This window comes from Myotis nattereri (genome assembly GCF_964212035.1).
Source record: "Myotis nattereri genome assembly, chromosome: 2".
NCBI classification, from domain to species: Eukaryota; Metazoa; Chordata; class Mammalia; order Chiroptera; family Vespertilionidae; genus Myotis; species Myotis nattereri.
The window spans coordinates 81,417,898-81,489,986 of record NC_138076.1 but is presented as its reverse complement, the minus strand read 5'-3'; the positions used below and the strand labels follow the sequence as shown (position 1 = coordinate 81,489,986).

Genomic DNA, 72,089 nt, shown 5'->3' with positions numbered 1-72,089 from the left:
AAAGAGAGCTCTGTTAATAAGTTTGGGAGATGCTATTTACTGTATCACAGTTCGGGAGTTTCATAATGCATATTGAGAACTCTGAGGACTCTAATTAACTTTCCTTAGTCTGGAATGTTTCAAATGTATTTGATCACAGGGCACTTTAACAAACACCTATTAACTAACATTGCATGGAACACATTAGGGGAAACACTGTTATAGACAAAACAAGGAGTCATTATAAGTTCTGGACTCAGTTTTAGAGAACTGGGGATGTGATCATTAGAAAGAACACTTACAAAGAGCAGGAAATGAACTAGGATTTTTTGGCTTAGAGAAGGGGAGCCTTATGCAATGCATTTTTAGTTATGTGAATTGGTATAATGAGGGATATGATTGATTGTTCTTCATATTCACTGAGCATCAAGCCAGAAGAAATGGGCTTAATAGTTAGGCCTAGAGATTTAGGAGGGAGAAAACGGAAATCTTTCTGATAAGGGATATAAACTACAATAGTTTATCTAGGGAATAATGTAATTTCCAGAGTCTCATCTATTTCATGTAATAAAATCAGGAGTATAGCTAGATAACAACTCAAGTACCCAGTATTTTCTTTTCTGACTTTTCTATTCAGGGATCTGTGCACTTACACTGGAGCCACAGAGCACCCCAGCAGTCTAATCAAAGATCCAGCAGCTTAAGGACTGTAGATTGGGAAAGAACCCAACTTCCCACCAAAGTAGGAGTATTTTCTGCACCACCCCTACCCAGTAGCCGCAGGGTGTGCCTGGGACAACTCCAGTACCTAGGAAATCATTACTTTTCTAGGCAGCTCATTTACTTTATGGATGGCTTAAATTGTTAGGAAGCTCTGCATTACCATGAACCAAAATGTGTTTGATTGCTTCTTACACATTTCAGACCTTGTTATTTGTGTTAGAGTTCCACAGATATATTTGTGACATTTTTTCCTCTGGGATGACTATAAACAAATACCTTACCTGTCCTAATCCTTCTCTAAGACAAATCATTTAAGTCCTTTATCCATCTCTCCTGATGTACAGTCTCTAGAACCTTCCCCACTCATCCAGGGAATATGGGTTGACCATCACGAAGCAGAGCTGGGTTGCCACCTTTTTGGGCCTGGGCAGAGTCTTACTGCAGAGAGGCCGTGTGTGCCGGGCAAGTTCCTGAGATGAGCATTCAGACCAGACCAGCATATCTGAAGGTCATTCTATTCCAACAAAGAATTGCATTTGGTCAATTTACATGTGGGACCAAGAGGTCATAAACAAACCCCACTCTAATGTAAAAAACACATCGATGAGCACCAGTTTGGCAGGATATTGGGCTCTTAAGAAAGGACACCATCGGAAGGTGCTAGGAGTTAGCACGGGTTTGACCTGTAGTTTCTCTAAGTTACTGAGTGCAACGACCAAAACTGCTTTGTCAACCATTATCAATGGCGTGAAATGTAGAGGTGCAAGAGATGGCACAGCAGCTTCCCATATCGCATCTTTATTGTGGCAGTTACACCATCATTACTGGAAGCAGGAGAGGTTTCAAGGGGCAGTCTATCTGGGAAGGTATGTGAGGCATTCCTGAGGGAGTGGGCAGGGGTGACTCAGTGACTCAAAAAAGTCTGCTGCTCATGACTACTACTGAGGTCATCTATTCCTCAGACCTCCCCAGCCTAGAAATATGAGCCAGATTTTGCTCATCTGTTAAATTCTTTCTATTCCAACAAAGAATTGCATTAGTTAGATTTTGTTGTTCAGCAATAATGTCATGAGTTAACAAAAATACTTTTTTTCCACATAAACTACTACCAAGATCTCCCTCATATTGCAGTCAACTCTTTGAGTTAAATGCAGGATTTTACATTTGTCCCTGCTACATTTTATTTTATTGATATGACTTTATTGATATTTTAAAAATAGTTTCTAATAAAGTACTAGGTATTCCTCCTACCCTGAAGTCATCTTCACTTTTGATAAACATGCCTTCCCATTCTTCTTCATAGCCTTGAAATGTGCCCATCAGAAAAGGATCAGGGAGAGAGAGATTTTATGGTATGCTATTAGAGACTTTTCTTGAATAATACACCAGCCCTTTAATCCATTCTTTTAATTAAAGTGTCCAGCCAGCTATTTATTCACAGAGTAGTTCTATTTTCAAGCATTTGTTGTGTTTCTCCATCTTGTTCACAGGGAAATCAGGGACTATTGAAATGATTTACCAAAATCAAGATACATTATGTGATACTTTGATTTTTTTCTTTCTGTTTGATATTCATAGGAATTTGGACTTGATGGGAAACCAAATGTATATTTTACCAGACAAAGCCATTGCTGTCTCTTGGTGATATAGGTCTTGCCCTCCCAGGCCCAGGCAGGCCAAACAGATCATTGTGTAGCAGACAATAGCTGCCTTTCAGAGCATCCAGTTCAAACTCTATAGACAATTTACAAGTCCTTATTTAGCTTACTTACCTTTTCAGCCTTGTCTTTGAGTTCCTCTGGTGTTCAAATTCTCGTAACAGGCCATGCTTTCTACACTTCTGGCTATGGACACCTTGCTTCTGCTTCCTGGACACTCTTCTCTTCATTTTGTTTGATTAGCTCTTCCTCATACTTTAGCTTAGCTGTAACTTCCTCAAGGAAGCCAACCATGACCTCCCTCCCCCCCCCCCCCCCAAGGTTGGATTAGGTGTCCTTCCCACATTCTCCTTCCATCCTGGGCTTACCTCTGCAGTAGCACCTGCCGCTCAGGTGTCCTTGCTTATTGGGCTCCTTCTCCCGGTTGCCTTTTAACTCCTTGAGAGTAGGGACTGTGTCTGGTGCAGAGCAGTATCTCAATAATTCAGTTAAAAACTACAGGCCACAGCCTCATGGGGCACCAAGACACATTACAGTATTCTAAAAGATCTCAAGGTCCTTTGTCAATATTTGGAGTATGGCTTTGAGTGAGTCATTACCTTTTTAGGCTTCAGTTTATCTGTGAAATGAAGGTGATTTCTAAGGCTCTAGGCCAGGGGTGGGCAACCTTGTTGTGAGTGCGTGCCAAAAGCAGCAAAATCTCTGACTCAAAATTCTTCTGTGTGCCAACCCTAATTTTTTGAGAACATGTTACGCCTACTTGATATCTCTTAAGGTGTACGTATGTGAAGAACCTTGAAGAAATAATAAAATTCATTCGAGCAACAAAAACACAGTATATGATGATGAAAAATACATTTATTTTTTAATGCGTACATGTACACTGATAGTCCGACAGAAAACTTTATGAATCCGTTTGATATTATCAGTGGGACTTTTGCTGCTGCATCACTGATGACAGAGATTTTACATCAGGTTTATATTTTGTGACCTTCAGAGATATGCACGGGCTACTACTTTCACCCGTCAGGCTACTCCTATCACAAGACTTAACAAAATTCATCACTGAGGACAAAGATTGATTGTAAATGGATGATTATGAAAGGGTTTCGCGTGCCAGCAAAAGTTACTGGCGTGCCATGTTTGGCACGCATGCCAGGGGTTGCCCACCCCGGCTCTAGGCTAATGCAAAGAGCATTCTATTGGAAACAGTAGCCCTCACCTGGCTCTGCAGAGAATCTTGGGAAAGGCATTTGACCCAGTCACTCCTCTTAGTCTCGGTTTCTTTATGAGACAGAGGCTAAACTCTGAGCAGGGGTAAGTATGAAGCCGGAGGCGGGCAGGGAGCTGTTGAGCAAGCCACTTTCTGCCTCAGTTTCCTCCTTTACAAATTCCTCATTACTTGGCTGCCTCCTGGTGAAGATCAAATGAACTAACCCCAGTCACTAGGGGAGAGGATAAAAATGCACTGGGTACCAATTCTATGTTAAGTGCATTCATAATGTCATAGCACTTTATCCTCCCAACAACGTAAATGGTTGGTTTTAGAAATCTCCAGTTTTTAGAAGGAGGAAATGGTTCAAGGTCATACTGTTTGCAAATGGCAGAACTGGCTTCCCAATGTGACCCCAGCGCCCGTGCCTGTCTCTGTTGGCTCCTCCTTTGTTCCGCACCCAGCACTGGACCTGGCACGAAGGCTTGCTTCACCTTTCCAGGTCTACGTTTGGCTGGAGGACCTGCTCCAGCCCCGGGAAGGTCTGCAGATGGAACGAGGTCTGGCGGGAGCCTGTGGGAGCGGCTGGGTTGGCTGGCTCAGGCCCTCTCGTGACGTCTCCCTGGAGCGGGGGAGCAGGCACAGAGGCATCCAGGCAGCATGCGTGGTTTATAAAAAGCCATCAGGAGCACTGTCTTGGGACCGCAGTCATTTATTCGTACTTTTCCCTTGTAAAATGTTACTGACTGTTTTACACCAAGGGCAGTTTATCCTGAATGGGATGTACAGGCATTCAATTCACCTCTATTTTTTGCCAACTCTGCTTTCCACCCCCACCCCTTGCTTCTGAAGTTATATATGGTTCTGAGAGAGGACGCCATCTTCTATCTGAGGAGGGGAAAAAGAGCTGACGGCTTTAAAGAGAAACCTTCCATCATAGAAAAGAATATTTGGTTGGTGAGATAATGCCTTTGTTTTTAAAAATGGAATTGTGCTTCGTGGTGTGACAGTCTTCTAGCACTGACCCGATTTCCGGTCAGAGGCTGAGAACTGTTCAGAGGTGATCCATATCAGTACCTCGTGAGGGCAAACTGGAGGGTAGATGGGATCAGCTCCATTTTTCAAGTGGGAAAATTGAAGCTCAAAGAGGTTAAATCACTTGTTTAAGATCAGGATGGAAGGCTGCTGGGGCAAACTGGGGTTAATGGAGAGACAGAGAGAGAGTGAGCACCTCTGAGCTAGATGCTCCCCCTCTCACAGCCCCCCCACCCAGCTGTCTTGAGCTTCTCCCCAGTTTGTGACACCAGCATTGCTGCTGCGTTTGATTTGCGCATGAGGAGACTGAGGCTCTGTGACATTAGCTATTGGCTGAAAGTCACACGCTTCGGTATTGCAAAGCAGGTCTGGAGCCTAAACTTTGAGTCCAGACCCTCCAGCGGCCTTCATTAGTACCCGCCACTCGCCTGCCCGGTTTCACAGAGAATCTAAATATAATGGATGGCTGCTGCACAATGCCAGGATATTTTAATTTATAGAAAAAGAATAATGGGGTTCAGGTGAATGCCCTCTTCTGTATATTCTCTTTGGAATGAGGCTTAGCTTTATTGTCCTTTCACTTCCCGTTAGTTCTAGCTAAAGTGATTCCAAAATGACATATAAACCCAAACATGAGAAATTGATGGCAGCCTCAGGAGCTTGAGCAGGATAAAGCCAGACTGACTAGAATCTCCAGGGTGAAGAATTAACATTTATTGGTTTAGTGAAATAAATTTATGTCCCAATAAAGCCAGTTACGGACTAGACAGTGATTTAATGATGTGCTTTCTGTAAAAAGAGCAAATATGAACTCTGGGCCTGGGTTAGATAGTAATTGGTAGGCCACCTTACTAAACCAGTTTTTCAGATATGTTCAGAAAAAGTCTATGAAACTTTCTTAATCCATGGAATTTATGTTTAACCCAATCTGTCAATGGGGTTGAAAGTTGAAAGGATATTAGATCAGCATCTCTAAATCATGAACAGTACATTTGTTAATTACTCCCACAAGATCAGAACTCTGAGCTCTCCTGGAAGCTTGAAGAGTGAAGATCAGGACAAATGCCACCATAAAAAGAAAGATAATAAATACTGAATACAGATCTGCATGGCACTCTTTAAACCTCGGGTTCTTGCTCTGGGCCTATAAGAGGACGAGGAGGAGGGCAGAAAGGAAACGGTCCTTCTTTGTGGTGGAGTGGAGGGCAGAGAAGGGCATCCTGACTGCTATCCCTCAGCCGTTAGCCCACACCTGCCATTATAAGTCAGGTGTAACCCTGCCGCCCACTGCTGTGTTTGCTTCTCATTAAGAGAACTGAGAAATTGATTTTCTTTGATAATGAAATTCTCAGGGCAAAAACCTCAACCATCTTTTTTTTTTTTTTTTTTTTTTTTTTTTTTTTTTTTTTTTTTTTTTTTAATTTTTTTATTGCTTAAAGTATTACAAAGGGTATTACATATGTGTCCATTTTATCCCCCCGCCCTAGACAGTCCCCCAGCCTCCCCTATCCCCCAGTGTCTTATGTCCATTGGTTATGCTTATACGCCTGCATACAAGTCCTTTAGTTGATCTCTTACCCCCCTCCCTCCTGCCCCCCAACCCTCCCCGGCCTTCCCACTGCAGTTTGACAATCTGTTTGAGGCAGCTCTGCCTCTGAATCTATTATTGTTCAAAAGTTTATAATGGTCTCTATTATCCATGAATGAGTGAGATCATGTGGTATGTTTCCTTCATTGACTGGCTTATTTCACTTAGCATAATGCTCTCCAGTTCCATCCATGACGTTGCAAATGGTAAGAGTTCCTTCCTTTTTAGAGCAGCATAGTATTCCATCGTGTAGATGTACCACAGTTTTCTAATCCATTCATCTACTGATGGGCACTTAGGCTGTTTCCAGATCTTAGCTATGGTGAATTGTGCTGCTATGAACATAGGGGTGCATATATCTTTTCTGATTGGTGTTTCTGGTTTCTTGGGATATATTCCTAGAAGTGGGATCACAGGGTCAAATGGGAGTTCCATTTTCAGTTTTTTAAGGAAACTCCATACTGTCTTCCATAGTGGCTGCACCAGTCTGCATTCCCACCAGCAGTGCACAAGTGTTCCTTTTTCTCCACATCCTCTCCAGCACTTGTCGTTTGTTGATTTGTTGATGATAGCCAGTCTGACAGGTGTGAGATGGTACCTCATTGTTGTTTTGATTTGCATCTCTCGGATGATTAGTGACTTTGAGCATGTTTTCATATGTCTCTTGGCTTTCTGAATGTCCTCTTTTGAAAGGTGTCTATTTAGGTCCTTTGCCCATTTTTTGATTGGATTGTTTATCTTCCTTTTGTTAAGTTGTATGAGTTCCCTATAGATTTTGGAGATTAGGCCCTTATCAGATATGACATTGGCAAATATGTTTTCCCACACAGTGGGTTTTCTCGTTGTTTTGTTGATGGTTTCTTTTGCTGTGCAGAAGCTTTTTATTTTGATGTAGTCCCATTTGTTCATTTTCTCTTTAGTTTCAAGTGCCCTAGGAGCTGTATCAGTGAAGAAATTGCTTCGGCATATGTCTGAGATTTTGTTGCCTTTGGATTCTTCTAGAATTTTTATGGTTTCCTGTCGTACATTTAAGTCCTTTATCCATTTTGAGTTTATTTTTGTGTATGGTGTAAGTTGGTGGTCTAGTTTCATTTTCTTGCATATATCTGTCCAATTTTCCCAACACCATTTATTGAAGAGACTATCTTGGCTCCATTGTATGTTCTTGCCTCCTTTGTCAAATATTAATTGAGCATATTGGTTCGGGCCGATTTCTGGGCTCTCTATTCTATTCCATTGATCTATATGCCTATTCTTGTGCCAGTACCAGGCAGTTTTGAGAACAGTGGCTTTGTAATACAACTTGATATCTGGTATTGAGATCCCACCTACTTTGTTCTTTTTCAGGATTGCTGCAGCTATTCGGGGTCTTTTTTTATTCCAGATGAATTTTTGGAGAGTTCGTTCTAGATCTCTGAAGTATGCCGTTGGTATTTTAATGGGAAGTGCATTGAATTTATAGATTGCTTTGGGTAGTATGGACATTTTAATGATGTTGATTCTACCAATCCATGAACACGGTATGTTCTTCCATCTGTTTATGTCTTCCTCTATATCTTTTTTCAACGTCCTGTAGTTTTCTGAGTAGAGGTCTTTTACCTCTTTAGTTAAGATTATTCCTAGGTAGCTTAGTTTTTTTGGTGCGATGGTAAACGGGATTGTTTTTATAATCTCTCTTTCTGAAAGTTCACTATTGGTGTATAGAAATGCCTCAGATTTCTTGGGGTTAATTTTGTATCCTGCTACATTGCCAAATTCATGTATTAAGTCTAGTAGCTTTTTGATGGAGTCTCTAGGGTTTTGTATGTATAATATCATGTCGTCTGCAAATAAGGACAGTTTTACTTCCTCTTTTCCAATTTGGATGCCTTTTATTTCTTCTTCTTGCCGAATTGCAATGGCTAACACTTCCAGTACTATGTTGAACAGGAGTGGTGAGAGTGGGCATCCCTGTCTTGTTCCTGTTCTTAGGGGAAATGGTGTAAGTTTTTGTCCATTGAGAATGATGTTGGCTGTGGGCCTGTCATATATGGCTTTTATTATGTTGAGGTATGATCCTCCTACTCCCACCTTGCTGAGAGTTTTTATCAAAAATGGGTGTTGAATTTTGTCAAATGCTTTTTCTGCATCAATTGATAAGACCATGTGGTTTTTTTCTTTCAATTTGTTTATGTGATGTATCACGTTTATTGATTTGCGGATATTGTACCATCCTTGCATCCCTGGGATAAATCCTACTTGGTCATGGTGTATGATCTTTCTGATGTACTGCTGGATCCGATTTGCTAAGATTTTGTTGAGGATTTTGGCATCTATGTTCATGAGGGATATTGGCCTGTAATTCTCTTTCATTGTGTTGTCTTTACCTGGTTTTGGTATTAGGGTGATGCTGGCTTCATAGAATGAGCTTGGAAGTGTTCCTTCCTCTTGAATTTTTTGTAGTAGTCTGAGGAGGATAGGTTTTAGTTCTTCCTTGAATGTTTGGTAAAACTCCCCTGTGAAGCCGTCTGGTCCTGGGCTTTTGTTTGCTGGAAGCTTTTTGATGACTGCTTCAATTTCTTCCATAGTTATTGGCCTGTTGAGATTTTTAGATTCTTCCTGATTGAGTTTTGGAATGTTGTATTTTTCTAGGAATTTGTCCATTTCCTCCAGGTTGTCTAGTTTGCTGGAGTAGAGCTGCCCATAGTATTTTTTAACAATCATTTGTATTTCTGTGGGGTCTGTTGTTATTTCACCTCTTTCATTTCTGATTTTGTTTATTTGGGTCCTCTCTCTTTGCTTCTTGGTGAGTCTGGCTAGAGGTTTGTCAATCTTGTTTATCCTTTCGAAGAACCAGCTCTTGGTTTCATTGATTTTCTGTATTATTTTTTTGGTCTCTATGTTATTTATTTCTGCTCTAATCTTTATTATCTCCTTCCTTCTGCTCACTCTGGGGTTTTCTTGTTGCTCTCTTTCTAATTCTTTGAGTTGTAGAGTTAGCTGATTTACTACCATTTTTTCTTGTTTTTTGAGATAGGCCTGTAGAGCTATAAACTTCCCTCTCAGGACTGCTTTCATTGTGTCCCATAGGTTTTGGATTGTTGTGTTTTCATTGTCATTAGTTTCCAGGATGTTTTGAATTTCTTCTTTGATTTCATTGGTAACCCAATCAATATTTAATAGCATGCTATTCAGCTTCCAGGTGTTTGAGTATTTTGGGTTGTTTTTATTGCAGTTTATTTCTAATATTATGCCATCGTGGTCTGCGAAGACGCTTTTTATGATTTCAATCTTCTTGAATTTGGGGATACTTTGCTTGTGACCCAATATATGGTCTATTTTTGAATATGTGTCATGAGCACTTGAGTAGAATGTATATTCCGTGGCACTGGGGTGAAGTGTTCTGAAGATGTCTATTAAGTCCATCTGATCTAGTGAGTCATTTAGTATTGCTGTATCTTTGCTGATTGTTTGTCTAGAGGACTTATCCAGTGATGACAGTGGTGTATTAAAGTCCCCTACTATGATTGTATTGTTGTCGATCTCTCCTTTGATATCTTCCAGAAGATTATTTATGTATTTGGGTGCTCCTGCATTGGGTGCATATATGTTTATCAGGGTTATATCTTCTTGTTGTATTGATCCTTTTAGTATTATGAAGTGGCCTTCCGTATCTCTTGTTATGGCCTTCACTTTGAGGTCTATTTTGTCCGATATAAGTATTGCTACCCCAGCTTTCTTTTCTTTTCCATTAGCCTGAAAGATATTTTTCCATCCCTTCACTTTCAGTCTGTGTGAGTCCTTTCTAATGAGGTGGGTCTCTTGTAGACAGCAAATGTAACCTCAACCATCTTGAGTCTTTGCTTTTGTATCTGATATCTCACCCATCAAGAAATCCATAGGCTCTACTTTCAAAATATCTCCGCATCTGCCCACGTCTCACCATCACCACTGCTACCCACCTAGTTCAGCTACTATCTTCTCTTTGCCTGGGTAACTTCCAAGGCATCCTAATTGGTCTTCCTACTTCTATTCCTGATTCTCTCTCCTGACCCCCACCTATATATTTACAAACTGTTCTCTTTTTCTATAAGGTTAATGTTATTGTAAATGAAGAGTTAAATTTTGGTAGACATTTTCATAAATGAAGAATCCTTGTCATATGAAAAATCTTTGCCATATGAGTAATCATTCTTTCATGACATATTACATGCATATTTTATTAAGTATACATATTAAAGAACAAGCTCTAAATTTAAAAAGTCTAATAAGTGAAATGAAAAACTCATGAGAGGAATTCATCAGTATATTTGAACTGGCAGAAGAAAGAATTAAGAAATTTAAAGAGAGATTGATTGAGATTATGCAATCTGAGGAACAGAGAGAATAGAAATGAAGAAAAATAAACAGAGAAGCAGAAACATTTGGGTAACCATTAAGCACACAGACATACACATGATGGAAGAACTAGGAAAGGAAAAGAGAGAGAGGAAGGAGCAGAAACAGTATTAAAATAAATAATGCCTGGAAACTTTCTGAATTTATTTTTCTTAAAAACATTAATCTATGCATACAGAAAGCTCAATAAATCTAAGTAGGTTAAACACAAAGAGATTCATAAACAGACACATAACAGTAAAAAAAAAAATATAACCTAAAACAATTACAGATGTAAAATCTTTTTTTTTAAATTTTGTATTTTGTGTTTTTATTGAATTTATTGGGATGACATTGGTTAATAAAATTATATAGGTTTCAGGTGTACAATTCTATAATACACTAGAGGCCCGATGAATGAAAATCATGCAAGAGTAGGCCTTACTTCCCTGGCTGCCAGCACCAGCTTCCCTCTGGCACCTGGGACCCAGACTTCCCTCACAGCCCTGGCTTCGTCTGGAAGGTCATCTGGGAGGACATCGGTCTAATTAGCATATTACTCTTTTATTATTATAGACTAGAGGCCTGGTGCATGAAATTCATGCATGGGAGGCAGTCCCTCAGCCCAGCCTGCACCCTCTTGCAATCTGGGACCACTGGCTCCTAACCACTCACCTGCTTGCCTGCCTGATCACCCCTAACCACTCTGCCTGCCTGCCTGATTGCCCCTAACCACTCTGTCTGCCTGCCTGATCGCTCCTAACCGCTCTCCTCTGCTGGCCTGAATGCCCCTAACTGCCTCTGCCTCGGTCCCCGCCACCATGGCTTTGTCCAGAAGGACTTCTGGAAGACGTTCGGGCTATCTGACCTAATTAGCATATTACCCTTTTATTAGTATAGATTATCTGTAAATTGTACTGTGTGTTCACCACTCCAAGTCAATTCTCCTTCCATCACTATTTATCCCCCTATACCCTTTTCCTCAGGTAATCACCATACTGTTATCTGTGTCTATGAGATTTTTTTGTTGCTTAATTCCTTCACCTTTTTCACCCAACTTCCTCCCACCCCCAACAGCTTTTAGTCTGTTCTCTATGAGTCTATTTCTATTTTGTTAGTTTATTTTGTCCATTAGATTCCACATATGAGTGAAATAATATGGTACTTATCTTTTTCTGACTGGATTATTTTATTTAGCATAACGCTCTCCAGGTCTATCCATGCTGTCACAAAAGGTAAGATTTCTTTCTTTTTTATGGCTGAGTAATATTCCACTGTGTAAATGTACCACCGTTTTTTTATCCACTCATTTATGGATGGATATTTGGGCTGCTTCCAAATCTTGGCTATTGTAAATAATGCTGCAATGAACATAGGGGTGCATCTATTCTTTTGAGTTAGTGTTTTGGGATTCTTTGGATATATTTCCACAAGTGGAATTGCTGGGTCATGTGTTTCTGATATATTGCCTTGAGCAAGGGAAACAGGAGGAAAAAAATGGGACTACATCAAACTAAACTGCACAGCAAAAGAAGCCATCTACAAAATGAAAAGACAACCCACTGAATGTGAGAACATATTTGCCAATAATACATCTGACAAGGGGTTACTATCCAAAATTTTTAAAGAACTTATACAACTCAACACCAAAAAAACACAAACAATCTAATTAAAAAATGGGCAAAGGACCCTAATAGACACTTCTCCTTAAAGGAATACAGATGGCCAATAGACATGAAAAGATGCTCAACGTCACTAATCATCAGAGAAATACAAATTAAAACCACCTCACACCTGTCAGAATGGCTATCATCAATAAATCAACAAACAACAAGTCCTGGCGAGGATGTGGAGAAAAGAGAACCCTCATGCAATCTGTTCTTAATATAGTAAAAGGCAGACCCTGCCTCCTCTCTGCTCCAAACTGTCGGTGGCTGCCCATGTCACACTGAGTAAAGCAAAAGTCATTACCATGGTTCACAGAGGCCTGCACAGCCAGCCTCTCTCCCACCCACCCACTCTTCGACTTCACCCCCTACCACTGCATCCCTGGCTCTTTCTGCGGCAGCCTCCCTGGCTTCCTTGCTGTTTCTGGAAGGCAGCAAGCATGTTTCTGCATTCTGCTTGCATCACTCTTTTCCCCGGTATCCCTTTCCAGCTTCATGTTTTTACTCACTCTCCCCTTCTCAATTGAAGTCCACCATGACTATGCTATTTAACATTGTAATCCCTCCCAACCCCTCAAATACTTCTGCCCAAATACCTCTATCTGCTTTTTATAGAGCACTTATTACCTTTAGATATGGTATTTAATCATGTTTTTTGTTTATTTTCTGGCTCCTTCATTTGAATGTAAGCTCTACACAGGGTTGGAATCTGCTTGTTTACTGATGTAACCCAAAAACCTAGGACAGTGCCTGGGGTGTTTTGTTTTTATTCTGGAAAGTAAGATATATTGAATTGGATTGAAGCTATATTCTCTATGTCTATGAAGTTTTGAGATTTTATGCAAAAGAGTTTCAAGTAAATGTAGAGAATTTTTATTTGAGTAATTATTGTTAAGTCCTGTATTATCAAATCATATTAGAAATTTTGAAATTTGAAACTAAGTGGAACAGCATTAGGAAAAATACGCTTTCTTGTAATGTCACCATTGACACTGACAAAATATTTGAGCACCCACTGGGTGCAGAGCAGTGGGAAAAAAGCCCCATTAAATATGTGGCACACACATCTGTGCTGCTGTGAGGCCAGATGTCCTAGTTATGGGAATTTTATGTTTCCAGTGCTTCTAAACAGGAGCATCAGATTCATACATTTAAATGAACATTGTGAGGAGTGGCGAGTGTCAAATGCGGTCAACAGCAAAGAAAGCAAACTGGTTCAGGCGGAAATATTCTGCAGCACTTGGGATGATTTTTTAAAATTATACTTTATCAGGCAAAATAGACCATCGTTGTCATCCTAGTTCACATTTGTATGGCACTGTGCAGCCTACAAAGCACTTTCTTATAATAGATCATCTGAAGTGTATAGGCTCTGAGAAAAGTTTGCCAAAGCCATTGTCTCTCCCAGCGCAGTCAGGATGTAGATTTCAGTTCTGCTGCCCTGGAGGCAAATGTTCAGTGTTAGGTGGATGAGGAGCCCCCAGAAGGAGCCCACAACTGTGAGGCAGGCAGCCCGGCAGCCACACACCTGGTGCTGCACTGAGAGCACAGACTTCACCACCACGCTGCCTGATTTTAAATGTAGGTTTGCTTCTAGCTTACTGTGACTCTTGGTGCCTTGGTTTGTCCATCTGTAGAATGGGGTCAGTAATGGTAGCTCCTATAGGGTTCCTTTGAGAATTAAGTACATTGATAAATTGAGGGTACTTACAGCAATTCCTGGTGGGGAGCCTCCCATGCATGTCTGCTGTTAGTATTAAGAAACGGTAAAAGGACCTGCTTATCTCTCATTTCTTCTTCAGTGTTTGTGGTCAGAGTGCTGGAAAATTTCTCCTCAGAGCCACTCTATTGGGTATATAATTTTAACATTGTTAAGGAACAGAACCTTCTGAGAATCAGGTGAAGAGTGTGGACCCTTTCTCCAGAACAATGGGCATATTCACATGTATATACAATTTTGCCTGCAATTTCACGGAATTTATAAATTCCTGAAGTCCAGATTCAGAATCTCCAGGCTAGGGTAGTGTGTCTCCAGAGGCTCAGATTAAATTGTCCCTGGTTCTACCAGCACATTCACCCCCGATGCCTGTGACCACGCTGGTGTGAGTTATTTGACTGTCCCGTCTAGAACATGCAGCATTGAAAGGGCAGACTCAAGGGGATTCTAGTGTATCGCTCCCCTGAGGGATATGTGAGGAGCAACTTGAAGTAGAGGAGACACAGACAATGGAACAGAGACCAGATTTCCTAGCGTAATCACTCTTCTGGGGCACCTCTCCTCGCCCGCCCTCAATCCAGGGTAAGCCTGACACTCCCCTTCTGCCTCCTCCTAAGCTCAGTCATTTCTCCCTAGGGGCAGCCAGCTATGGAGAAACCCCCCAGAGGGAGAGAGACATCCTAGTGAAAATCAAGAAGGTCTGAGCTGATCAGAGGATGCACTAGAGAGTGATCTGACAAAGGCCGTTACACCATGGAGGCAGAGCTGTATAATTGGATGTCAATATATGTATTTCAAAACACAGTCTCCAGGTATCCCAACTTCCCAGGGAGATGAAAAAGAATCTTTCAGTATGAAAGGTGGTTATACCCCAGAGAAAGCGTGCTGGTGCTTCCCAAGGACAGAGCAAGATTGTAGACTGACAAGAATTGCACAACATGGGATGACTTTGGCACCTTCTTCCATACAGCTAGAGGGGTCTTCAGATTTCTGTTGTGTGTCCCTTCCTGTTCCACCATTTCCAAGGGTGGGCAGGGTGCTCTAATGGTCAGAGTGTGGCTTGTGGAGGTAGCAGCCCTGTGGTTTGGCTCCATATCTGCTCCGTGGAGGAAAATGCTGATTCTCTATATTTTATCTGCTGCTAGAAGAGGATAATACATGGTTTCTTTTTTTCTTCTCTTGGGGACTTGGTGAAGATTAATTAGATGCTACCTATGAAGTGTTTTAAACTCTGGCAGAATAAGGTGCTAAGCATTATTTCTAAAGTTAGCTTCTTTAACCCATTTCACAAAATAAGGATCTCCACTCATTACTTGGAGTCCCAGTAGAAGCCACCTATTCTCCATAGCAAAATGGCTAGTAGGATGGTGGTGGTAGTGGGGGCTTGATGATAGAAACAGTCATCAATTCAATCTACTCATTTCTGAAGGAAAACCTTTTTATGAACTTTGGTGCTGGCTGAGCAAATCCGAAGTAGTGAGAGCAGATGTGGCCTGGGCCAGAGCAGCAGGGCCCCCTCTGAGACTTCTTGTCCTAGTGGGGGTTGGGGTGGTGGTGAAAGGGAGGCCAGGCAGCCAGAGACCCTGAGATGGGAGCTTCCATCTCTCTTTCTACAAAGCAGAGCAGCAGACAGAACACCTTGACTGGGAAAAGTCAACTCTCCCCTTCTTGTCCAGGCAACTATAGCTCATAGTATCCCAGGGTGTGGTGAGGCCTTGTGAGAAGGCTCTTAGCATGAGTTCCTCCTCAGATGATCTTCCACACTTCCAGAGTGAGGCATAATCACATATTTTCTGAACGGAGGACAAAGTCTTGAATCAAGAATATTTCTCTCATTTATTCATTTAAACATTTATTGGGCATCTACTATTAGTCATAGTTCTAAGTACTAGGGATACAGCTGTGATCAAGATAGTCAAGGTCCCTGCTACCAAGGAACTTGTATTCCTGCAGGAGAGATAGTCAGTACACCAGTAAAACAATCCTCCAGTTGTCTCCACCAGAATGTAAGCTCTACAAGGGCAGGGTTTCCTTTTTAAATCTGTTTTGTTTATTGCTGTATTCATAGCAGCTAGTTTTGGCCCTGAAAGCTAGATTTTAGGTGCTCAATAAGTATCTGCTGAATGAAATGAAAAAGATAATTTCAGGTAGTGGTAAGTACGATGAAGGACATGAATTGGTGGTATACAGGTGGGAGATCAAGACGGAGAAGTAAGTAAGAGCTGTAAGATGTAGGTCTTGCAGGCTTCGGTAAGAATTTGGATCAGAGCAATGGGTTTTAAGCACAGGGAATATGCAATGTTGTTTACATTTTCAGAAGACCACTGGAGTGCTGGAGGAGAAAGATAGTAAGGGGGAGAGACTAGAGTCAGGGAAAATAGTTAGGAGCTGATTTGGTGGTCCAGATCAGAGGTAGTGATGCCTTGCCCTAGGCAGATAGTCATGCATGTGGTGGGAAGAGGTCGGGTCCCAGAGGCATTTTGGAGGCAGAACCAGTGGGATTTGTTGATGTGCACTGTGAAAGGATTCCTCTCATCTAATTCATTGACACATCTATCACTTTGTTTGTTTGCTTGTTTATTTATTTTTGTGAGAAAAGTAAGTTCTACTCTTAGCAAATTTCAATTATACAATACAGTGTTATCAATTACAGTCACCATGTTTGACATTAGATCCTCAGACCTTATTCATCTTATAGCTGAAAGTTTGTACCTTTTACCAATCTCTTCCTATTTGCCCCACCATCAGTACCTGGCAACCACTTTTCTTCTCTGCTTCTCTGAGTTTGATTTTTTTTTTTCCCCATTAGATTCCATATATAAGTGATACCATGTGATATTTGTCTTCCTCTGTCTGGTTTATTTCACTTAGCATAATACTTGCCCGGTTTATCCATGTTGTTGCAAAAGACAGGATTTTCTTCTTTCTTGTGGCTGAATTGTATACACACACACACACACACACACACACACACACACGCACACACGTATATAGATCTCATTTTTTAAATCTATTGCCCATTGATAGACATTAAGGTTGTTCCCATATCTTGCCTATTATGACTAATGCTGCTTTGCACTAGGGAGTACAGATACCCCTCCCAGATTCTGTTTTCATTTCCTTTGGATATATATTCAGAAGTGGGATTATTGGATCATATGGTAGTTTGATTTTTATTTTTTGAAGAACCACCACACCATTATTTTTTCTTACTCAAGGATATCTTTTATTGATTTTAGAGAGAGAAGCAGTGGAAAGGCAGAGAGAGAGAGAGAGAGAGAGAGAGAGAGAGAGAGAGAGAGAGAGAAACATCAATGTGAGAGAGAAACATTAACTGGTTGCCTCCCTGCATGTGCCCCGACTGGTGATTAAACCCACAGCCTAGGTATGTGCCCTAACTGGGAATCTAACCTGCAACCTTTTGGTGTATGGGACAATGCTCCAACCAACCAAGCCAGCCAGCCAGGGCTACCATACTGTTTTATATAGTGGCTGTACCAATTTAATTTCCACCAACAGTGCACAAGGGTTAGCTTTTCTCCACATCCTTGCCAACACTTACCTCTTATCGTATTGGTAACAGCCATTCTAACAGGTGTGAGGTGATATCTGCTATCTCATGGTGGTTTTGATTTACATTTGTAAATGATCAGTGATGCTGAGCATTTTTTCATGTACCATTGGCCATTTGTATGTCATCTTGGGAAAAAATTTCTATTCAGTTCCTCTGCCCAGTTTTTTTTAAAAAAATCTTTATTGTTGAAAATATTACATATGTCTACTCCCCCCTCCATTGACCCCTTCTAGCCTGTCTTCCCCCCCCCCCCACATCCCCACCCCAGCCCTCCACCACACTATTGTCTGTGTGTCCATAGATTATGCATATATGCATTCAGGTTGTTTGACTGATCTATTCCCACCCACTTCAGCCTTCCCTCTATCCGTCAGTCTGTTCCATGCTTCTATGTCTCTGGATCTACTTTGTTCATCAGTTTATTTTGTTCATTAGATTCCATATATGAATGAGATGATACTTGACTTTCTTTTACTGGCTTATTTTGCTTAGCATAATACTCTCCAGGTCCCTCCATGCTGTCTCAAAGGGTAAGAGGTCCTTCAGTTTTACTGCTGCATAGTATTCCATGGTGTAAATGTACCACATCTTTTTTATCCACTCATCTACTGATGGGCACTTGGGCTGTTTCCAGATCTTAGCTATTGTAAATTGTGCTACTATGAACATAGGGGTGCATATATCCTTTCTGATTGGTGTTTCAGGTTTCTTAGGATATAGTCCTAGAAGTGAGATCACTGAGTCAAATGGCAGTTCCATATTTAATTTTTTGAGGCAACTCCATACTGTTTTCCATAATGGCTGTTCCAGTTTTTAATTGGTTATGGTTTATTTTTGTTATTGAGTAGTATGAGTTCTTTATATTTTTTGGATACTAACCCCTTACTAGATATGTGACTTAAAAGTATTTTATTTTATTCTGTAGGTTACCTTTTCATTTTGTTGATGATTTCCTTTGTTGTGCAGAAGATTTTTAGTATGATGTAGTTTCACTTGTTGATTATTATTTCTGTTGCCTTTGTTTTTGTCAAATCAAAAAAAATCACTGTCAATACTGATGTCAAGGAGACTACATCCTATGGTTTCAGGTTTTGTATTCAATTCTTTAATCTATTTTGAGTTGACGTTTGTGTATGTTGTAAGGGGTCCAGTTTCATTCTTTTGTATATGACTGATCAGTTTTTCAAAACTGTATAATAAAGAGACAATACTTTCTTCATTGCATATTCTTGGCACCTTTGTCATAAATTTATTGACTATACATATATGGGTTTATTTCTGGGCTTTCTATCTATTGGCATCTATGCCTATTTTTATGTCAATATATACTCTGCTGATTACTATAGGTTTGTAATATAGTTTGAAATCAGGAAGTGTGATGCCTCCTACTTTGTTCTTCTTTCTCAAGATTGCTTTGGCTATTTGGGGTCTTTTGTGGTTCTATACAAATTTTAAGTCCTTTTTTATTTCTGTGAAAAATGCCATTAGAATTTTGATAGGAATTGTCTCAAATCTGTAGATTGCTTTGGGCAATAATGGATATTTTAACAATATTAATTATTTCAATCAATGATCCTGGGATATCTTTTCATTTATCTGTATATTCTTCGATTTCTTTTATCAATGTCTTATAGTTTATTGTCCAAATCTTTCACTTCCTTAGTTAAAGTTATTATTAGGTATTTTATTATTTTTGCTATAATTATAAGTGGGATTGTTTTCTAATTTCTTCTTCTGATAGTTTATTATTACTGTAAAGAAATGCAACTAATTTTTGGGCAGAAACCAAGATGGCGGCATAGGTAAACACCGGAGTTTGCTGCCTCGAACAACCACTTCAAAAATACAACTAAAAAACAGAACGGTCATCATCTAGAACCACAGGAAGACTGGCTGAGTGGAAATTCTACAACTAGAAGGAAAGAGAAAAGCATACCGAGACTCAGAGGAGGCGCAGTACATAAGTAAAATACTAAGGTGCGGAGGTGCATGTGGAGCGGGCTGGTGGCTGAGGGCGCGGTTGTCATTTTCAATCTGAAGGGAGTCTCAGGCTCTGAGCTCCAGTTCTGGGTGAGTCTCTAGGGACCCAGATTCATACGGGAGAAGTGGGACGGTCTGGCATTGGTAGGAACTCAAGGGCAGCTTTCTCTCCGAGGTACTTGCAGCAGCCGCTGGGACACTGAGAGGCAGAGCCTCTGGGGACAGGCCTGAGAGCAGCCATAACTGCTAGCCCTGCCCTGTTGATCCCGTGGGACCCGCCCCGCCCAAGCCCTGCAGGGAGGCTTTTGCTGGATAGCCTCAGGCAAAGGCTAGATTAGCACCTCCCTAGAGATCCAGGAACTAGGAAGCCCAGAGGTCAGAGTGGGACCATCCAGTTTGCAGCTCCGTGGAACCATAAAGGACACACTCAGGGGGCAGACTCAGTGAGCACCAAAGCCCCATCGAAGCAAGTCTTGCCCCAGAGGGGTGTCTCCAGCACAGAAGTTCTCCCACTGTAGACACAGATGATTCTCACAGCCAATTGGCCTGGATGTCAATTCCTCCCAGTGATAACTACAGCAATCAAGGCTTAACTACAACAAGACTGTGCACAAAGACCACAAGGGGGTGCACCAAGAGTGTCCTCCTCAGGTAATTGGGGAGGCTAAACCACTGGGCCCTAGAGGACACTCAGCACATAAAACCACTTTATCAACACAGGGAAGCATAAAAAATGCGGAGACAAAGAAAAAGGACACAAATGACAGAAATGGAAGAAAGCAAATGACTGGATAAAGAGTTCAAAACCACACTTTTAAGGTTTTTCAAGAATTTTCTAGAAACTGCTGATAAACTTAATGAGATCTACAAGAAATCTAATGAGACCCTTGAGGTTGTGATAAAGGACCAACTAGAAATTAAGCATACAGTGACTGAAATAAAGAATATTATACAGACTCCCAACAGCAGACTAGAGGAATGCAAGAATCAAGTCAACGATTTGAAATACGAAGAAGCAAAAAACACCCAACCAGAAAAGCAAAATGAAAAAAGGATCCAAAAACACAAAGATAGTGTAAGGAGCCTCTGGGACAGCTTCAAGCGTACCAACATCCGAACTATAGGGGTGCCAGAAGAAGAGAGAGAGCAAGATATTGAAAACCTATTTGAAGAAATAATGACAGAAAACTTCCCCTCCCTGGTGAAAGAAATAGATTTACAAGTCCAGGAAGCGCAGAGAACCCCAAACAAAAGGAATCCAAAGAGGACCACACCAAGACACATCATCATTAAAATGCCAAGAGCAAAAGACAAAGAGAGAATCTTAAAAGCAGCAAGAGAAAGAAAGTCAGTTACCTACAAAGGAGTACCCATATGACTGTCAGCTGATTTTTCAACAGAAACTTTGCAGGCCAGAAGGGATTGGCAAGAAATATTCAAAGTGATGAATGCCAAGAACCTACAACCAAGATTACTTTATCCAGCAAAGCTATCATTCAGAATTGAAGGTCAGATAAAGAGCTTCACAGATAAGAAAAAGTTAAAGGAGTTCATCACCACCAAACCAGTATTATATGAAATGCTGAAAGGTATCCTTTAAGAAGATGATGAAGAAGAAAAAGGTAAAGATACAAATTATGAACAACAAATACACATCTATCAACAAGTGAATCTGAAAATCAAGTGAATAATATGATGAACAGAATGAACTGGTGATTATAATAGAATCAGGAGCATTGAAAGGGAATGGACTGACTATTCTTGGGGGGGAAAGGGGTGTGGGGGATGCGGGAAGAGACTGGACAAAAATCGTGCACCTATGGATGAGGACAGTGGGTGGGGACTGAGGGCGGAGAGTGGGGTGGGAACTGGGTGGAGGGGAGTTATGGGGGGAAAAAAGAGGAACAAATGTAATAATCTGAACAATAAAGATTTAATTAATAAAAAAAAGAGAATAAAATGGGGAAGAGTACTGGCACATGCTACAACATGGATGAACTTCAAACACATTATTCTAAATGAAGAAGCCAGCCTTAGCCAGTTTGGCTCAGTGGATAGAGCATCAGCCCCCAAACTGAAGGGTCCCAGGTTTGATTCAGTCAAGGTCACATACCTCAGTTCCCCACGAGAGACACACAGGGGTCAACCAATCGATGTGTCTCTCACATCAATGTTTCCCTCTCTCTGTCTCTCCCCTCCCTTCCACTGTCTCTAAAAAAAAAAAAAGAAAAAAAATCAATGGAAAAATATCCTTAGGTGAGGACTTATTTATTTAAATTTTTCAAAAAATTATTTATAAATAAATAAGAGAAGCCAAAGCCAGGCACTAAAGGTATATACTGCATGTTTCTACTTACTAGTATATGAAATGTCCAGAATCGGCAAACCCAAAAAACAGAAAGTAGGTTAGCAGTCGCCTAAGGTTGAGAGAGTTGGGAGGAAATGGGGAGTTAATGGTTGTGGGGTTTCTTTTTGGGGTGATGAAAATGTTCTAAAATTGATTGTGGTGATGGTTACATTACTACGAAGATACTAAAAACTTCTGAACTATACACTTTAAATGAGTGAACTGTGTGGTGTGTGAATGATATCTTAATAAAGATGTCATTTTTTAAGACAAAAAAAAGAAATGCAACTAATTTTTGTATGTTAGTTTTGTATTCTACAACTTTACTGAATTTGTTCATTAGTTCTAATAGTGTTTTTTTTTTTTTGCTAGAATCTTTAGCCTTCTATATATAATACCATGCCATCAACAAATAGAGACAATGTTACTTATTTTTCAGTTTGAATGCCTTTTATATATTTTTCTTGCCAACTTGCTTTGGCTAGGACTTTTAGTACTATGTTAAATAACAGCGGTGAGAATGGGCATCCCTGTCTTGTTCCTGATCTTAGAGAAAAGCTTTCAGCTTTTCAATGTTGAGTATAACGTTAGTTGTAGGTTTCTCATATATGGCCTTTATTATATTGAGGTACATTTCCTTTATACCCAGCGTGTTAAGTTATTACCACTGAATTTCTAATTTTGTTAAATGATTTTTCTGCATCCTTCCACAATGTATACATATATTAAACCATCACATTATACGTATTATTTGTATCCTTCATTTTATTAATGTAGTGTATTATATTAATTGACTCACAGATGTTGAAACATCCTTGCACTCTGGAATAAATTCCACTTAATCATGGTCTATAATTCTTTTAATGCACTGTTGAATTCATTTTGCTATTATATTGTTGAGTATTTTTGCATCTATGTGCATCAGGAATGTTGGCCCGTAATTTTCTTTTCTCGTGGTGTCCTGGTTTGGTTTTCTTATCTGGGTAATGGAGGTTTTGTAAAATGATTTTGGAAATGTTCCTTCCTCTTCTATTTTTTTTTTTCCGAATAGTTTGGGAAAGATAGGCATTAATTCTTCTTTAAATGTTTGGTAGAATTTACCAGGGAAACCATTTGGACCTAGACTTTCCTTTGTTGGGAGGTTTTTAATTACTGATTCAATCTCCTTACAAGTAATTGGTCTATTCAGATTTTCTATTTCTTCATGATTCTGTGTTGGTAACTTGTATGGTTGTCCAGTTTATTGGATTATAATTGTTCATGGTAGTCTCTTTTGAGATTCCTTATGACTGTACTAGAGGCCCAGTGCATAAAAATCATGCATTGGGGAGGGGGGCTCAGCCCAGTCTGCACCCTCTCACAGTCCGGGACCCCTTGTTCCTTACTGCCTGCCTGCAGTGGAGGTGGGAGAGGCTCCTGCCACTGCTGCTGTACTCGCCAGCCGTGAGCCTGGCTTCTGGCTGAGCGGCACTCCCCCTGTGGGAGTGCACTGACCACCAGGGGGCAGCTCCTGCATTGAGCATCTGCCCCCTGGTGGTCAGTGTACTTCATAGTGACTGATGGTTCTGCCGTTTGGTCAATTTGCATATTAGGGTTTTATTATATAGGATTTGTGTGGTATCAGTTGTACTGTCTCCTCTTTCAATTTAATTTTATTCATTTAAATATCCACTTTTTTTCTTGGTAATCCCAAGAAAATGTTTATCTATTTTGCTTATATTTCGAAAAACCAGCTCTTAGTTTCATTCATTTTTTTCCTTAGAAATTTTAATATTTAAAGGATCTTAGAGCTATCTAAACCAAAGGGTTTAACTTTCTCTGCTTTTAAAAGACAAGGAATATTTTCTTTAAGTGGAAACTTACAAAAAGCCCAACATGTAAGCAATTTAATTGTTCTCTTGACCCAGGCCCAGGTCTTCTGTATCTGCCTGTCCTTTTTCATGGCTGTCCTGATGTGCTCACAAAGGCAACAAATATGTGTCACTCCAGCCCAGTGGGGGATTGATATTAGAAATTGCTCATTTGACTTAATATTTCATTATCTATAAAACAGGAGCTAAGCCAGTAGGATATTATTAAGCCCCACATTTGGATGGATGGAGGAAAAGAGGCTGGATGCTGAGTGTGGGAAATGGAACAAGGTCTAGGGAAAAGCCTGAGCAGGAGTGGAGGGCCTTGGATGGCAGTCTTGCTGATGCCTATGGATTTGTATTGCATAGTCATTTTTGCTTTGTAGCTTGCCCCCCTCATTATCTTCAGGACACTTTCTACCTTAACTTCCTGTTGGTTTTGGTAAATTTTGCGGAGACACTGTATCTTCCTTCCTCTGCTCCTGGGCAATATTTTATGTTGCTGTTAGTGGCAGAAAGGCCTGGGCTCCTTCCAGGTGAGACATTCATAAGGGCCAGCTAGAGCCCTCTACTCTGCTACCCTCTTACCCTTCGGCTATCGAGATAACCCAGGGGACCAATGGCAAGAGCAAATAATGATTCTTTCACGTGGTTAACTGTAAACCTCCAGGGACACCTCAGGCCCTGCCAGATGGCTTTGCACATTATGAGTAGGAGACAGTTCTTCTCCAGGAAATGATTGCCAACCAGGTGGTCACCTCCCACTCCTGTGACACATTCCGTGAGAGCTTATGAAAGCTACAGTAATTTCCCTCAGTGTATGCATGTCCACCAAAATTGTGTACTATTTTAGAGAGCTGATGGAACCCTTACATTTCATCTCTAGAACCTCCAGGGGTATATGGAGGCCAGAATCTCTGAAGGAAGCTAGACCTTAACGGTCATTACTGCCTTAGAGGCAGCCACTGGTGATTGCTGTTGACCTAGCCTATCAAAACCCCACAAACCAAACTGATGTAGACCACAAAAAAATATTAAAAATGGAGAAGTCATTTACTTCTTCCTTGAAGTTCAGGTTCCTCAATCAGAAAATGGGAATCATAATAACACCCTCTAGTTAGCTAAAGGGTTATTGTGGGCATCAAATTATTTTTAAAGTGTTATATATTACTGAAGAGTCAAGCATCCAAATGCATCTGGGCTTGGCTGGGGACTGGGCAAATTACATAAATCTATTGATTAAGGCCAGATGTAAAATAATAGAGAGTGGTGAGGCCTCTGGCACATTGAGACATGCGTTCTGTAAAATTCAATTTTATGAAACCATGTAGAGCCTGACAAAATATCTGTGGGCTCAATTTGACTTTAGCCACAAGTTTCAGATTTCTGAAAAATGTAAGGTAGGGCAATTTATCAGCTGTTGTGTAGGAAGTCCAGATGGGATAACCAAGGCCTATTTTTATGTTTCCAGTATAGAGGAAGAGTGATGATTTAGTGTAGTTTGAAAGGGCTTCTTCTTCAAATATGTCCCTACTGGACTTCCAGAAACTGAAGTCCTAACCTTTGGGGTATGAGGAGTTGGGGAGGGGAGGAGCAGTAATGATTAAGGGATTAATGGTTCTTATTAAGATGTAAATATGTTATCTGCTATAGAAAACCTATTGATTCTGTTTTGGCTATTAACATGTAAGCATTTTAAATGCTAATAGTAGCAAAAACCTTGGTAAACTATAATTATACCTTTTAGGTTTAATATTTCTATTTGACTACCTACTATGTATAGGTACCTGTCTAGGGGCTGAAATTACATAGATAAATACAACTTGACTTTGTCTTCAGAGGCATTTGACTACAAGGGCCAAGGTGGTGCCTTTTTGTTCACCACTGGATATCTGGCAACTCACAGTACTAGGGACATAATGGGAGCTTAATAAACAGATGGGAGACATGCACCACCACAGCCCCGGGCATGCATGACAATGCTTAAAGTAAGGTGTAGCTGGACTATGAATGAGTTTATCAAATTAGCTCTAGAAGGGAGAAGACATTGGGGAGATTGACACTGATGAAGGGAGAGTGAGCGGTTAGGGATTGATGAATAAAGAGGGGATCCTGCTGGGTTTGGGAAGCTTGGGTGGTAGAATCTCCAGGGAAGGAAGATGTCAGTGAGCAGGGGGAGCTGGGAGAGAGCTGGAATCGGGAGAACCAACTAGGTCAAAGAGAGTGTCAGGATAGCTCTGGGGACCAGGTGGGACTGATGGCGGCCAGCTGAGAAGTGTCTGCCAGGTGGGCACCACAGAGCTGGGCTGTAGCAAGCTCCCAGCCTAGGAGAGCTTCCCAAAATGTCCTTCTAGGCAAGCAGAGAGCCACAGAGGCCAGGAGACCCAGGCAGTACTGGACTCTGATGCCTGTAGTGGGCCTCATGAAAACATTCCTGTGCATGAGTTACAGGCCTTTTCCCAAGCCCAGGGTTCTCTCATTCTTTCCTGGCACCAGGTGAAAAGGGCTATCACACAATCCTTTCAAAGACTAGGTGATAATTTTGATAATTGCAAGGTTTTATGTTGGTAATTCACCGCTGATAACAGAGCTGCTAATTGCAGCTCTTATCAATGGCTGTTAGGGCAAGACAGTTTGACGTGAAAACAATGCTTTCAGGTGTAACTTGGATTCTTTCCCTTGTTTGGCAACTTGACTTAGTTCAAGGTCAGAACATCCTGTTGGAGCCTGGGCGCTAGGATTTAAACTTGACTCATATATCCATTGGCAGCATTAGTGGTTTTTCCTGGTTTCCGCAATCTGACCTGCAACATTTCAGCCTTGCCTTCTGCCATTCCAACATGCAGTACAACACTCAGAGTATTTGAGGTTACTGAACATGCCCAATGTTTTTATACCTGGAACTGCTAAAGGATTCCACTTCTTCTTTAGTCTCCAAAAGCTTTGATTTGCTCATTTTAAAGATGGGGGAAATCATATCTAACTCATGAATTGCTGTAAAGAAATGTGATGTAGTTGAGAGTGTGGATTTTGGAGGAAGGTTTTAATTTCTTCTCCCCCATTTACCACATTACTGTGTGGTCTTGGGTTATTTTTAAGTCTCAGTTTCCTCAACTGGAAAAATGCATATAATCATACTGACCTTCATTAAGCACACAGAAGGCAAGCTTACATGGTAAAACCCTCCCTCCCTTCCTGCCTCATCCATAAGGCTCATCCTTAAAGTGTTAGCTCCCTTGCAGGCATGTAATGAAGGCTCATTATGGAGTCTTATTCTTTCCCCTTCCCTGGGCTTCCAGAACACTCCTCCCCTGGGCAGTCTACCTTTTTAAGCCTACTCTTATATTACCCTTTGGTGCAAAATACCACTTCTCTCTCCCTCATCCCACTTCCCCAAAAGGTTGGCCTCAATTAGGTATTGGGAGAAAGCAATCTGATTAAATTGATTCATATCAATGTGCTCATGAATGATCCATCATTAAGCTTTACAGGAACCATTTGCATTTTCTAGCAGAATTCCTAATCAATGCCAGAATCATCCAGGTAGAATTTCTGGCTAGAGAGCAAAGGAAAGTATAGAATTTCAAGCATTATGAAGGAGGCAATGGTGTTAAGGTTGGAAAAGTAGGATGGTGCTGATAGTGGTCAATTATGCCCCTTGCCTAAAGTGCCTTCACCTACAAAGCTATCACTTGGCAGTGCATGAACCAAGAACACAGCTATTTGAGAGCTAAATCTAGAGGGAGATACTATCTATAAGCACCCAAATGTGGTTCCTTCAAAGATCTGAAGGATTAAGATCTGGCTTGCTGTTAAAATTATTGTTTAGAATTTACATGGCCTATTTTATTTTCAGTTCTTTTTATTCATTAATTAGTTATTCATTTATTTAATGCAGTTTTTAATTGTGTGCTTATTCCATCTTGCAAAGGTAGAATTATTCAGAAGAACATTCAAAAGAAATTAACAGTATGACAGGGCTTATAATTGTGCTTTAATCTTAAATTAATATCCCTCCTGTTTTCATGTTACCAGGACAATTATCCTGAAAGAAACCAGAAGCAGGAAATTATGTATTGCCCTATATATGGCATTCCCTCCCGGAGAGCACACCATTTATCACGGCTTTTTAATCTCCTCCATGTGCAATAGAAGATAAAACATTTCAACAATATTTCAGTGTTTGGAGAAGATTAAATCCCTGCAAAGATTTTGTGTTTGTTTCGCCCAGCTTCTGTATTGTATCTAATTGGGTCAGAGTGAGGGTGGGTTTGGAAACACCTTCAGGAAGGTGGCTGTTCATTTGGAGTTTCTGACCACCCTCTGAAAAAGTCGCAAATGTAACCCTAGCAGGAAAAGCTGAAAACATGCAGGTTTCTCTCAATATTTCCTTCCCACAGCACTTCCTCTTTTTCAGTGCTAGCAGAACGAACGTGCCTGGTGACATTCGCTGATTTAAGAGTAAAGAGGACAAAGCCAGCATTTAGATCCTCATTCTGACTGTGGATTTCTTTTTTTATTAGAAGTGCTGCCCTTGCCTTGTCTGCCCTTAGGGGAGGCCTGAGAAAGATGCTTTGGGATCCTGGAGAACAGCCTATTGGAAACTGTATTAGTCAGGGCTTTCCAGAGAAACTGAACCAACACGATGAATCGATATAACCTATTTCTACATAGTGGCTTACATGATTGTTGGGCTATTGAGTCCATAATTTGTAGGGCAAGGAGGAAATTCTGGTAAGAATTGATGTTGTAGTCTTGAATCTGAAGATTGGAAACTCAGGCAGAATGTCTATGTTGTAGTCTAGAGGCAGAATTCCTTGCTTTTGGGAAGCCTTAAGTCTTTGCTCTTAAGCCCTTCAATATATTGGATGAGGCCCACCCATATTATGGAGGGTAATCTGCTTGACCTGAGTCAACTGATTGTAAATGTTACCTCTAAGCTAAGTTGACATATAAAATTGACCATCACAAAAACCAAGCGTCATGTCGACAGTGGAGTCTGTAGTGCCTTCTTCACGTGACAAGCAGTGAACTCTAGAGCTGCTTCTCACCCTGACCGTGCCTGGTGGGCTTGCCCAGTGGCAGCTTCCTCCATCTACCAGAGTCCCTCATTTGGAGAAAAGCTAAGTGTGGTCCTTGTAGAATGGCCATGGTTTCTTTCTGTGCTCCTCCTCCTCTCCTTGGCATCACTTCCCCTCTTCCTGTCCCAGGTCTCCTAACTCCTACTCAGGAGCACAGGGCCCTCTTCCACAATAGAATTTTTAAAAAGCAAACTATTTCATGTACATGTAATATACACACAGAAAAATGCACATATCATAAGACGACAGCTTGACGGATTTTCACCAAGCGAGCCTTATTATGTAATGGGCCCCAGAGCAAGAAGCAAAAGCCTGCCTCATGTTGCCACCCCTGTCACTACTCCCCAGCTCCAAGGGTTACCTCTATCTTGGCCTCTAGCACCACACATTAGTTTTCCCTTTATGTACTGGGACAACCCAGTATCTTCTTTCATCATAGCATAGCTTTGTGTTGAAAAATATCATGATGGGAAATACCCTGAGTGGCTCTGTCCCCTCCTTCCCACTATCCTTGCAATCACAAACATGGCTGGTTCATTACACATGGGATGTTGTGCCAGAGACTGTGGGCACACACAGTTGCCCAAGAGATGTTACAGGACAGCAACCTGGGGGCTTTGTGGGGAAACCAGGAAGGGGCCCAGCAATCTCAGAACTGGCTTGAGCCCCCAGTGTCCTCTCACTGGGACCCAAGAGGGAAGCACTTCTGATTTGCCCCGTGGAGAAATGGCACGGTCTTGAACTTTTCCTTCCTGGCAGAGCCCAGGCTGGAACATTCTGTCACTGAGGACCCACCTGTTCTAGCTTCTCAGGGCCCTCGCAATTCTCTGTGGTTTTCTGATGGACTAATTGCTGATAAACCCTGTGGTTGATACGGATTTACTGCACAACCCCTCTGATAAGGTGTTCGTATCTTAATAATGCCATAACACACCAAGCAGTTGTGCCTCAGTGGGGCAACCCATGGGGTTTATTTGCTCCCCTCCCATCTTCTTCAGTGACTTCTTTCCTCCTAGAGACCCTTAAATAGGATGTTACCCAAGGTTGTACCCTCATGCCCCTCTCTTTATTACCTTGCTCTTGATCATAGTTAACAGTTCCTGCCACACCTCTAAGCACCCCTGGCATCTCCCCAGACCTCAGCTTGCATTTCCACTGCCCACCGAACCATTTCCTCCTGGGGATCTTGCCCATGCCTCACACTCCTGCTCCTAAAAGGTCCTCCCTCTCTCCCCCAACATTACCATGCTGTTCTCCTTGCCCAACTGTCCACAGCTCACTGATCCTCTTCATTCTGCCTGCAAGGTGCCCATGTGCCTGTGATGCTTTTTCAGTTCCCTTGCCACCACCCTCATCCTCTCCCTTTTTACTTATGTGTGGCTTGTTAAAAATGCTGCCCTTCCCGCCTCATCACTCTCCATCTCTCTATTCCCTGTATCATCATCAGTTGTGTTTTTCAGTCAGCCTTTGATAGCTGCTCAGTGCCTCTGGGACAAAGCCCCACTTGTTGGTTGGGCATCCCAGTCTTCTATGACCTGTCCCCAGAAACTCATCTCATCAGAGACCCTGTGATTTCCCCAGGAGCCTTCTCAGCCCTTCCCACTCCTGCTGCTCTTGTTGCTGCTGCTGCTGTGGGACATAATACTTCAGCACTGGATGGCTGAGCAGGATCATAGCGACCAAGCCCCTGATCTCACGGGCTACCAGGCACCTCCTGCACACTGCACAGGCCCTCGGCTTGAAAAGCCTTTCCCGAAGATCCCAGTGGAAAGTGATCTTTCCCTTCCTGAACTTATGATCTGTGTGGCTCTTGTCTTGTGTTAGAATTAATTTCATATCTGAATGTTTAACCTCCATGTGGTTGACAGAATAATGCCCCTCTCCCCTCCAAGGATGTCCATGTCCTAATCCCCTGGAACCTATGAATTTTTTATGTTACATGTGAAGAGGAATTGAGCTTGCTAATTAGCTCACCTTAGATGAAGAGATGATCTTGGATTATCCACATGGACCCAATATAATCACCAAGGTCATTAAAACTGGAAGAAGGCGGCAAGAAAAGAGTCAGTGTCTGAATGCTGTGAAGTGGGAAAGACTTGATGACACATTGTTGGCTTTAAAGATGGAGCAAGTGGCCACAAGCCAAGCAATGCCGGTAGCCTTTAGAAGCCAGAAAAGAATGTATTTTTGTTTTATATAAAAATAATATTTAAAATAAACACAACTGGAAGATGCGCTACATTAACCCCACGGTGTGCCACACTGAGGGTAAGGATTCCCGAGTCTGGGTGCTTGGTTAGCTCAGCTGCTCAGTGTCCCTTTACAATGCTGTTTCTATATTAAAACCAAATGGGCACATTCCAGACTCACTGTCTCACTTGCTGAATTTCTGGGCCGGGTCAGCTCTCACCCCTGTTACTTGAGTGGCGTGGAGTTACAGACAGCAGGTTCTCTCATTTGCACTTTCCCTTCTCATCAGATGGGACTTCTTCCTTTACCCAGACCCCGGGCTCAGGCAGGTGAGCAGAACTGGAGCTGGGCACCACTTCCCTTCCTGGAAATCACCCAGCTCCCTCTTCTTCCCCTGGGGTTAGTTCCTGGCCTTCTGGCCCCACCTCTGGTGTGCTCAGCAGTGTTACCTGTCTGTTGTGTGGAGCAATGACATTTACCCTTCTGCTCAGACACATCTGAGCAGTGGGAGTGGGACTGGGTCACAATCAGGGTTCTGGTCTCAGCTCTGCTACCAACCGTCGGGGAACTCTAAGCAGCTTTCCTCACCTCTATGGGCTATTCATTCCTGAATTAAAAAGAGGGGTTTAAAGTAGATGACCTAGAAATTGGGGCCACCTAGAATCCCTGCTGAGAAGGTTTCAAGGACTCCTGTCACCCTCGGGAGGAAGCCCACGCTCCTCACTGTGGCTCACTAAGCCTTTCATCATCTGGCTCTTTACCCTGAGGGCTTTGTCCTCACCCTCCTCCTCGGACTTGGCAATCATGAGTGGCTGGCAGCTCCGAGAGCGTGCCATATTCTCTCTTATTCTCAGGACTTGGCGGATGGCGCTCCTCAGTCTTTGCCGTATTTCCTGTGTCCTTTCCTGCCTCTCTCTCCTTGATTCTTACTTTGGGGACTCAGCTAAAACTTCCCTTCCTGAAGTAACCTTCCTGACCCTGCCCCCTCAGATCTGGTTCGGTGCTCCTTTCTTACAGGCCACTATCACACTGCTTTTATCTCTATTTTGGCATGAATCTAAGAGCCTCCTACTTGTCTGAGTCCAGTCTATCCCTAATAGTCTATAGGCATTTTAAAGGAAACATGTGATTTGTTCACTGTGGAATCTTCAGTGTCCAGAGCTGTACTGACCTATGGTGGCCACTAGCCACAGGTGGCAACTGAGTCCTTGAAATGTGGCTACTCTGAATTGAGATGTGCTGGAAGTGTCAAATACACATTGGATTTCAAGGACTTAAAACAAAAAAAATGCAAACTCATTTTATATTCTCATTAATATTTTTTATATGATTACTTGTTGGAATGATAAGTGTTGGAATGATAAGTTTTAGTCTTATATTTGGATAAACAAAATATATCAATGATATTAATTTCACCTATTTCTTTTTACTCTTTTTAATGTGGCAACTAGAAAATTAAAGCAGTGTGGCTCACATCGTATCTTTGTTGGAGTGTGCTGGCCAACAGTGTACTGCCTGGCACATCTATTGAACAAATGAACTGGTAGATAGATGTGTAGTTCAGGGAGTGGACTGGTTTCCCACCTCAGCCTCAGCTAATGTTGCTTTAGGTGCCGGCCTTGCGCCAGGTGCGACCCATGGCCCTTTCATGCTGTGCTGGGTAGCCGTGCTCTCAGTGGTCTGTGGGCCTGGGTCCTCAAGGAATAGGGCCATTTGGGTTGGAGGACCCTGCCTTAAGCCCATGGACCCAGCCCTGCAGGCACATTGTGCACATTCTAGGAAGAAAATATTAACTTGACATCCTGAATTGGGAACAGGACAGATACTCATTTTGAATAACTGTAACACTCTTTGCTACCATTGGGGCATTCATTCTCGGTAACAGTTGCTGGAAGCACTTTTACTGGAAATTTCTCATTTTACTGTATCTTGATACTGTAAACAAGCAAGACGTATTGATTGACTTGGGAACTTTCCAAGGCGCGGTGACCCTGAAGAACAAAGAACCCATTTTTAGAAGAGTAGATAGCTTTTCTTTGTGTAGAACTTCGGCTTTGCTCCTCATCCTGTAATTTGTGGACTGACTGTAAAACCAAGTTAGGAAGGGTAGTTTAATAGCCCATGCTTATCACTGATTAGTCTTTGAACTTTAATTTTTTGAAGATTTACTCTTTGCTTGGAACAGACATCAGTGTAGTGAGGACACAGTCTCCTCAGATACAAAAGCATTAGTTGGGCACAGAAATTCTTGAGCCTGGCTGACATTTTGAAAGCCATTTTCTTAGACCACAACAGATTTAGGTTCTCATTTACATAATGCTTTCATAATTTTCAAAGCCGGCCAGACACAGTATCTCATTTGGTCTTTATATTTATTTGGTACATTAAAATTTTTTGTTGTTGGTCATATTACAGATGTCTCCCAGCCACTCTCTTTATCCCCCTCCACCTAGCTAGCCCCTGCAAATCACCCTAGGTCTTCACCACTCTACTGTTCATGTCCATGGGCTATGCATATAAGTTCTTTGGTTTATCTCTCCTCGTTACTCCCACCCCCACATGAAGGTATGAGTCTGTTCCATGCCTCCATGCTTTGAGTCTTGTTGGTCAATTTGTTTTCCTCATTAGATTCCACAAATAAGTGAGATCATGTGATATTTGTCTTTCTCAGATTGGCTTATTTCACTTAGCATAACAGTCTCCAGGTCCATAAATGCTGTCCCAAAGGGTAAGAAATCTTTCTTTTTTACAGCTGCATAGTATTCCAGTGTGTAAATGTCTCACAGGTTTTTTATCCACTCATCTACTGATGGGCACTTGTGCTCTTTCCAAATCTTAGCTATTGTAAATAACACTACTATGAACATTAGGGGTGCATATATTCTTTCTGATTGGTGTTTCAGGATTTCTAGGATATATTCCCAGAAATGAGATCGCTACTTAAAATGTCAGTTACATTTTTAATTTTTTTTAAATTTCTTTATTGATTAAGTTATTACATATGTGTCCTTATCCCCACATTGAGGGAACTCTATACTCTTTTCCATAGTGGCTGCACCAATCTGCATTCCCACCATCAGTGAACTAGTGTTCCCTTTTCTCCACATCCTCAACAGCACTTGTCATTTGTTGATGGTAGCCATTCTGACAGATCTGAGATGATACCTCATTGTCGTTTTCATTTGCATCTCTCTGATGATCAGTGACTTATAGCATTTTTTTATGTCTCTTGGCCATTGGTATGTCCACTTTGGAGACTTGTCTATTTAGGTCCTCTGCCCATTTTTAAATTGGATTGGTGGTCTTCTTTTTGTGGAGTTGTATGAGTACTTTATATATTTTTGGAGATTAACCCCTTATCAGATGTATCATTTGCAAATATGTTCTCCCATATAGTGGGTTCCCTTTTCATTGTGACTGTGGTTTCTTTTGCTGTGCAGAAGTTTTTTATTTTGATGTAGTCCTATTTGTTGATTTTTTTCCTTTGTTTCTCTTGCTCTAGGAGGTGTATTGGCAAACATTCTATTACGTGAGATGTCTGAGATTTTACTGCCTATGTTTTCTTCTAGGATTTTTGTGGTTTCATGGCTTACATTTAAGTCTTTTATCCATTTTGAGTTTTTTTTTCTTGTTTATCTTGTAAATTGGTGATCTAGTTTCATCTTTTTAAGTGTCTGTCCAGTTTTCCCAACACCATTTGTTAAAGAGACTGTTTATACTCCATTGTATGTTCTTGCCTCTTTTGTCAAATATTAATGGAGTGTAATGTTTGGGTCGATCTCTGTTCTGTTCCATTGATCTATGTGTCTGTTCTTGTGCCAGTGCCAGGCTGTTATGATTATAGTGGCTTTGTAGTATAGTTTGATATCTAGTATTATGATCCCTCCAACTTTGTTCTCTTTTCTCAGGATTGCTGCAGCTATTTGGGGTCTTTTATGGTTCCATATACATTTTTGGAATATATGTCCAAGTTCTGTGAAGTATGCTGTTGGTATTTTAATAAGGATTGCATTTAATCTGTAGATTGCTTTGGGTAGTATGGACCTTTTAATGATGTTAATTCTTCTAAGCCATGAACATGGCATATTCTTCCATTTGTTTGTATCTTCTACTTTTTTTTTAATGTCCTATAGTTTTCTAAGTACATGTCTTTTACCCCCTTAAGTTTATTCCTAGGTATTTTATTTTTTGTTGTTACAATGGTAAATGGGATTATTTTTTAAGTTTCTCTTTCTGAGAGTTCATTATTAGTGTATAAAAATTGCATCAATTCCTGGATGTTAATGTTGTATCCTGCTACCTTGCCAAATTCATTTATTAAGTCTAGCAGTTTTCTGGTAGAGTCTTTAGGGTTTTCTGAGTTGCATGAGGTAGGCTCTCAGTGAGTCAGCAGTTGGGGGTGAGTAGTGTTCCACAGATTGATATAGTTTCAAACTTGGTACCAATCTGTGTCTGAGGCCACTCAACAAATGTCCAGGGTATACCAAGTATAGCTGCCACTGGTGGGTGCTTTGTGGTGGTGTCGGATCTCAGGGAGTTGTCAGAGTAAGGTCAGCAGAGGTTATTAGGCTTAAACAGATCAAGATTTGGCTGTGTGAAGGAAGGTGTTCTGCACTGGTCAAGTGTGTGAGGAAAATATGTCCTAAAGACACACATTTCAATGTGTCCCAGATTTTGCCAGGAGCCTGATCTCAGCAGAGCAGGGCTGCTGGGAGTGATAAGGATGGGGCTAGTGGATCTTTCATGAGGGGGAGCTTCCAGTCAGGCTTGGGAGAAGGTTAGGGGAGTGGCCCCTGCTCCAGAGCCACACAACTCAGTCTGTTCCAGAATCTTCCCAGATCTTGGCAGAGTGGACCCATCAGGAGTCATGAAGGTGAGGCCATGGAAGCTTGGAGAGTGGAGCTACTAGATCTCCCATGAGGGAAAGTGAAGGAAATGGCCCTTCCTCAAAGCCATACAACTCAGTCACTGGTACCCCCTGAGCCTGCCCAGATCTCTACACCTGGGTACAGGCAGTAACTCCTCAGCAGGGAGAAAGCTCTGCAGGGTGATGTGAGAAGCAATCCAGAGGGTGGGGCTATTGCTTTCCCCCAGGCTGATGCCATATATAGGGGAGTGCTCCACCTAGGAAAAATGACATCTAAGTGTGGGAATGAGACTCAGCACAGGGATACTCATGGCTATCCTTTCATCTCTCTCTCTCTCCAGAGCCACAAACTCCAGTCTTTCCTCATGTAACACTAGTCCATTCTGCCCTCCCTGGCCAGAGCCTAGGTGAGTGTCTGTGAGTGAGATTTTGTGAGTTACACCTTTAAGAGGATGCCTGTGAATCTAGAAGATTTGTGTCTCTATCTGGCAGACAGAATCCCTGCTGATTTTCACAGCCAGATGTTGTATGTGCTCCTCTTCCCAGCTCTGGTGCTCTAGGCTGGGGAGCCTGACATGAGATTGAGACCCCACACGTTTCAAACGAAACCTTTGCAGCTGAGATATCCCTCTGGAGTCTCAGTTGCCACCTGTCTTGGAAGAGGGACCAGTCCTTTTTCTGTCTCTGCCCCTCCTACCAGTTTCAATGTGGCTGCTTCTGTAAATTCTTGTTTATAAGACTTCTGTTCAACTAGTGATCTGTTGGTTATTCAGGTTGCTTACTCTATATTTTAGTTGTAATTTCAAAAAAAATGAGGAGGTGAGTGTAATACCCACCTACTCTGCTGCTATCTTGAATCCCAACCCAACTTCAATTATATTTAAACTAGAGGCCTGGTGCATGAAAACTCATGCACTGGAGGGGGGTCCCTCAGCCTGGCCTGCTCCCTTCCACAGTCCAGGAGCTCTCAGGGGTGGGAGGTGACCCGGCAATCAGGGGAAGACAACACCCTATCACACCTCTGCTGCTGCCACTGCTGGCAGCGCAAGCCTCAGCTGGCCTTGTTACCTGAGCCTTGGGTGGCCCTGGGTAGCTGGACAGCCACCATCTGAGGTTTGCCTGTGCCTGGGGCTGGCTCTGGGCGGCTGGGGGCCTGAAGGGATTGGGTGACTCCTGCAGGCATGCCGCACGCCTGCGGCCCCAGTGGGGCTGAGGGGACTGGGCTCTGCCATCTTGTGGCTGTGGGTGCCACCATCTTTGAGGGCGGGGCAGTCAATTAGCAGATTCCCTCCTTGTTGGCTGTGGGCGTCGCCATCTTTGCGATGGTGTGAGGGTCAATTAGCATATTCCCTCTTTATTAGATAGGATGATCATAGATAAGGTTGAGTTATTTGACACTTTTTTGATCATTTTGTATAAGTTTCCTGCACATGTTTAGCTATTGCTTCATTTTATGATTCACCAAAGAACTTATATGCATATATGCATAACCCATGGTCACAGGGTAGTGAAGGCCTAGGGAAGCGGGCAGGGGCAAGCTTGAAGGGGTCAATGGGGTGAGGGGAAGGAAAGGGGGCATATGTAATACTTTCAACAATAAAGATTTAAAATTTTAAAAATAAGTAAATTTTGTTTTAACAAAATTTTGTTTTGTTAAAAATTTAAATAGCAGTTTTAAAATTTGTTTCATTGTGTTCTGATTGTTTTCCAAAACTCATAAGTGTAAGTTTAGTGGTATGTTATGCAATCCTTAGTAATAAGTGTTAACACTATACTGTTCGTCTGATGAAATAGGTGAAACACAATAGGGGAAATGCAATATCCAAATTGCTATATTCTTTTTTTGTTTTTAGAAAACTTTTCTTGCCTCTGAAAAGCTGGCTTTTCGAATTTTAAATCGTTAGAACAGTAATTGTACATCCAAAAGGCCTATAAAAACTAGACAGGTCAAATACATAAAGAAAAGAGACTAGGTATGAATGATAGGGATGAGGCTGACTAGGGAGTAGGTATGTGGTTTAAAAGGGCAGCTGCTTCCCAGGTCTAGCTCATTGATATGGGAATGTAGGTCTGTTGTTACCAGATATATATATATTTTTTTTTGTCTCCAAAGAAATTCCAAACAGAATTTTTTGTGAAATCTCTTGATTTTTAAAAATGTAGGCTCAAATAAAACACCGTATGATCCCTCTTGTAGAGGTAATTTTTACCATGATCCCTTCACTTTGTTCCATATAGCTCTGAAATAGTTTTCCTTTCTCTTATTTGATAAGCTTTTCAAGATAAAGAAAAAATTATCTATAATTTCATAAAGAGAATTTCTGTAACATTTAACATTAACATTTATGAAGAAGTGTTAAATTTGAAATCCATTGACAGCAACCCACCTGGTTAGCTAATCTCCTGTCAGTGGGAAGAACAATTTTGTACAATTTCCTGTGCCAGTAATCTCAAGAATCTTCTGCTTCATAGCTAATAATGTTGCATGCTTCACTATAGCATTGTGAAATAGAAATATAATGTAAGCCACACATGTAATTAAAATTTTTCTAGAAGCTACATTAAAAAGAAAAGACAGTTTTGGATCAATTAGTTGAGTGTCATCCCACGCACATAGAGGTCATTGGTTAGATTCCTGGTGGTACATGCCCAAATTCTGGGCTCAATCCCCAGTAGGGGGCATGCAGGAGGCAGCTGATCAACATTTTACTTTCACATTGATGTTTCTCTCTCTCTCTCCAAAAAAAAAATCAATAAAAAATATAGGTGAAATTAATTCTAATAAAATATTTTATTTCAATAAGACTAAAATATTACCATTCAACAAATGATCAATATAAAAATTACTAATACATTCTTTTCTTTCATACTAAGTCTTTGAAATCTGTTATGTATTTTATACTTATAACACATTTTGGTGTGAAGAAGTCAAAGTCACATTCCAACTGCTCAATAGACACACATGGCTAGTAGCTACCATATTGGAAAACTCAGGTTTGATATGTTCTGCTGTGCTTATATACCTAATGTCACACAGGAATTTGGTAGATTCAATAGTTTTTCTCAGTATTTTGGCCTCTTTTCCCTTCTCACTACATTGACTTGTCCCTAGCTTGAACTTGGCATTTGCAAGGTTTGAGAAGATTCATGCTGAGAAGTAATGGAAACAGAAAGGTAGAAGATGCAACTAAATCTGAAAATGCTACAATAGTTACAGTGATCATATTTAGAATTTTCAGGTGACTACTTCTCACAGATATAGAAAAAGTTTGCCTCTTTTTCACAGTGAGAGATGTATGAGGCTGGACATGTACAAGTAACTAGGGGAAAACAGGCCCAGCCGAGAACACTGACAACTGGTGTGAATGGGAGGCAAGCAGAGCGTCTGCAACGGGGCAGGTGAGAATGAAGAAGAAGCATCTTCACCTTTGGTTGCAGAAACCAACTCAACTGGACTTTGAGGGAGGACTGGGTGATTTACAAAATCCAGTAGATGTGGAAAACTTGAGTGTGTGGTGGGGATGCAGTGAGGGTGTGCCTCAATGTAGTGGTCAGGAGAGAGCAAGAGAAATTTAGGGGCAGCCTGTGTTAGGTCTCTTGGCAGAGACTCTCTCTGGTGGGGTCCAGAGATAAGCCTGCAGTTTGGTGTCTCCTGAGTCCCTCTAGTGGTGGCGGTGTCTCCTGATTCCACACTGAAAGCCATGAGGAAATAGTTCTGAGCTCTCTGTGTTTCATTAGTCCAAATTTTACCTTAGAATAGGTAAAGCTTTTTCTATTTTTTTTCTAAAAAATCAGTATATGTTACCATGCAACACTTTTTTGTCATTGTGTTTTTCAGCATTTGCTCAGAACTTTTCACTGGTTTTGTGCTCTTCATTAGCTTGGTTCTGCATCTTGACAGTGTTGATTATTTGCTGAAGGCTGAAAAACAGAAGTATTTGGTAGAAAATTCTGTGTTTTAGGGTTTGAATCTGGTAGACCATAATGGGATGGCTAAGTCTAGGTAGCTCTGGATATAGAATATGCCTAGGGAATTGGAATATTGATTTGGGGTTGGGTCAGGCTGAAGAATAACCTAAGGAACTGTGATCCAAGGATGAGTTGCTAGTGTTGGCTACATGACATTGCAGGAGCATGGGCATCATCATGACCCTGGAGAGAATTCAGGTTGATTGAGGGCTTTTACTCATGTAATTTCTCTTGCTTGGAACTTACTTCTTTTCATGCAATGCTAATTTAAAAAGTTAGTATTTTCTCCAATACTTGTTTAAGAATTTTCTTAACAATTCTTATCTAATCAACTCATTCATTCATTTATACATTTATTAAATATATTTCTTCAGCATGCAAATGTTTATTGGGTACCAAGTGCCAAACACTGAGCTAGGTGCTGGAGATTCAAAACCGGTAAGGCCTTCATCTCCATCCCCAAGAAGCTCATTACTTAGAGAATTCTCACATCAACCCACCCGGATTGGGCCAGCATAGTCTGTCGAGTCATTCTTTAATATTCATGTAATTGGTTTGTATTCAATTTGTTGTTTTCATTCCTAGTATATTCTCTGAAGTGGCCTACCTCCCCTGAATGACTAGACATTTTTATTAATAAATATTATGCTTTCTTCTTTCTCTCTTTACTAGTATAACTTTTTGTAGATCCTGATATTTTGCAGAGAGTGGGGACCAATAACACTTAACTAATGTTCCTTCTTTCCAGAGTGCGTGAATGTTGTCAATTGATAATTATTTTTTACACATGGTTACTGGTATTGTTAATAGGCATTGGAAGGGTTTGGGAGACAGGCTCAACAGACATGAAAAGGGTCACCAACACAACCTCTTTAAGTCATCTATAAACTAAACACAGCCTCTATTGTCCATTTATTCACCTGATACCTTAAGACACTTCCTTCTCAAAGTACCACAGTATGTTTGGCATTGGTTTCTAATGACAGCGGCGTTAAATGAAGGCTCCATCTATCTGGGTATCTTTTCTCTGTGTTGCAACTGTTCAAGAAGTACAGCATTAGGGAATTCCCCTAATGAAGTGCATAAACAGTAACTTTCCTTCAAACTGTCAGTGAAATGCTGTTACTCAATTGAATTTCAGTGACCCCCTTACTCTAGAAGGAGCCTAGTGTGGGAACAAATTTTTATAGATAATATACTGTTTGCTTTGCCATGCTGATAATTTCCTCCTGTCTTTGAGGCTGTCAAATAACCAGGAAGCTTATTGTTTCTTAGGACAAAGGTATTTGCAGAGAAACTAATCAAACTATTATTATTATTATTAATCTCATTACTGAGGCATCACCAGTGCTTTTGTGCATTTGAGGCTACCAAATAGATTTAAATTTTATTCTGAAAATGATGGAGGCATACAGGAACAAAGAAGCTTATGAGCAAGGGGTGGGAGACTGGTTCTTTCCTGGCTGGGGCACACTTGTGTTTGGGATAACTGCTGCCTCATTCTGCAGGAATGCAGCCCCTTTAGGGGTCTCCTAAAGGTAACTGTGGGCTACCATTGTTAATGAGATTTTTTTTCTGATAAGGGCACTGACATGCTCCTGGAAAAAATGGACAAGGAAAATTCATTATAGCACAGACAGAGGCTACTAACAAATGAGATGAGGTTTTGCCTTTTGCTCTGCTTTGCTGAGAATCAAGAGAAAGAAGGGGAACTGTGATGGGAGGGAGAGAAGCGCTCTCCTCCCCGTATCCATATTCATAGCAATCAATTGCAGGATGGCAGATGCAGTATACCCATATTTCATTCTCACGCATGCGTTTCCTGTCTTGGACTGGCCGTCTAAGTGGCTAGAACATTCAACCACAGAGGCCAAGGCTGAATCTGTTCCCATAGGGAACAGTGAATTTCACGGCTCACAGGAGGCTCTGCCCAAGTATAGCACATATGTTACAAATACTGCATGGGACATATACTAAAAAGATAATTTGTAATTTACCTGAAATTCAAATTGGACTGGTTGTCCTGTATTTTCATTTGCTAAATCTGGTAACCCTACTTAGGGCAGAATACGAGAGATGGGCTTCAAAATACTCCTCCTACCTTATAAGAGCTGTCCATGGGTTACCTGTCCTTGACTTCAGTCTTCACCGCAGATTAACTTTGGAGCAGACATGTAGGTAGACCCTGTTGTTCCCAGAAAGCTTCTGGAAGAGTGCTCCTGTCTTTCTTGGGTTTACTCTTATCACCTCTAATGACCACACCCACCTGAAAATGGGTGTAAGACTGGTATGAGAAGATATCCTGTGGGGTTTGGAGGTATGTTTTAATGTCGAGGCAGCAATAACAGCCTCGATGGTTGGGAAAGTGTGGACCTTAAAGTTGGGGAGAATTGCCCTGTCCGGTTTGGCTCAGTGGATAGAGCATCGGCCTGCGGACTGAAAGGTCCCAGGTTCGATTCTGGTCAAGGGCATGTACCTTGTTTGCGGGCACATCCCCAGTAGGAGGTGTGTAGGAGGCAGCTGATTTATGTTTCTCTGTCATTGATGTTTCTAACACTCTCTCCCTCTCCCTTCCTCTCTGTAAAAAATCAATAAAATATATACTTTAAAAAAGGTTGGGGAGAATGATTTAGATGGGTCAGGGGGAAGAGTGGGGCACATAAAGAGAGATGCAGTCCAAATGCACCTTGGGTACACCCAAAAGAGAGACTTGTCCTTCTTCCCACCCCTTTCCTCTCTATCTCTTCTTCTCACACTCTTCCATTCATTATTATTTTCCTGCTTGTTCTCTTCCTTTAGTATCTGAATAGTTTACCAAGGATTTAAGACTGTTTCTCACATGAGCAGTGTTTACTGTGAGAGCTTGTAGAGCCCATGAGGAGAAAGAACCTTCAAACCAGGTCTTCCAAAAGCTCCTGGGGAGGGCGAAGATGAAGTGGGCAGGGACCTTCTTTCTCTGTTTTGAACCCAACAACCTCACATACTGAACCAGGCTTTAGAAAATTAAAAACAAAACAACAACAAAGGAGCACAAAAATCTGACATTTGTATAACACTTCAAAGCTTATGAGCAACTCCCCATATAATATTTTCTTTAATTCTAACAATTCAAAATTGTTACAGCACTAGAGGGGCTAAAGCACTTGCGAAGGCCACTGAGTGACAGAGCTAGTTTTCAATATTCAGGCCAGCAGCTTTCTCTGCGGGGAGGGAGGCAGAGGACACAGAGATGTGTGAAGTGTTGGAGGGGCACACAGGGAGCCTACAGACCATTCCTGTCTCTCAGCTTCATGATGAGTAAACACTGAGCCCTTGGCCACCTGGCCAGCTCACAGGAGCGTCTGGGACAACGGGGCTCAGACAGGGTCCTCGCGAGAGAGTCGCTGCTCACTGCGCGCTTCCCTGCCTGGGTCTGGGGCAGCCTCCTCTTGGGGTTCTTTCTCCTGCATGGAGCCGCCGTGGTGAGTGCTCATGTGCAGAGCCCCAGCTGAGGTTCCAGGGAGCGGAACATGGCTGGTCCCTGCCTCAGTGTGGGTTGTTGAGCGAACTTGGGCTAGAAGCAGACACTGCAAAGGAGAAGTCAGAGAACCCGGGCAGCAGCCACTGAAGAGGGAATCACACCCTGGGGAGAGTCACAGTTTCTCACCAGTTCCTCCCTGCCACCCTGTCTCTGGAGAGCAGCATTCAGTGAAATGGGCCACTGAAGTGGCTTCTGGGCAAAGGACTGAGGGTTGCCTTTCCCTCCTGGGACCTTCCAGCTCTGTCTCATCCACAAAGACTACTTTGATACGGCCTCTTTCAAGGAAGTGGCGTGTTGGAAATGAGATATTAGGCTTGAAAAAGCACATTTGAATTAATATTGGGAAGGAGATAACCAGATCAAGGGGCGGCTGACAGAGCTGGGCTCAGAGACAGGTGTGGAGGTGACTCAGGTTCCTGGGTGTCCTGACCCTCTCAGGGCTGTCACGTGCTGGCTGGTGGCTTCCTCTTTCCCCACAAACTGGCCCTGGGGAAATCCCCACTGGGCACTATAAGAAGGCCCTGGACTCGGTGCAGAAGCCAGCTGCTCCAGCCAACAGCACAAGATGAAGCCCGGCCTCCCCCTCCTAGGAGCACTTCTGTTCCTCCTCGGCCCAGCTGCAGGGGATTTGGGGACCCCTGGCCCCAGCCCCAGCTCCTTGCCCCTCACTGACTTCACCTCTAACGTTATCTCTGGCTCCGGCTCCAGCAGCAGCTTTGGTGCCTCCAGCTCCAGGGGTAGCTCCGGCGGTAGCTCCGGCGGTAGCTACAGTTCCGGCGGAGGCTTCAGCTCTGGCTCTGGCTCTGTGTCCCGGGTGAGTAGGCTCCAGAGTCTGAGAGCTGCATTCATTCCCTTCCTCTCGCTTTTTGGGGACCTGGATATAATTTCATGGATGGCTAGACCTGAGCACTCTAAAAGATTTACGACTCCCTTTGTTAACTGTAGGCGCCATGGAAATGAATTAAAACCTGGGTGAAATAATTAAATTGTTAGCAAGAGAGATGTCATCTGGGTTCTCCAGCAGACTTTCAGGAAACAATCTAAGCTTTAAAGAGGGTCTCTAACCTGGCTGCACTTTAGAGTGGGAGGAGGGGGGAGGGGCGCTCCAAAAGCAGAGATGCCCAGGCTCTATCCTCTGTGAGAACTGCTAGGGAAGGGGCCCCGCCTGGGCTAGGTCCAGAAAAGTTTGTCCAATTAATTTACCGCCCAGCAGGGCCCCTGCGGAGGGTGAAGGAGAGCCCTGGAGGGAGTGTGAGCCACAGTGCTCTCATTGGAGCCTGGCTTGTAAAGGAGATGGGCAACAGAAGTAGGGGGAGGAGACATTGGCCTCTAGGAAAGTGTTATCATTACACATAGATATTTTCCCAGAGGAGTAATAGTTCTCTTTCAATCTTCCTTATAGGGAATTTTTACAGCCATTTTTAGTTCAAAACAACACAAGTAGCAACAAGGCAAACCATGTACTAGAAGGAAACTGGTCCAGCTGGAGGCTACATCCCCAGATGCACAGTGAGCCCAGTTCTTTGGGGAATGAGACCTATGGACCCCCTTTAAAGAATAGAAAGAGGCACGGTGGGGTGAGAGATGAGAGGGCAAGGAGCAAGTCCTCTCAGCTCTGAGCCGCTCAGTAGGAGCTTTGCTCTGCAAAACCTAGGCTTTCCATGCTCAGGTGTGAATTGGGGTGGAAGAGCCTTAACTCCCCCAGAGCCCATTCTGCATTTCTATGATCTTTACTCACAGGTCAGGTCTGATGTGATTATGTCTGAATGGAAGGGCCAATGGGAAAAGGGGAGGAAAAGACTTTTGTTTGTTGTTTTTGTTTTACCACCCGGGCTAAATAGGCAATACAAATTTATTGATTAAAAAATTGTTTGGATAGGACCCAGGTAGAAATGGCAGGACTGGTGTTCATTGGGTGCCTAATAAATGCCAGGACTATGTTAAGTACATATTACATATTATCTTATTTAACCCTAAGAGGTATATAAAATTAATGTTCCCATTGTAGAGATGTGAAAACGAAGCTTATAGAGGTGAAACCATTGGCTAAGGTCACTAAGCAAGCAAGTTCTGTAGCTCAAATGCCCATGCTCCTCACCATCTCTCTCTATGTGGCTTTCTGTATTTTCAAGGCATATAGATGAAAACTACTTATTTTTAAGAGGTGAATGCTTTGGGAATCAGGATTATGCACAAAGATTCTTTGTAGCCAGAAATCAGATGCATCATTTTATTTCATTTAACTAAATGATTTTCATGGAGATAATTATAATTTAACATTTTTTAAATGAGACAATAATAATAATTTATTTTTGAAACTTCACCACCAATCAGAAACCAATATTTGAGTAAGGTGATTAGCTAAAATAACAGAAAATAAAATATAGGTCAAGAAACAGAAACAGAGAAATCCAAAATACCTATTATCTGATAAGGGGATGAATATCTAAAAGTAGATAAGAAATGGTAGTTAAATTGTGGTTAGAGGTTTTAATTTCTTTCCTGGTTTGCTTATCTTCCTCTGGTGAGTCAGTATTTTAACACCATCTTCTTTTTTACAGCAGATAGCAAGGTGTTACTTCCACTGTAAACCCAGTTTTCTAGGGCTGGCTGTCAGCTTGATGAGCTCTTTGGAAAATGGTGGAAAACCCCTTCATAACTGTCATTGAGCAAATTCCAAATGTATTATTTTCGGTACTTTGAAAATGTTGAGTGCCGTTATTTTATGCCTTGAATCTTCACAGGCACTTAGACTTAGCTGCTAATTAGAGCCAATTGCAACCTCAGATCACAAATGTGAGGCGCACCTTCTGCTGTAGTGCTCAGAGCACTCTACATGCCTCAGGTGCCGCCCTCCAATGAAGGGGCCGCTATCAGGGTCCTCATTTCACAGATGAGAAAAGGCTCCACGCTTTGCTCCACACAGTAACTGGCAGAGTCGGAACTAGAATGAGGAATGTGCTTTTGCCATCAGGCTAAGGGGCTGTTGAGAAAATGGAGGCTTTCACCATGAACATGAGCCTGATCCCCTTGTCTGTCTCTCTAACACACATTGTAGACACCAGTAAATGTTAACTGAACACATGCTGAGTTAGGACCTACCAGTAGAAGGTGTCTTGTGGGGCATTCAGGGTCCTATTTGCCCTCCACAAGAGGCATCACATACCTTCCCAATAACTAAAGGACAAGCACTTGCCTTAGTCGTCCATTCCCCACATTACACACACACAGAGTTTAAGCATTCACCACAGAGAGAGACCCATCACCATTAGCTTCATTGTCTTTGAATGCGAGGAGCAAAAATATCTCTAATGGGAGACACTGATCAAACTTATGGACCATTTTGATGTCAGCTGAGCACGCTGGGCTGATGATAAGCAGGATGGCAGCTGGGGAGTCCGCAGCACTGGGACAGAGATGTTCAATAGAAGCCGGTGGAATGACTGTCAGCAGGGCTCATAATTATTTGCCTGCCTTTCAGGTGAACTTCAGGATTAAAAGTTGTTAGCTAGTGGTTTCTAGTTGATTGTTTGAGACTGCTTGATGACTGGCAGTGTTTTTTGAGTTGACAGAGCTTTTCACAGAACTCGAAGAATGGTCCAACCCTGCCTTGTGCAGCTAATTAACCTTCCCTTGTCAAAATGCAATGTAAGACTTTTTTTTTTTTTTGCACAGTTATTATAATAAGCTATTTCTTCAACAGTCCATGATATATTGGTCCTTCTGTAAAAGGCTTGGCATGCTTGAGCTGGAGTCTTTCTTCAGAGGGAATTATAAAGCTGGTTCCAAGGGAAGCTGGCCTCTGTGACAGGTTCCCAGTGTGGCTTGTCCAGTCCTTATTCATCCTGGCAAAGACCTTCAATTCCCCCCATCCTAGCCCTGGTGTTCAGCATAAACCTGCTTGTCCCTCCTCCTTCTTCTGAAGCTTTTGTAGGCCTGGGTGTGATTGGGAAAAATAAATTGAGAGATTGTCAGGATTGACTTGGTGTAGCAGTTTGGGGTACACATTTATATATATATATTTGCAAAAGCCAGAGGTCACTGATGGAATAAAAGCATCTAGGTACAGCTTGCTTTGGAATCATGGAGGTTGGTGGACATTAATGCACGGAACTCACAACCTTAGCTTCAGCCAGCTGACCTCCTAAACTTTGAGAGGAGTAGCCTGGATTTATTTCACACTCTGCAAACCATTGCTCTCCTCTTGATAGTTTCAGAAACAGATACTTTGGGTTGAGGTCCACAGGTGAGCTTTGGGCTGGCGGGCAGATGTGATCAGTGAAAGGAATAGCCAGGTGGCTGCCAAGAGTTACTCTGCAAAGCAATAGCAGTAATAAAAAATGTTAATTGTGGCAGGATCCCATTGGGGAAGTTCAAAGGGGACAAAAGAAAAACCACATCTTTCAAACCTGTCATTTTAAAATATGCAGTGGCGAGGAAGTGTGAGCCTGAATATTTTAAAGAAACATCAGATATTTTAAAATGACTTTTCTGAAAGTGGTAAGTTGGAGAACTTTAAAAATTTGCACAAAACCTTCAAACTCATACATTGTTCAGTTTTTTAAACAAATGGCTGGTTTGTTTTCACTTTGAAGGATGCTAATTATATCATTTCCCAGGTGAAGAGAGGATATGAATTTGCAATGTGTATTTTCACTGTAACACATATCCTTGATGTTTTCCTCATTCCTATAGTTGGAGGGGGGGAATTGGGTTGGGGTTTGGGTGAAGGTGAGGAAAAGAAAATGAGTAAGTAGAAGGAAAAGGAAAGTAACATGTACTGATCGCCTACCATGTGCCCTGGAATTGGTTTACATCACACAGTTAATTTGAAGAGCAACCTGGGAAGTAGGTCATCTCTATTTGCAGATAAGGAAACCAAGAGGGAAGTGACAGGTGCGGTAGGCTAAATAGCCATCTCAGGTGGTGACTAAAGAAAAACTGAATTTATTTAGGGAAAGGGGGTGAGGAATGGGATATCCAAAGCAAGGGCTGCACAGCATGGAGCCAAGGGGACATTGTGTCAATGGTGGCAGCACCCAGGAGCTGGAGTTTCATCCTTATATGCAGTCATTGGTGGGAAACTTCTGTCGTCTGTGGGTTTGGGGGCTGAATGGGGGGCGGGATTGGAATGCAGATGGAGTGCAGATGCCTTCAGGTGCCTTCAGGACAGTGTCCATTCCTTGTCTGGTCTGACTCCTGGTGTCCAGCAAGCTTTTTTCCTGGTCTCTTGTTCTCCTGTGTAGGGAAGCTTACAATGACCATTAAGGATTATGTTGCTCCATAGTCTGTCAGATAAGTGGTAGAATTGGAATTTAAATTTAGGACTCTCATTCATTCTTTATTTCCCTTTCCTTACATAGAGACAGTAATAGTTTTCTTTAAGGCTCCTTAAAAAAGGAGAATCTTCTTTTAGATAAAGGTGGCTAACACAGTGGTTTAGCCCAACAGGTGGGGAATGTGGCTAAAACGCTAAGAGTAGTTACTGCCCGTGACTCATGGCAGTTGTAGCTTGTTTCTATGATTCTATTCACTTATGTATTGGATGCCACTTGCTTGCCTCTAAGCCAGTGGTTCTCAACCTTGGCTGCACATTAGAATCACCTGGGAATCTTTTTAAAATTCTCAGAGGATGAGGCCCAGAAATCAGGATTTTAAAAAGATTCCCAGGTGATTCTAATGTGCAGCCAAAGTTGAGAACCACTGCTCTAAGCACTCTTTTGACAAGCCAATTTCTGTCACTCCAGTTGCCAAAAAGCTCATTTTTCAGCTTATTACTGATGTTGAACTTATTTTTATTTATAGTTTTCCAATTTCACCGGCTCCAAGGATGACCGCGGGACCTGCCTGTGCTCTGTTGCCCTGCCAGACACCACATTTCCCGTGGAAAGAATGGAACACTTGGAAATCACAGCACGCATCCTCTCCCAGAAGTTCGAGAAGGAGCTTTCTAAGGTAAGCATTTTCCCCTCTCCCAACAATATCTTAATAAGAACAAACAAACAAAACAGACAACTTTAAAAATTAAATTTATTGGGGTAACATTGGTTAGCACCCTTATGTAATTTTCAGGTGTACATTATAATTCAACATCTGTGTACTCAATGGCATGTTCACTACCTGAAGCCTGGTTTCCTTCCATTGCCGTATATTTAACCCCCTTTACCCACTTCACCCTCCACCCACCCCCTTTCTCTTCTGGAACCACCATTCTGTTGTCTGTATCTCTGAGTTTGCTTTTGTTGTTAGTTCACAAAACACTTTTATTCAGGACTTTCTAAGCAGCTGTTCTTCACGGTATCACAGACAGCATGTTTGCATCTCTGGAGGCTTTAGCGTTTATTTACAGCACACCTGTGGAGTTCTTTACGGCAGGAGAAATGAGGGCAAGGAAGACATGGGATGGGGATTCTTCACGCCATGGATACACTAACGTCCGTATTGCGGTGCTCATGCCGCTGGAAAGAGGCCTGGAGCTCTCCCTGCAAACCCCAAGCCTACAATTGTTTTTGTTTCATTGCTTTTAATTCCTTTTGGTCTTCTTGGTCTTCCCTCCAACTTTGCTTTCTTTTATTTCCTCTCCTCTATCCCCTTTATGTTTTATTTTATCTTCCTTTCTTTCACTTTTTCTTCCTATTCTTTTACTCCTTCCCTTTAAAAAAAAAAAAAAATTCTCTCTCTGCCTCAGCCCTTTCTCTTGTCCATTCCCCCTAATCTTTCTTTCCCTTTCCTTAATTTTTTTAAAGCACTTTTTGGTTTTCTCTTACTTTTTGGAAGGCCCCTTCTCTTTCTCTTCCTGTTCTTCTTCTTTCTCCTCCTCCTCTCTCCCAAATCTTCTGCCTCTTATACTCCTTCCTTTCTTAATCTTTTTCTTTATCTTCTTATTTCCTCTTTTCAATTTACTGTTTTCCCCCTCTCCTCCTTTTTGCGGTTATCATTTATTGTCTCAGTGGGAACAGGACATTAGACATGTCCAGCATTAGACCGAAAATTAAGGCTTCCCTGGGAATCTGAATCCAGACTGAAAGGTCACTCGGCCTCGGTAGAGACCTTGGCCCCACCCCCTGATTAGCCCTTTCCTCTAGGGGAGGAGGTTGTCCTGCAGGGCCTGCCTTCCTCCGAACTGGCTGGAGCAATGGGACTTGGCATTCCAGTTTTGACCCTTTCTACCTTTTTAGCCAACTTAAAAATCAATTAGAAAGGCTCCCATTTTCTGCACAGGAGAAGTTCACGCTAGGCTATTATCACATTATGCATTATTAATTACAAATCCATTAATTTACAAGGAGCTCTGGCCTACCGGCAAGATTCAAAATAAGTTTTCCTGAGACATTTAAGTTTAGCTACCACAATATCCAGCATAGTTATCCTTTAAGACAAAAATTATGGTGAAGCTGACATCCTGCTTTCAGCCTGAATTGGTAGATAAATATTCTAAATTTAAATGAGTGTCCAGGAAAATGTGTTTGACAACTCCAGGAACCTAGCTTTTTAAGAAATAAAATGTCCTTGAATTAATCAGCAGAAAAGGCATAGCACTAAATTATAAATTCCAACCATTAATATTCATAGCCTTATTCCAGCATAATCAAGTGCAGATAAGAAGTTATGCATAAAAACATAACAAGTGGAGGAAAATCCTAGGTAAAGATCTCTTCAGTCAGAGTCATTTGCTTTGAAATGGTGCAAGCTCCTGATTTGTATGTCTCCTCTGCTGGCAGGAGTGTGAAGGCAGTGTGAAGCCCCATGCTGCTCCAGAGAGCATGTAACTTGCCAGTTTGTGAATATGGGGCATTTAATTCCAATTCTGTGAGAGGGGCAGGTGGCATCTGCCTTGCTAATAATTGGCAGGGAGGGAGTTCGGAGTAGATGGGAAAACTTTTAGTTCTGAAAATGTCAGGAACTTGACCTAAGAATATTTGTGATTAAGGCCTAAGAAAGAAATAGTCCTGCCTGTTGAGATTTGCATATTAGATAGGTGTGACAGTTGATAATAAAAATAATGTTAACATGTTATGTTTGTGCTTCTCTAAATGCTTTTCCTATTCTACTCTCAAGGCAGATAGGCCCATGTTTTCCTTCCCATTTTAGGGAGGAAAACACTGAGATTCATAAAGGTCAAGAGACATAAAAGTAAAGGTCATTGCTCTCTGGGCTGGTTAATCCCAGTTCTCTTTCCTCTCAGCCATACTGCTGCCATCCTCCAGTGCAGACCCAAGAAGAGAGGGTCACTAATGCCTTCAAACCCAAAGTTATCTCTTCAGCTGAGGGCTTTTGAATTTCCAGGTGAATTATTATAGCTGCTCCTAGGTTGGCTTGGAAATCACCGTTTATCTAGAAGCCTGGGGGAGTGCCCATTTGGGCAGGCCAGTAGAAAAGGGTTTTCACTGCCTTTCATTGATTCATTATCTGCCAGTACACAGAGAAGACTTATGTCTCTGTCTAAGATGCTGAAAGCGTTTTATACTTTTCTGTTGTTTATGATATGTCCTCTTGTGACTAAGGAAGGGGACGACACAAAAGGCAGCTCTGGATTTTATTTCTCTGGAAGGTTATGTTTTTGGGGTCAAGTTATTTAATACCAAGCATTTGCTAATAGCTCTTCATGCATGAGAAGGTTGAGGCAGCCTGCAAGACATTTAGGCAACTCATAAACAAGCAACATTGATTGAGCAATGTTTTGTATAGTGAAATATAATAAATTGAAAGGTCAGATTGAAAAAAACCAAAATCACTGTTTCTCTAATAATTGCTATAATTTATTGGGCATCCATTATGCCAGACACTTAATACATATTATCTCTAGTCTTCACAATAATCTTATATCTTGATACCTTTATCCCCAATTTATAGGAAGAAACTAAAGCTTAGAGAAATTAAATGATTTGGTCAGATTAGAGTGCATGTGGGTGTAACTATGAGGTGCTTCATGTGTTGTGGTGGTCAATTCAAGCTCATTTAATCTCATTGCATTATTTTGAAAGATATTATATATATCTATATATCTATATATATATCTATATATATATCTATATATATATCTATATATATCTATATCTATATCTATCTATCTATCTATCTATATATATATATATATATATATATATATCTAAATAACCGGAATGACTGGAATGACCAGTCGCTATCACGTGCACTGATCACCAGGGGGCAGACGCTCAACACAAGAGCTGCCTCCAGCCCTTAGGCCCCAATTGCCGATGGGGCCTGTCAGCCAACCTCCTGGTCCCTCCACCTGGCTGGCAGGTCCTGATCACCCCATTGAGGCTGAGCCCTGGGCTGGGGCAGGGAATTGGGGTGGGTGGCGGCAGACACAGGCAGTGAGGGAAGGAGGAGGGGGGGAGGCAGGGAGGCGGGGAACCTGAATGGCCCTGATTGCTGGCCAGGACCCCACCCATGCACAAATTTTGTGCACCGGGCCTCTAGTATATAATAAAACCCTAATATGCAAATCGACCAAATGGCAAAATGACCGGTTGCTATGACATGCACTGACCACCAGGGGGGCAGATGCTCAATGCAGGAGCTACCTCCTAGTGGTCAGTGTGCTCCCATAGGGAGGAGTGCCACTCAGCCAGAAGCCGGGCTCATGGCTGGTGAGTGCAGCTGCGGTGGCAGGAGCCTCTACCGCCTCTGTGGCAGTGCTAAGGACATCCCCAAGGGATCCCGGACAGCGAGAGGGTGCAGGCTGGGCTGAGGACCCCGCCCCTCCCTCCCCATCCCAGTATTAAAATAAGAGTATGCTGCAAAGTACATTTACTTATTTCAAATAACCTGGCCATAGTTATGATCACAGATTTTGAAGAACTGGTAGAAACACGAGCCAGACTAATTCTTTAGTTTAATAGCCTGCTGTATTGCATCCTTATTTATTGCAGGACCTCATTTATTATACAGAACAACAACAAACATTCCAGAACAAATCCCTAAACAAACTTTGATTCTTAGAACCCATCGATGACATAATATGTATACAACAAATATAAGCATGGATGCTCTGAATGTTAGGCTGTGAATTGAAGGCCAGCATAGATGAATCTTCTAAAGCTCAAACTTGTAGTGATGAGGAGGAGTCTAGGGTAGAGATATTGACACAGGGATATATCTCCTTAAGGCTAGACCTGCATTCTTGCCACACATCCTAGGGCAAGTTGGGCTGCCTCAGCTAAGACTGCAGCTTCCAGAGAGCTGGGATGTTCTCAGAATTTTCCATGCCATCTCAGCATTAAAGATTTGTAGATGTGAAAGATTTATACTAACAATCCACTTGATTAGTAAAGTTCAGACGGTGAAGTTTTTCTGGTTTATCCTCAAATTCTCCCCTGTCTTCCAGAGCTCCATGGATGATTCCAGTTTTCCTGAAGACCACTGAGCTTTCCTTTCACTCTCAGCTGAAAGAACCTAAATCTTCCCCAGACAGATCTTCAGAGACCTTGCATTTAGTGGCCGAACTAGTGCCGGCACACCACACATTCTCATAGGAAACAAACTCCAAGTTATGCCTTGGTTTTCAGAGAGAGCCACATTTCATTTAGCACAGATGACAGTTGAGTCACTCATTTTTGTAGAACAACAGCTGCGACGTGCCACCAAAATGTTCCAGGAAAGCAGAGGGTGTTTCATTTGTTCTAAGAGCTGGCAAGGCCAAATGCCAACGGGAATACTCATTTCACAAACTTTTATTTCTGCAATGGATTGGCACTTTATTATTATTATTTTACCATAGGCAAGGTTTTATGCAGAATTTTTTTATTTTAGAAATTGAAACCTGGTTACCTTATATCTGTGTTTGTACTTTGGAGGGTCGCTTATTAGGTTTCATACATATATATGTGTATATATTTAACCTTCTTATCTGCCAAAATATCACCAGCCTGATCATCCTCTGGGTGATGGCACATCTGATGGCCATGAGCATCAGTTGCCCGAGGAGATACATGAGCAGTGCCAAGGGCTGCATTTTCAACTTTCATTAAAATCCTCTTTGCCTGAAGCCCTGCCTCTTTAGGTCTGCGCCCTATGAGTCCATACTAATTTGCACAGTGAGGTTAAGTGGAAGGGCTAAAATGACAGAAGTTAGGGCTGCCTTTAGTATTAGAAGGATTAGAGGCCAACATCTGGCCCTGAATTCATCCAGGCGCGGTGGGTCAGCTACTTGACATTAGCATGGTTTGGGGAAAAGTATCACTTACGTTCAAATTTCTAAAAAGAACGTAAAACCAGCAACTTATAATGAGCAGATCCTTAAAAAAACCCGAAGCCATGGCATTTCTTTTAGAGATCAGACACAAAAAGAACCAACTGTGTTTATTGAAATATCCATTTGGCGATTCCAATTATACATTAAAATACCAAGGGAATTTTTGGAAGTATTTTAATGATCAGACATTTCAATATATGCAACAAATGTGTAATTTTAAGGTCTGATTGCAATTATCATTCTTGGAATAAATATGGGTACATTTAATGAAATGTGCACTTTACCAGTGCAGGTGCACATACACTTACATACTATGTAGTAAGTTGAGTCTTTATGTCATTTTCTAAAAGGCAGAGGGGCTTAAAACTCATTGCATATGGTGACCAAGGAAAGAATTGTACTTAGTGTATTTCTCCTTCTAGAGCAGTGGTTCTAAATGGAGAGAGGGTGGTGGTAGTGGCGATGAAGGTGAATTTGCCCCCAGGGAACACAGCCATCTCTGAGACATTTTTGGTTGTCACACCTGGGGGATGGGTGGGTGCCTTTGACTTTTGGAGACCAGGGATGCTGCTAAACATCCTGTAATACACAAGAAAGCCTTCCACAAGAAAGAATGATCTTGCCCCAAATGTCAATAGTGCTGAGGTTAGAAAACCCTGATTTAAAGCATGTGCTTTGAAGGGAGAGTTGATTCAAACAGTTTAGTTTGGAGAGCTGATATCTTCAAATATTAATTCAGAGATAAAAATGTACTGGCAAAAGATGATTCTGAAACAAAATTATTTTTAGTCTATATAAGTGCAAAATTCACCTCCCCAATTGTAGTAATTTTTTTTTTTAGTTTTGATTTGGCTAGATAAAAACATATATTGTGAAATATATTTTTGATCCATTTCTTTAATGCTTAACACCAATCAAATTGCCTCCAAGAGTGTGGTAGTGGAGGAAGACTGTATGATCCCACTCTGAGAACTGACTTGAGGTTTTTTTATTTCATTTTAGGTCAAAGAGTATGTCCAGTTAATCAGTGTCTATGAAAAGAGACTCTCAAACCTAACTGTCCGAGTAGAGATCATGGAAAAGGATTCTATTTCTTACACTGAATTGGACTTTGAGCTGATCAAGATAGAAGTGAAGGAGATGGAGAAGCTGATCATCCGGCTGAAGGACACTTTTGGTGGAAGCTCAGTAATTGTTGACCAGCTAGAAGTAGAGGTAAGGGGCGAACTCACTTCTCAGTGTATTAATAATAAATGTCCTCAGTTATCAGTGGTAGGTTGAGGATATACAGATCTCTTTCTTCCGACTTCTAATTCTGCACTCTCTCGTGATCATGTGACATATTCTGGTGTTCTGCTGTAGATGGTAAGTTAAGGACAAGGGGGACACACTGACTGAGGAGCAGGTGCCAGCTGATGATCAGGGTCCTGCCCCAGAGCCAAATGGCATTTACATGTCTCTAGAAAGGAGATGGCATAAAACAACTTTGTGGACAACATAGATCAAGTGTCTTCTCTGTTCTGGATTTATCCTCATGGGACTAAAAGCCACAATTTACCTGATTTTGGACTCACTAGATCCGTTTCTCCTTTTGGATGATCATGTAATCCTTGATCCCTCTTGGAATTTCTTTCTACATACTGGCAACCCATTTTAAAGGAGGTTCTTCTGAGCATGTTTTAGTGAAGCCTTTTAAACTCTGTGGATAAAGACCATGGTTGAGTAATTTATATCAACGAGAATTTACTAGCACAGTCATGATATAGGCTATAATTGAGAATTCTAGTCACACATTTTAGAATTTAAGTTTTTTTCTGGCTCTCACCACTCATTAAAAACTTAATTATGATACAACAGGAGTAAACACGCGTTTACAGAAGAAGGTTATTAGAAATGAACATTAATGGACATTTGTGGATGCTTAAGACTGAGCCTGTGCTCTATTATTGAAGCTGTTAAAATCTTTGCCATTTTCTTCTCGTCACACACATCTGCCTGAGATCTGACAGGCATTCACGCAAAACCATAAAATGTATTCTTCCAAATGAAACCATTCAGAAGAATCTCGGGTGTATTCTCCAGCGATGTTTCACTAAGTGACAAATTCAGCCTCGGAATGTTTATGAAAGAAATTGCACAATAATATAAAGTCACTCTGAATTTTTATTTTCTTAGATAAGGAATATGACTCTCCTGGTAGAGAAGCTCGAGACACTAGACAAAAACAATGTCCTTAGCATTCGCCGAGAAATCGCGGTGCTGAAGAACAAGCTAAAGGAATGTGAAGCCTCTAAAGGTGAAAACACCCCTGTCGGCCCCCCTCCTCCCGCTCCAGGTAAGCATGTCGCATTTCTACCACTTGAGCCAGGCCCCCAGGGGCCTTGCAGGGTTGCTGTTAGGGTTAATGAAACAACTCTTGAGGAGCTCAGAGCTCTATGATCGGCACTTATACTCTGGCAGTTGTTATTATTACTAACGAGGATCATCGAAATGAAAACCTTGCTGCAACAAAGGCAGGGCCAGGTTCTTGTGCGCTTCAGCACTTCCCTCTGGCGAACAGAAGCCAGCCTCTGCTGCAGCAGTCAGCCAGTCCTTTAGAGACACCTTGTCACAAGGAACAATTGCTACAGGCTGTGAGCATCCCCATCTGAATGAGGACTGTATCTTTTCATCAAATGGCCAGCTTTTGTTATTTTCATTAGTTCCTATTGTCAAACCTGTTTCCTTTTAGGCTCCGAGTTTCTGGATCCTTGTCAGTGTGGCTGGCTTCTTTAAGGCTTTAATTAGATGCTGCCATAGTTTTAAGCCTCTTGGTCCTGTTCCTTCTGCTGTTGGGAATCTGTAGCAGTGTGACATTCAGAGGAGGTTTAAGACAAAGGCCATGTTCTGGCCTCTGTAACAAAGTGAGGCTCAATTGGGTCTGGGATCAGTGGTGTCAACATACATTGTAAATGAGAGCTCGTTGTGCTAGGCGACCAAGGGCTCCTTGAGAGCAAGAGTCGAAGCATTGACACCCTCTGGTAATACCTGAGGAAGACTTTCTTCCTTTTTTCTTCTCTTTCTTTTTTTAACCTCAGCAAATCTTGCTCAGGGAATAGATTTTTCTGGCACAGTTTCCTATGCATCCCTTAGATCCAGGACATTGTGGAGCAGCAAGGAACATTCAAGGTCACCTAGCCCAAGCCCATCATTTCTCAGAGGAGGGGACTTAGATGGTGAGGACACTGCTTTTCCCGAGGCCACATCGGTGGTGACAGAGCTGAGGCTGAAATGCAAGGCCTTCCCTTCCTGGTCATCTCAGGACCTACAGTGTCAGGCATCAATAACTCAAGGGCAGTGATGCGGGAGAAAGGACACTGATTAGTATCTAAGAAGGAAAACAAGGGAGTCGGTTGGGTTATTTTCGTTAGAATACTTTCTCCCAGAACTTTCCCGTAGGTCCTCACACTTAGACTTGTGTCAGCCATCCCAGCCCAGCTGTGTTGTTTAAGCAAATTGGACCCAGATTTCCTCTCACTTTCCTACAACTTTGGCTGTTCCTGGATCCCAGCCAAGCCACTTGGCCCTCCTCCAGCTTTGTTCATATTATATTTATGATGTTTATATTAAACTGACTTTTTGTCATGCTTTTAAATCAATTTCTTTCACTTGCTCTCTTTCTGTTTGGATTGGTTGATAATGCAGAATTGAAAAATCCCCAGGCTCCACCAAGTTGTGAGCCTGTGGAGACTTTAATTAAAGTTCCTCGCTATTGTGGGACTTTAAAATCTGGCCTCTCTGCTGTTTGGACTGCAGAGTTGCACTGAACAAAAGAGCTTGCATGCAAGTCTCAGCTCTGAAGTCATTCTGTGCCCTCGTGGCCCCTCCCTTGCAGCTGTGGCTTGCTATCCCCGTGGTCAGCTTGATCTTAGAACCAGGACATGCAGTGAGGGTTCAATAAAGTGCACTTTGCATTTGCTTTATGCTGCAAATGGCATCTTTTTCTGCTTCATTTCATAGAACTTCCTAATCTAAAATAATTGGCCTTCTGCTCATTAACTTTTTCCCTGAAAACAACTGACTCTGTTGCTCTGTTTCCTCCTGAATCTGAATGACTGCATAGGCAAAAGGGGATGGAAACGTTCAGGGGTTGATCACCATTGTGCTCAGAAATGCTCGGCTCTGTGCTGACACAGGAAGGTGCTCGGTAAATGGTTGGTGACTGACTAGGATGTGAAAGATTTGGGGTGACCTGCCAAAATCACAAGCCTGGGGGAAGAGCAGAGTGTTGGCTAGCATATATCCAATAATTCAGAGTCAATTTAGTTTTCATTATTTTATAATTATTACCATTTTGATTGCCTACTTTTTACAAGTCAATTATATTCTCCTTTTGGCTCAAAGTTCACTTTGTCCAGGTGAGAGAGCATATTGATAGATCTAAGATTAAGTTTCCTCTGCAGGTATATAATCTTGAGCTTTAAAGAAAAGTGCTAACCATGATACTTTATAAAAGCCAAGTTATAGAATTTAAAGTTTCATCATGTGGCTCCCCAGGATATTTTCAGAATGCCATGGCAATAGCTAATGAATTACATGGTGAAGATATTGCCAATCAAGGCTACCATTGTGTAGAGGTTCCTTGTATGATGTTCTAGGAAGTGAACACCAGGGTCTTCAAAAAATTCAGATATATAGCAGGGGAGAAGGCTGATATTTTATAAATAAGGGTAGATAAACTGGTTTGGAGAGATTTGATTGGTGATTTATTCCCTTATTCTGCAAACACTGTAGGGCTGGCCCTGTTCTGAGTACTGGGGTTACCAGGATGGGTATAAAACCACTAGCCAGGAAGGGAGACAGTCACATAGACCTTCAGTAGTAACATGATAGTTACCATTCATTGAGTTACATGTACCTACCTTTTCTCTATTTCTCCAAACAGTCCTGCAGAGTTGGTATTAGTATTTTTCTTAGAGGGTAAGTAACTTGCTCAAGGATACACAACTACTAAGTATTGGAGTCAGGACTGAATTGGAATCTGCCTGGTAATATTTTCATTGTACCAGGCTGCCTTCCATAGATGCTCGAATAGAGAGAGGTACACCTGTGACTCCTGGAATGACAAGAAAGCTCCAGCTACTCACCAACCAGATTAATACCAAATTACCTTCTCTTCCTTGCTTGTGGAGGAGCTAACGGGGCACTTTTGCTCTCAGTTCTATCCTGTGTTCTCTTCCACCAGAAAATGCAAAATGATTCATTGTTTTTTCACAGTTCTTGTGTCACAGCTGGGCTGTGGGTTGTTATGCCAGTAGCAGGGTAAAGTTGGGATGGTTGGGTAAGGAAGGGAATGGAGTATCTCTAACATACTCCTGAAATGAAGGAAGAGACCTGGAGGAGGGTCAGTATAGGGGGGATGGGGAGAAGCTTAGGGTAGGTGAGTAGGTGGGGGCAGGGTTGGGGACTCTGGCTGGGCTGGATGAGCAGTGGGTACTGGCTGTCAGTTTCAGCATTGTTTCCAAGAATGTTTGCTGCCAGGACCCAGGGAAGTCCGCCATAGCTTTGCAGGGCTATAGCCACATCTGTAGTATTGGCAACAATGACTAGTTTTTCCCCTGCATTCACTGTTTACCAGAGCCAGCATCCTAAAAATGGCTCAAAGGAGATAGAGGATAAAGTAAAGATAACAAACAAAACAAAACAAAAATAACAAACAGGAGATTGTTTAGGAATGTTTGGGAGGTGAGGAAAAGAGATTTAAGTTCATACAGTTTTAATATTTATACCAGGTACAATTTCAATTTCCTGGCCAACATGTGAAGTGATGAACCATTACTATTATTAGTGCTAGTAGTAGTGGTAGTGATTTTTAAGAAAAGATTATTTTGGTTCCTTCATATATAAGGATTTCCACATCTAGGACAGAGTAGTTTATTATCTTTAACCCCATGGTGATGATTGAATTAATTATATGCATCATAAATTTTCTTTAAATATTTTGTGGCTATTGGCTTGGGATATTTCCTTTCCAGGAAGGCACGATTCAATTAAGCAAGCAATTCCTTTCCTAAGTCTTCTAACGTGCAAGAAAAAAGTGACTTTCTTTCATTTCCTCAGGGCGAAAGGTAGTTGAATAAATAAGTTCTTAGAAAGATATTTTAACTAGAAAATTCAGTTTGTAGCATATGAAAATTCGAATACTTTTTGTTATCATTAAACTGAACACACCGCTAACTTTATTTTAATAATTTATACATTGTTTCATAAACAAAAGCAAACAAGCATTCATCTGAGAGATCACTTTTAGGAGAAGAAATAATAATTTATAATTTTATTTATTATTTCTTTAGTGGGAACAGTCTCTTGGCTGAACACATGTTGCTTTTTTATTTATGAAATGGGGCATGCATTATTAAAATAAACCCACGACTGTGTTCTGCTTAATGATATGCAAAATTATTTGAGGTTGGGTAAGAGTGGTTTCATTTCTCTACCTGTTGTATGGTTGGCTGGCTTTCCCACCAACTGCAGATTTATGAGAGCATTTAAGGAGCACGTATTTAATTCTGGGACCAAAAAACACCAGCAGTTGGAAAAACAAAAGCAGGATTTCTAGTAATGGTTTCACCTCTGAGCAGTCCTTGAGTGAGGTGGGGAGAGGGAGAGACATTTAGCAAGGAGGAGAATGGGTCTGGAGCAGAGACTCAGAGGCAAAGTTTTGCACCCCCCCCCCGCGCCCCCCAATGCTAACCTCAGGCAATTTTTTGGAGCTCTGCTTTTGGCTCCAGCTCACTTCATATGCTCTCCAAAGCTCCCCGATTTTCTCCAAGCATTTAAAGCCAGAGCCAGCAATTCCGGCTCTGCTCTATCCTCTCTCACCTGCTCTGTTCCAGGCAGCAGGATGAGGCAAAATGTCCTAAAACATACTTGAAGTTGTATTATTTTTTGTGTTATCCAAGAAACAATCTCACCCATTTTTAAGGGTATTTATTAAGAGCCCAGAAAAATGTGTGTTCCACTCTTTGAATATTATTATAAAAATATGGATGGATTTGTGCACAGGTGGGGTCCCTCAGCCTGGCCCACACCCCCTCTCAATCGGGGCCCCATCAGGGGATTTAGCAGTGATGAAGCAGCAGGCGGCCAGGGAGGAGCCCCAGCCAGGGCTGGGCACAGTTCCTGCTGCAGCCACTCACTCGGCTGAGCAGTGCTCCCGCTGTGGGAGTGCACTGACCACCAGGGGGCAGCTCCTGCATTGAGAGTCTGCCCCCTGGTGGTCAGTGTGCATCATAGCAACCGGTCGACCAGTCATTCCAGTTGTTCGGTTGTAAGGGTTGTAAAAACAGTTTGGGCTCACAGGCATTTTAGAGGAAATGTAAGGTGAAGAGCCATTTACCCAGCTTGAGTCATTCACCCAAGTGTTACAGGGGATATCAATTCAGTGGACCAGTGAGTCTGGTCCCACTTGACTGTATACATTGTGACAACGACAGTATATAATGGGAATGATGAGTCACTTGCCTGTCATTCTGTGGTGCAGTACAGTGGTTGCCAACCTTTCGGACCTCATGGACCACCAGTGGTCCGCGGACCACCGGTTGGTGACCGCTGGTGTAGTAGAACACAGGTGACAAAAAGCAAGACCTTCCTTATAACTCTGCAGCAAGATAATCACCAAGTGATCTATGTGATGGACTATGCTTTGGGCACAGAGCAGGCAGTGTTGCTCTAAAATAACTCCCATGGCTTCTCAAGGCTGAAATCCCACCATTATAGAAGCATCTTTCTGTATCTTTAAAATATCACATTTAAAACTTCTTTGATTAAGATTAGCTTGGGGCAGCCTTGGTACTGGGTGTGGATATGCACTTGGGGTCCCAGGCAAAGGGAGAAAGGTGAAGGGAAAGGAGAGCTGCCTGGGACAATCTTCTCCTTCATCACATTCTTCCTGACCCTGGCACCTTCTGACTTTATGGGAAAGAGTAAGATTCTGGGATGATCCTGCTATCTTGATTTTTCTATAAGAAAAAGGAAATAAAATACTATTTGCAAAATGCTCCCTGATAGAAGAAGATATATTAAATTCCCCCAACCCCCTGTTTCTGTCTTTGGGCCGTCCCTCTAATCTTGGCAGTTTCATTATCCCTATTTTCCAGATTGAGAGCCAATCCATGGAAATGAAAGGTAAGTTCTCTGTGGAGCTGATAGCAGGTTTGCACTGAGGCTGAAACCAACAGAAGGTTTTGGCTCTTCTCCATTAGAACCACTGTTATCATTGAATCTCAATAAGACAACTATTTATGCCTTCCTTTAGTTCTTAGGATACTGAACTGTTTGTATCTTGTCTTTCATTTTCTCTAAGAATACCCTTTTGTTTTCTTGTTTGTATAGGGACATGTGCTCACGGTGGTGTGGTGAACATCAGCAGGCCTGTTATAGTTCAGCTCAACTGGAGAGGGTTTTCCTACAAGTATGGTGCCTGGGGCCGGGATTATTCTCCCCAGAATCCAGACAAAGGGCTGTATTGGGTGGCACCTTTGAATACAGATGGGAGAGCCTTGGAATATTACAGACTCTATAACACACTGGACGATCTGCTATTGTATGTAAATGCCCGAGAGTACCGGATTCAGTATGGTCAAGGTAGTGGTACAGCAGTTTACAAAAACAACATGTATATCAACTGGTACAACACCCGCAACATTGCCAAAGTTAACCTGACTACCAACACAGTTGCTGTGACTCAAACTCTCCCTAATGCTGCCTATAATAACCGCTTTTCATATGCTAACGTTGCTTGGCAAGATATTGATTTGGCTGTAGATGAGAATGGATTGTGGGTGATCTATTCAACGGAAGCCAGCACTGGTAACATGGTGATTAGTAAACTCAATGACACCACACTTGTGGTGCTAGAAACTTGGCATACCAAGCAGTATAAACCATCTGTTTCTAACGCCTTCATGGTTTGTGGGGTTCTGTATGCCACCCGTACTCTGAACACCAGAACAGAGGAGATTTTCTACTACTATGACACAAACACAGGGAGAGAGGGCAACCTACACATTGTCATGCAGAAGATGCAGGAAAACGTGCAGAGCATTAATTATCACCCTTTTGAACAGAAACTTTTTGTCTATAATGATGGTTACCTTCTGAATTATGATCTTATCTTTGACCAGGAACCCCGCTAAACTGTTTAGGTATTAGGGCAAGAGAGAAATAAATATTAGTTGAAAAAATTCTATTCTCCACTTTTTTAGATACCTGCAAGGGGATCAGAAGTATATTTGCTTAGTACTAATATTTGGGAGCATAGTTCTACCACACTAGAGACTTAAGATATTTGTCCTGATTTGATTAGTTCTCTTGGAAGCCATCTGCCTCCTGGGATGCATTTCCCTCCTGAAATAAGGCCCTTCCAGGGTGGGGTTGTCAGAGGTCTGGGAACATTATGGACCGCAAAGAAGCCTTCAGTGAGGTGACATCTGGAAATGATGAAACTTAAAGAGGACTCTGTATGGCTTCTGGGGGTCTTTGTACAGCAGAGAGGCTCACTGACCAGTCTCCTCCATGTAGCCCAACTAATTCTTTCATACCTGACAAAAACCTGGGGCCTAATTATGCAGAGCAATACCTGAAGCTCCTTGAAGAACCAAATCTTTAACTATCTTTTCTTGCTCAAACCTGAAAGAGTGGTTTGTGTGGAGCAGATAAGTAAATTTAGCGTGCTTATATTTTATCTGTAAAATGCTCTGAGTTTTCTGGAGAAAAGCCTTTTTGTATATCTAAGCATACACTGAAAATCAACTCCATATGGATCTGCAGAAGAGGCTCTGGATTATTCCCTCCCCCTCCCCATTGTCTACTTATATGAATAAGTAGAACCCAAAGATAGCTTGGAAGATTGGAAACAGATTTGCCAACCAATTACTGCCTCCCATCTTCCTACATCTTCTTTTTTAAATAAAAATTAACCAGTTTTTTTTTAATGGAACAGATATGAGATAAAATTATCTCCCCCCCCCCCATCATGAATGTTTACTGACATGACTCTAAGACTGTAAGAGAATCAGATGGCAGAGATAAAATGGCGGCATGTCTGGTTATATAACAAAGCCCTTGGAGCACATGTGAGACTTGTATGAAGTCATATAAATTGTTTCATGCAATTTTTGTCTTTGTTTAAGACTGAAACTTGTAAGAAAACAATTTTTTTTTGAGGAAGAAATACAGAAAACTTGTTGCAAGTACCTCTTCAATCAATGCAGTTTGAAAACCTTGTGGTGTATGTGCTTCTGCGCTTTTGGAGGCTTTATCATCCGGTCTTGGGATATTTTCCCCTAATGTGCATGAGTTCTGCTCTCTAGAGCTGGCTTCTTCAATGCTGTACACTTCTTCTTTTAATAAATGATTAACAAGTGCTTTGAAAAAATTGTTGTCTTTTGTTTTTATTTACTCTTTTAATTTAATTAGAAAAAAAAATCTTAATAGAATAGCTCATACTTTGCTGTGAGGTACAGAGAATGGCTACCTCCCAAACAACAAAGCCCGGGAGATCATATACATGACGGCAAATAACATTAATAGCTTTTAAAGGAGTCCAAAGTCAGGCTGGTCTTTTTATTTCCCTTGAAAATCCATTCTTTCTGGCAGCTTTTGTTGTATGAGACTGCACTCTTTTCTGTTGGGATATGACCTTATGTACTTATTAATTTGCATGACTGATCTGATTATTTCCAATGTTAGACTATATTTGTGTGGCTTATGTTCCTTTTCCAAATGAGCTATTAACATGGGTCAGGAACCTCCAGATCTTTCTCAAACAGGAGGTCTTGCACAGCAAGCAAAGGGACTAACTGGCCATACTAGGGAGAGAGTACCTTTATCAAAGAGAAGGTGGAGGGGACGGGTGACCTAGAGCTGGAAGGACAGACCGACAAGGCTGGTATAGTTAGTCTTACCGAAATGCTAATTTTTAATCCATGCCAAATCTTTTGAGGCAGGTGGTAGCTGTAATATTTAGTATTTTTAGCAAGATTTTCCCCTGTCATTCAAAGCTAAACATAGAGACCAGGCATGGCCTTCAAAATGCAGCAAGATATGAAGATAAAGACAGGTATGTCATGTGAGATATAAGTTAAAAACAGGGACGTTATATTTAATCTGGCCCCAGGCAATTTTCCAGATGAATGTTTCTACTGAATACACAGCATGACCTCTGAAGATTCGGGAAAGGAGGCAGGAAGCCAAGGTAACTCTAGCAATCACCTTCTTATTTAAACTGCCACAGAAGCATTTGCCTGAAAATTCCCTCCAGGGGACCTTGCCACTAGGCACAGTGGGTCAGCCGGCAGGGGCTACCTGCAGAAAACCTCCCTGTTGGGAAGGTTGAACAACTGAATGGAATCAGGTTCTACGGTTTCCTACAAAAAGTTATACAGTACAAATGTAGCTCTAATTCATCAGCTAGCTTTCTTTTGGGAATAAAAAACAACTATGTATATATATGTAAATATATGTATATTTAAATCAGCTTTATTGAGATGTGGTAAAATCTGCCAATTTTAAGTGTGTGATCAAATGAGTTTGACAAATGTATACAGTTGTCTCAAGGCTACCATAATTAGCCTATAAAACATTTTCATTATTGCCCCCTAAACTTTTCTTGCGCCTTTTTGTGGTCAACTCCTACCTCATGTCCTAGCCCCTAGCAACCACTGATCTATTTTCTATCTCTGTGGAATCATACAATATGTAGCCTTTGAACCTGGCTTCTTCAGGTCTCCTCTTGAAAAAGGGAACTGTGGGCTCAAATTACCTCAGAGGGTGACTGAGCATTACCAGTGGCTCTGAGGGTTTCCTACGTATTTATAATTTGTGGGGGCCATTGGGGAATTTTGAAGAGCTGTGGTGACCTGCTTGCCTCTATAAGTGTTCTATAGTGAACTGGAATCACCAAGGGAAGGAGTTGTCTAGCTCTGGGCTTCAGTCAAGCCTACCTGGTGAGACTTTCCAAACCTTGAAAGTTCCCCAGCCACTGGTTTTATTCAATGTTTCTTGTCCAATCTCTACTCCAGTACCACAAGCATCTCTGCCTAGGTGAGTCCTGATACTAATTAATGATGCACAGAGGTTAAGAGTGTAGGATTTGGAGTAAAGCCAAACTGGATTTGACTCTTGGTTCAACTGTTTACAAGCAACATGGTGTTGGGCAGGTTCTTTAATTTTTCTGGTACTCAGTGTTGTTTTCTGTATAATGGGATATAACCACCTACCTCAGAGTCCTATTGGGTGAATTAAATAGTATCTATATATATAAAACCCTAATATGCAAATAGACTGAATGGCAGAACAACCAAACAACTGAACAACTGGTCGCTATGATGTGCTCTGACCACCAGGGGATGCACGTAAAAAATGGTGGGCATCAGCAGCAGGCAGCAGAGCATGGAACATGGCAGGTGTTGGACATGGTGGGATAGTGGAACAGGTGAGCAGGGGCGCCAGACCAAGACGGGGCACCAGTCACTGTCATTGGGGTGAGCCTCTGGTGGTTACTGAAAATTCTTTGCTCCCACATGCCCTGGTCCTGCCCAGTGCTCGAACCTGCTGCCAGCGCAGGCCCTGCTCGCCCCCCCCCCCCCACCCCGCTGGTGCCCAGCACCAGCCTGAACTCTCGGCGCTGTCAGGAGGTGAGAGTGGCCACTGCCAGCCCTGATCACCCCTGAGGGCGTCTTCACCTCCCCCTGCTCCTGAGGGGCGATCTGGGCAGCAGCCACAGCTTGCACTGACTGACGGTGCTGGCCCCACTTATACCTGCTGCTGGCACCAGCCCCAATCACTCCATGGCCATCAGACAGGGGACTGGGGGCCACGGTGGGAGGGGCCAGGAGGGGGCATGGAGGATACCCACCACAGCCTCGCAGCCCACAGTTCCTTTCAAGGTGCATGGATTCATGCACTGGGCCCCTAGTTCAGTATATAAAGTGTTTAGCACAGTTTTTGGCACATGCTCTGTCTTGAACAGGAGTTATTATCCCTATTTCTCATTTGAACTTTAGGTTTAAATTGGGCTGGCAAGATACAAGCTAATTGGGATCAGAGTTTACATTTTTCCCCCCTTTAAGACTTGTTGCAACTACTGAGTCTTTAAGCAGGTGCCCTTCTGGTATGAAAGAATTCCAAAGGCTGGAGCACCCTCTCTCTGTCTTTGACTCCACAACTGATTCTCAGAGCTTATGTTTTTCATGTTGTGACTCCAAGGGACAGAGCAACATGAGCAGCAGAAACTGAAGTGCTTTACCTTTCCTTTGAGCCACTGAAAACCTAAACAAAAACCAACTCTCATTAAGCCTCATCCCAGAACTACACACATGCACGTGCTCTCCTACGTGCTGTGGTCAATGGAACATCAATCTTCTCTAAACAGGCGTAGGTATGTTTTCTGTACTCTACTTTTAGTAACATATATTTATATTTTAAAGCTAGTTTGCACTGCCAGCCATAAGACTGTGTTTTCCTTCTCTTCTTGATTTGTGAGCCAGTGAAAGGGAAATGACAATGCTTGGAGAGAGGGTGACTGTGTGGCCGCCTTCAGAATGATGGAGGGAGGTTCTGGGTGTGAGCCCCCAGTCATCTCAAACAGATGTCATACCATTAAGGATGATTAGCCTCCTGTGCTCCAGAATGTTCTGGAACAACAATAGGGTGAATCGTGACACATCAAAATATAAAAGGCAGGCACGTTTCTCAGGCATGCTCCCAGCCAGGGGAACAGACCAGCTGGCCTGGCTCATCGATGAGAGATGCTATTTGAGTTGTCAGTTTAGTTGCCAGGCCTCACATCTGTACCTCAGGATGTGCCCACTTGTCTCTGAGATCTGCATCTGCTCCTGGAATCCATTCAAAGGGAACAGCCCTTGGAATCAAGGTCCGTGGAGGAGAAAGATGGCTTTCAGCCTGTCTAGAGGGGAGGCTTCTCCTTGGATGCCACCCCTGGACATCCTGGAACCTGTGAGCCTGGTCTCCTAGACTAGACATGGGAATATTAAAAACAAAAAAACAAAAACCTTTGGTGTGTTTGGGGACTTCTAAGTGGGTTTTCTGGAGTTTTGTGTATGTGAAGGATGAGGATGGAATGATGAACAGGGCCCAGGGTTTATATGACATCAAAGGAATTTGGTCCTTTAGCCGCCACACAGGAAATTTTTGCTGAACCCCAAGGCTCTCCAATCTCCTCTCTTTTTTAGTTAGATTCTACCAGCTCATGTGCTCCTTTTGGTTGTGGTCTACATTGTGCTTATGTCAGTATTGCCAGTGACTTACCCTTTCACGTGTGGCTGTCATCCATCAGAGTTCAATACAGGAACAGAAACACCTGCTTTGAACTGGGTTGCTGCTGCTAGCTGCCACATTAGAGAAACATCGCTATGCCAGTGACTGAGTAAATAGCAGGCTTCTTCCCTTCACTTCAGCGACCACTGCTTTCACCATTTTGCCCTTGGTTGCTGCTTCTATAATATCTGCCTCATCCCCAACAACTTTCTTCCCCCTCACATGCCAGCTGTGGTTTTGTCTGGGGCCACTATGATGGGAGTGAGCTAGTCTTTCAAGATGACTGTCTTCCAAATGGTCATTCAGGTACCCAGGCTCATTCCATTCCATCTTGTGGCCCCACTATTACCACCCATAGCTCCCAAGGTCATTGAGCTTGTCTGCATCAGACAAGTAGAGGGAAGAAGAGCATGGAGGGTCTTAGGTGGAGATTGTTTAGTACAGGTCTGAAGGGGGTGTCCAACACTCGCACTTGCTATCTGCTAATATAGGGCCACATCCAACTGCAAAAGAACCTGGGAAACATTTAGTCTAGCTGGGTACACAGAAGAAAAGAAATGGGTTGTAAGGAGAAAGGATTTAATGCAGAGAATTAGTTGCTTACAAATCATTGGAAAGAATGGAGGAATGGCAGCCAAAGGCTGCCTTTTAACACTTGTCTTTGAGGTCACGCCCCTGCCATCAACCCAGAAATCAAGAAACTGCATCTGCCACTGGTATCATCCCCACACCCTCCAAACTGTTACCAGACATTGGAACATGGAGTCCATCTGCAGCCAACACTCACCTCTGCTGGTGCCCCTTACCCACTAGCACACCTGGCAAGCCTTCCACCTTTCAGGGGTTATACGGCCAAGTGGTTCTCATTGACTAAACCTAAAATTAGCCCAAAACTGGATCTATCCAGGAGACTGGGAAATGTAGTTGGAATCTTCCCTGCCCTGTAATATAAGGAAAGAGGTTGAAAATCAATGCCAGTGCCAATAGACAATATCTGGCAGCAGCCTCGTTTGGTGATCACTGCTGTCACCATCACTACTGCTCCATTGTGTGTCTGGTGACTCTTCTGTCAGCACCTCCTTCATCCCCTGGTGACTGGTCACTTTTTTTTTTTTTTTTAATGCTCACACCCATTGGTGGCATTGCCTGATGCCACCAGAGTGTGGGAGAATTTTTCCTCTAACAGTCACTCTGAATGAACTTCTGCAGAGGAGCTGGCTTTTACAGCCTTGTAGTTCCTCTGCCAACTCCATCAGAGGTGTTGGAATGTATCTCAACAGTGAATCCATCACAGGAATCCACCAGTGTCCTAGGACAGGCCTGGGCTCCTCAATTCCTTTTTGAGGATAGAATATAAATCTCTTCTATTTGTGGAATGATCCAGAAACTTTCAGAATTTGGAGTATGCTATGTCTCTCATTTTCCCTCTGTTCATCATCCCTGAAATAGTGGCTGATATTCCACCCTCCCCCGCCCCCCCTCAGCAGTCTTAGAGGGTCCTTTGGCTGACAGGCTGTGCTTGGGAGGTGATGTTTTACCCAGAACCCCAGAGGTGATAGTGCAGAGAGGGACTACCACAGGGCCTTCAACAGGCTCTGATCTACTGAGGGAAACCTGGGTTAGAATGGTAGCTTGGGTTTTCTTCCCAATGATACCACACAGTGTGTTGGTTCTCTCAGAGCTATCATGGGCAGGGCTGCTCCGCATGGCCCCACTGAGACCATCTGCTGCTTGCTGGAGTCCAAGTGACAGGTTTTCTAGAAAAATCTCAGAAGTCACTGAGTGAAGACAGAACTGCCCCGGAGAGGAGGAATTCTGGCAGCATCAGCTGAGGGAATTAGTTTGGGAAAGAAAGTTTATAATAACAGTGTTCTAGTTCCTGCTGAATAAAACATTTGGAGAGCTTTTCTTCTCCCAGCAGAAAAATAGAATACTCCAGTGGCAATAGAATGATTGTTCTTTTTAAATGTTGTGCTTAATAAAAATCAGATGATTGCAGTCATTTGACCTCTATACTGCTCTCCCTCCTGATCTTGTACCTGGCATCCTGTGGGCACATGTGGGACACCATGTCCTGGGGCTGTAGCAGGCTCTCTCACTTAAGCAGATGGGGAAACAGTCATTTGAGCGAATGGGGCATGAGCCCAGAAAAGGTACAACCAGCTGCAAACAGGCCAGTAAATATGGTTGTGACACATCTGGTCGGCAGTTGCACAGTGATGCTGCTAATGGTGCTGGTATTTAAGTGGCCATTAGCAGACTCCGGATTCCGTGCACACAATTAAGAAGTACCCTGGAAGCTCCCTCTCAGTGCTGCTCTGCTCTCATTTGGCTGCAGATCCGGCCAGGAGCAGAGCTCACATTTGCATGGCTGTCATCATTGCCTGAGGGAGAGAGAAAGTCCATTTTATCAACAGGAGAAAGGGGGTTCTAAAGTGGGCCCCACACCAATGGGGCATCTCAGAGCTGATACTTACCTTGGCCCTTTCCTGCGAGGTCGAGAATGCCAGCCTGGCATGCCATGCATTTCTAGTGTCTGGGTCTCATTAACCCTGAATCGGCAAAACCTAGAGCCTGTTAATCCTAGTGATTCAATATTCTTGAGTGCCAGGCTATTCCCTTCAAACCTCTGGCACAGTGCAGAAGGGGAGGTGCTTTTTCCTTCTGAGGCCTCACCTGCCCAGAGAACTGAGCTGAGTCTGTCAACCTTGCCAACCTCTTGTAAGATCCCGAGAATGCCAGGCTGGTGAGAGCCACTCCGTTGCCTTAGGTATTTGTTTATAGTTAAAATGCAAATATCATTGGCCAAGATATGTATTCAGAATGTTTTTTTTTCACCTTGCCCGAGAAGTTAGAATAATCAAGAGTTTAGAGATTTGAGGAAGGTGGGGCTAAGTGTAGATGAGGGACATCTCTGACTGGAAAAGGGGAACAATGGCAAGAAGACACACTTTACCTACCTTTGCTAGCCCACCCCACCCCTTGCCCCTAGCAAAAGCTCTTGCTTTTTAATTCTTCTTCTTCTTCTTAGGTATGATTAAAAACAGCCACCACCCCTACCACCATGTCCTAATATGCTACATGCTGCCCCAAAAAGAGCGGTGACATCTTGTTTGCCGGGGCCAGTCTGGGTTATGCTTGCCGTCCTGGTGTCATTATTCATAGTGGCCCCCCTTTGAATTGAGATCATGTAGTCACCCTATTTGTAGGCACCTCATAGAAAAATGCCATTTGTTTT

At 42.3% G+C, this 72,089-nt stretch overlaps 1 protein-coding gene across 1 annotated transcript; it reads left to right on the top strand.

Annotated features, from left to right (window-relative positions):
• Positions 1 to 43,879: 43,879 nt before the first annotated feature.
• On the top strand, positions 43,880 to 63,708 carry OLFM4 (olfactomedin 4; the record flags this gene model as incomplete). Its single annotated transcript, XM_081084707.1, has 5 exons — positions 43,880 to 44,128; positions 49,120 to 49,269; positions 55,535 to 55,747; positions 56,708 to 56,867; positions 62,906 to 63,708. The coding sequence occupies 5 exons, from the start codon at positions 43,880 to 43,882 to the stop codon at positions 63,706 to 63,708; spliced, it is 1,575 nt and encodes a 524-aa protein (XP_080940833.1).
• Positions 63,709 to 72,089: the final 8,381 nt, after the last annotated feature.